The sequence below is a fragment of the Pteronotus mesoamericanus genome, unplaced genomic scaffold (assembly GCF_021234165.1).
Source record: "Pteronotus mesoamericanus isolate MK-2021 breed Mesoamerican mustached bat unplaced genomic scaffold, CSHL_Meso_final contig_98, whole genome shotgun sequence".
Taxonomy (NCBI): Eukaryota; Metazoa; Chordata; class Mammalia; order Chiroptera; family Mormoopidae; genus Pteronotus; species Pteronotus mesoamericanus.
In genome coordinates, this window is record NW_026555295.1 from 439438 (window position 1) to 511526 (window position 72089).

A 72089-nucleotide genomic window follows, 5' to 3' on the forward strand; every position below is an offset into this window, starting at 1 on the left:
CTTTATACACATTCTAAGTATTTCCTAGCTCATTTCCAGTTATTTTGTTTATCTCTTTCTATTGTTAATGAGATCTCTTTAGGATCTCATTCAGCAAATCTTTATTGAATATCTATCATGTACTAGGTTTTATTCTAGGCTCTGGGATTTTAATGGTGTGAACGATTGGTACATCAGGCCCTCATGGATCTTATAATGTGAGAGAGACCAACATTAATCAGATAGTCACATTAATGAGCGTGTAGCCACAGTCTAGGATAAAAGCACTGAAGGAATGACGTCAGATACCACGAGAGCATATTATAAACAACCAACCAACCAAACAAACAAACAAAACACCTCTAGGTTAGCCAGGAAGGGTGAAAGAGAACTTTCTGAGGGAATAACATAAACTGAGAGCTGAAATGTTACTAATTATTGAAAAGTTTATTGTATTTAGTCAATATACTGAACTCTTTAATTGCAAAAATTTCTGTTGCTCTGCTAGGGTTTTCTAAATGTACAATTAAATTATAATTCTTCTTTATCCTATATTTCTAATTTCTGTTCATGCCTATTGTACTAGCCAGATCTTTCCAAATAATGCTGAGTAACCATGACAACAGTGAAACATTTGTGGTTTTTAAAATGAACAATTTACTGTTTCACTATTAAGAATGATGGTGGCTCTTGGTTTGAAAAGACCAATCTTTTTAAGACAGTGGACTCTTTTCCAACTAGTAGATTTTATATTTTCCATTGGAAATGGGGATTGGATTTTATCAAATGCTTTAAGAAAATATTGACTTGGACATAAGGTTTTCCCATTTGACTTATTATAATGTATTTTTAATTCATCCTCATCCCTTGTAGTACTGGGATATGTACTATTGGTTGTGATAATTTTCTTATACTTGAAATAAAAAAAAAACCTATACTTCAAAATTAAATCTAAAGTTGTACTTAGGATTTTTAAAATATCCATTTACATATGAGATTGAGCTGTAGTTTTCTCTCTCTCCTTCTCTCTCTCTGTTGTTTGGACACTAGTCATATTGGTTCAAATTTGAAAAGTGTATCTTTCTGAGCTCTGGAATGATTCCTATCTCATGGAGGTAGGAAAGGAAAACTTTCCCTAGCAAGACAGGAAACCCAGAAGCAATTAAGAAAATAGGTAAAATTGGTTACACACATTTTTTTTAGCAGGTCAAAAGACACCATAAATAAAGTCAAAAGACAACAAGTACTTGGGAAAGTACTTGTATTAGAAATGACAGAAAAATAGTTAATATCACACAAAAAGAGTCAACATTTGAAAATGAATAAGGGATATAAATAATTCAGAGAAGAAGAAATTCAATTGGCCAATTATCATATGACAAGATGCTCAAATGCATTGTCAGAAAAAATGTAAATGAAACATTATGCTTTTTTTTTACATATCAGACCAGAAAAAATGAATAAGGTTTACTATATTTAGGGTTGACAAGGATGCAGAAAATGGACACTTTTCTTATGATAGAAGTGGGAATTACTTCATTTATTTGGAAACCATCCTGGTAATATCTATTAAAATGATATGTGTATCCCTTTGCTCATTACAGTGTTATTCACAATAGCCAGGAAATGGGAACAACCTAAATGTCCTTCAACTGATGAGGGTATAAAGATATGGTACATATATACAATGGAATAGTACTCAGCCATAAAAAAGGTGAGATATTGCCATTTTTGACAACATGGATGGATCTTGAGAGTATAATTTTAAGTGAAGTAAAATCAGATGAGAAAGGACAAGAGCCATATGATTTTACTCATATATGGACTATAAAATAAAGAGCAAAAAATGAAAAAACAAAACAACTCACAGATAACAGGTGATTACCAGAGGGGAAAGGGAGTCGGGGGAAGATGAATGAGGTAAAGTGGATCAATTTTATGGTGATGGAAGGAGATTAGACTTTGGGTGGTAAGCACACAATGGAATATACATTTTATGTATTATAAAATTGTGCACCTGAGACTTACATAATGTTATTAAACAGTTACCCCAATAAATTTAATGAAAGATATAAAATATACCATATGGTAGACACTGTTAGTTATCTATCCAATATCCGTTTTTTTCCCCCTTGCCAATAGAATCCTCATTTTGTTTCTGGAAGCAAAGTGATAAATTGTAAGTGATTTAAGTCATCATGATAGTTCTGTTGTTTTCTAGTTACTCAGTGTCTCTACCTCCCTTGCAACTATGGTCATATAACCACTTCTGGTCAAGAGAATGTAAGACAAGGACTGCTGCGGTATCTCTGGGAAGGACTTTGCTGACATAAGATCTAACTGTGGGTGTTGTTACCTCTTTCCCTTTACTTTGAATATGATCATGATGGATGTCTGGAGTTGGGAGTAGTCATCTTGCAACCATGAGGAGACAAGCATAAAACAAAATGCCAGCATGCTAAGCTAGCAGAGCACAAAAACCTGAGAGCTTGGGATTCTCAGCCAGTACCCATTATTGTTTTCCTCCAGACCCTTGTGTGAAAAAAACAAATCCTCATTTGTTTAAGTCTCTATTAGTATGGGTAATGATACAGGGACAGTGTTGATACTGGTACCCAAATACCAGGGAGGGGGCAAAAGTAGGTTTACAGTTCATATGGAAAATAATATAATAATAAGTAATAATACAAGAATAAACTGTTTTGCATACTCACAACTGTAAACCTAACTTTGCCCCACACTGTATACCTCTAATCAGATACATACCTGACTTTTGACCCAGCCATTTCTCTGCGTGGTTCCATCCTAAATAAATGAAAGTACCTGTATGTAGAGCATTTCGTTTGGAAGCAAAGAACTAAGAACAAATGGAATGTCTATCAATAGCCATATAGCTAAATAAAATGGAATGTATCCATACAATAAAATGCTATGTGACTATGAGAAAGAATAATTTAGACTGATGTCTATTGATGTTGAGGCATGTTCATGATGTATTATGTGAAAAAGAGCAAACTGAATAGTTAACACTTATCAGACTTTCACAAATAAATGGATTATTATATGTATATAAATGTTTGTATATGTCTACACAAATGGGTAAAAATGTCTGCAGGAATGAGGCAAGTTATACAATTGAGTGAAACAAACCTGACAGAAAAAATAAACTGCCCTAAATATTATCAAACTTTATTTTTATTGACCTATGACTAAAAGCATCTAATGTGATATAAATATACATGATATTGGCAGTGATGTTTTTGTCTTCTCATAGTTTCTTATTCCTTTGTAGAACGTGAATTTTGATTTTATTTCCCCCTGTATAAAGAATTCAAAGATAGGTTTTATTTTTACTTTTAATGATGTGGAGGCAGAATTCAGTCTTGAATCCTTTACCTGGTAGTGAAACTTAGTTTTACAAAATGAAAATTATCTGTTTAAAAGTGGGATACTGCTCAACAGAGATAGTGTTTGCACATTAAGCAAATTAATTAGGATAATTATCACAGGAACACATAGATTTCTGGTATGCCAATGTCTTATTTAGTTTTCAGTGCCCAATTTTAAAAACTCTATGTAGCTCTTCATCCAAACCATCAGTATTAATTGAGAAAGACAACTGAGCAATATAAGTTCATTTTCATAGCTTTAGTATCAGGGGCTCATTTAAGGAACTCAGTCTTTATCTCCTCAATTTGAGAATGAACTTCAGATCATAACTTTCATTAAGAGAAAACTGATTTTGTGTAGGAAAGTGAGCCAGGTTATATCTCGTCACATAAGTTTCCCAAAGACATAATTTCTCTAGAATGAACAAGTCCAATCATTTGCTTGAGGAACTTCTTGTGATTGCCCTTCAAAGTCATTTTGAAGGTATTATTCTGATAAAGGAAAATGCCAAGAATTGATCCCATTTTAACTGGTGAGCTGAGGAGACCTTTCCTTAGATGACATGAACAGCATAATCCCCCCCAACAGTTAAAACTTGCATTTACATCAAGACACTATTTAGCCATGGAACCTCTATAGTGCAGCAGCCCGCCATATTGTGCCGCCAATTCATTGTGCATGGAATTGTCTGGGTCAAGCCAGACTGGGAGTCTAGTATACAGAGTTAATTACTACATTCATCATGTAGTACATTTCATCATGTGTTCTCTTCTTGCTGTTTTAGCAACAAAGACATTCCTGGGGAATGACACAATGAATTTAAATTCTGCTTCCTTGCTGAATGATGCCACCATGGAAGTAAGTTTCATAAGGTAGTCAGTCCCATGTTAACATCAACATCACAACGGCACTGTTTGCAGTTATGCTGACTAATTATGACTTGTCTACATTAAACTTTTCAAGAATGTTCTCAAAGCAAAATAATTTATTCCCCAATGTTGTCTAAAATGAGCACATGTCCAAAAATTCTTATGTTAAGAACCAGAAAAACCAAAACCAATGAACCAGAAAAACCAAAACCAATGACACCTACTGGATTGCATGAATAAGCATAGCTGGCCATATGATATTATTTAGATCTATGCTCTCATCAGGTATAAGAAAAATATCACAAATTATTTGTTTCTAACTAATTTGTCCTGAATGTTTTGAACCCTATTTTTATCCTGCTGATCAGCAGTATTCTCAGCAAGTGTATATTTGTGTTGAGACAAAAACAATCAAAATCTCAGTCCATTTCTTTAGTTCAGTGACTTTTTTCCCCTGATTGTTTTTCCTTTTTTATGTAATGCGGCCTTTAGTTGTCTTTTTTGTTTGTTTGTTTTAGTAATAGCTTTACTGAGATGTATTCGATATATCATAAAATTCATCCTTTTTGAGCATACAACTCAGCAGTTTTTAGTATACTCACAAAGTTGTGGAACCATCACCACTACTTAATTTTAGATCCTTTTCAATGCCCCCCAAAGAAACGCTGTACCCATTAGCAGACACTCTCTTCTCCTCTCTCCCAACCTCAGACAATAATTAACCTATGATTTGCCTATTTTATGTATTTATTTCATGAAAATAAAGTCATGCAATATGTGGTCTATTATCACTGGCTTTCATTTAACATGCTTCCAAGATTCATTTATGTCATAGCACATCCCAGTACTTAATTCCTTTATTTATTTTTGCCAAGTAATATTCCATGGTATGGGTATACCACATTTAAAAAATCCATTATCAGTTGATGGACATTTCCCCCCTACTTTTTAGCTATTATGAATAATGCTGCCATAAACATTCATGCACAGATTTTTGTGTGACCATATACTTTTATTTCTTGTGTTTATGCACAGGAGCAAAATTTCTGAGTCATATAGAAACTCTGATTAAGAATTTAAGGAACTGTTAAACTATTTCCAAAGAGTTACATCATTTTACTTCACACTAGCAATGTATGAGCGTTTTAATTTCTCCATTTCCTCATCAACACTTATTATTACCTGACTTTTTGGGTATGAAGTGGTATCTCACTGTTTTTGTTTGCATTTCTTTGACTACCGATGTTGAGCATCTTTTCATGTGCACAGGCCATTCGTACGTCCTTGGAAAGATGTTTATTTAAATCCTTTGCCCGTTTTTAATTGGACTGACTTTTTATTGTTCAGTTATGAATTCTTTATGTATTTCAGACACTTTACTGTTACTGGATATGATTTAAAAATAAGACAATCCATAGAATTGAAGGATTTTTCATTTTCTTGATTGTGTTCTTTTATACACAAAAGATTTTAATTATGATGGAATCTAATTTATCTACTTTTTTTTCTGTTGTTGCTTGTGCTTTTGGTATCCTCTTGAAGAACCATTTCCTAACCTAAAGTCACAAGGTTTACTCCTATGTTTTCTCTAAGAATTTTATACTTTTAGTTCATCTTTGGGTTTGTGATCTGTTTTGAGTTAATTGTTACATATGGTATGAGATAAGGGTCCAACTTCACTCATTCACAGGTGAACATCCAGTTGTCCCAGCATCATTTGTTGAAAAGACTACTCTTTCCCCCGTTGTATTGTCTTGACACCCTTGTCAAAGATCAGTTAGCCATGGGTGTATGGCTTTACTTCTGGACTTTCAATTCTATTCCACTGATTTATTCTTTAGATCAGTTTTAGCCATCCTTGTGCCAGTGCCATATTGCCTTAAGTACATTGCCTTGTAGTCAGTTTTGAAATCAGGGACTGTGAGTCTTCCTACTATTCTCCTTTGTTTTTCCTGTTCCTGATACCTTGCAATTCCACAAGAATTTTAGAATCAGCTCATTAGTTTCTACAAAGAAGTCAGCTGATATTCAAATAAGGATTGCTTTGAGCCTGTGGATCAATTTGGGGAGTACTGCCATCTTAATAATAAGTCTTCCCATCCATAGACATGGCATGTGCTTTGGGTGTGTTGGGAAGGCTCTTCCTGGCGGCTGCAGGTAGGCTCCAGAGAGAGTGAGGTATAAGTCTGTTCTTAAAGTAACAGAAGTTTGCCCAGGCAAAAAAGCAGAAAAAGCCATTCCCAGTAAAGAGAACTTTGAAGGCAGAGAGGTGTGACAGGGCCGGGTAGAGCTGAAGATAAACAAACAGCTTGAGAGTGGGGGCTGCAAATGGATGGGAAACTGCAGACAGATTTTGCTGGGACCAGAGTGGTTTACAAATTTGAGCCACATTTGCAAGTAGAGAGATTTTATTAGAAGTAGAGATATTTTATGAAAAAGCCAAGATTGCCTGCTTCTTTAAATAAAAACAAAAAGCCAGCCACCCTGATGGATATCCACCACCAGCTAGAACTAAGTGAACGCCCCCTTCAGAGGGGTCTGCGCACTGCAGTTCATCACAACGTTTACCTCCCGGCCCAGATTCAGACATGTGGGCATTCGCGCTTTCATCAAGCAGTTGCAATAATCCAGACCACCAGTTTCTCTCCTGAAGCATTTTAATGTTTAGCTTCTGGTTAAGCATTTTTGGAAATTAAAGAGCTGGGGATGGGTAGGGGAGATCGGTGGAGTTAAATTAGAGGAGTAGCGGTGTAAATGAAGGGCGCTAAGGCTGGAGCTAGGGAGAAAGGCCCTGGGAGCCTAGCGCTGGGGAAGTAATTATTCAAAGATACAGCACTAGGGCAGGGAGGGAGTGGGGTGGCTGAGTCAGAAGCCAGAGGGCAGGAGAGCCCTAGGCGGGTCATCCGCAGGGATCAGCGCAGGCACTGGGCAGAGGAGAGTGGATTTGGGAGGGCAAGTCACCAGCATACCTAAGCATTTGGGGATGGAGAAGGCCAGGAAAGGCCCTCTCCTGAGTGATTTTGGCTGTGGTCTCTGTATGGGGACCTCCTACGTCCCCCTCTTATGGAGTTTCCAAAGCTAGCGGGTGGGAGGAAAGGAGTCTGGGTGGGACCTGAGAAGCCCCTCCATAGCTGTGAGATCCTGGGAGGCCACATACCCACAGCAGGAAAAGGGAAGGACCGAGGCTCAAGTTTGGGTGCACAAGGACTATTCCAGAATGGCACTATAGGAGGTGGAGGCCTGAAGTGCAGGGGTAACTCATAGTTTCATGGGCAGGAGACAGTGGTCAGAATGCTGGAGATGGACCAGCTGCCAGAGGTTTTCTGGCTCATGCTCCAGTTCACCAGGGGACCCCCGGGTCCCCCGTAGTTACTCAGCCTCTGCTGTTTCAGTGTTAGGGCGCACACGGGCCCGGGCGACTGCCAGCACCAGGAGGTGGCTCTGATGAAAAGATCCTCAATGGAGCCAAAGTCAACCTTTTTGCCTCCTGGCCCTGCTCCGAAGGCCAGACTGAACACCTTCCTTTGAGGACGATTTTCCTCATTCCTCTTGGTCCTTAACCACTTCTAAAGGTGGTGTCCTGGGATGAGGGCTCTGGATGTGGCCCCATTCGCCATTGGGTCTCTGTAAACATATCTCGTGAAAGTCACTGGAGGATGGGGATGGGGCCTCCCTTGGGCCATATGTTGATGGCATTTAGGATTATACTAGATTTTTTTTTTTTTTAATTCCAAGCATCAGGCTGTGCAAGTGAGAATTTGTAAGCTTTATCTCAACAACTCCCTGAGCTAAACAGGAGGGAGCTAAGTAGGCACAGGAGGCTCAGAGAGCATCAGTAATGCCCCAGGTAACAACGCCAGTGACAAGCTGGGCTGCAGCCAACCCCAGGTCTTCACCTATGAGCCCCCTCCCACCACCGGGGCCCCGAGCCCTGTGCCCTGGTTTCGGGGCTTCTTTACAAAGGCAGGTTGGAGAGTCACACTGCAGGGGAGCGTGTGGCCACTTGCTCTGTTCTGGTGGGACCGGGTTTAACTGACGCTGGCTTCCACAGCACAGCCTTTCTGGGGTGTCCCATTGTCAGACCTGAGGAATCCCACTCTGGGATGTGCAGGGCAGACCAGCCCCAGGTTAGTGGAGCTGTTCCCTTGCCCAGCTCTCAACTCTTCCTTCCTGACTTCCTGAGAAGGGCTTCCCCACAGGACTTGAATTTGCCACGGAGGAGGTCAAGGCAGCAGGGGCTCCTCTCATCCCAGGTGAGCGGTGCAGCTGCACATCAGGGCCTGAAGCTTCCATTGGAGCAAGAGTCCCTGAAAGAGGTCTTTCTCCCCTCTCCTATTTCCCTTTCAGCATAAATGTTACTATGTTTTTACTCTCAATTGCAAAATTTGGCTTTCCAAAAATCCACCACCCACTTGTGTACAACCTCTAGTGTCAGCCATGGCCCTTGTTCCCAAATATGTTTTCTCACTTCTCTGCCTTAGGCAGGCCCACTTGAAAGGAGGCCCCAAGCCTCCAAGTGTCCCCAGGGGCTAACATGTGCTGGACATTAAGGATACCTAAGAATGGGCCAGGGTGGGTATGCGGTCCCCTCAGCCCCAGGCATCAAACCTCTCTGTGCCATCTGCATCCTGGGGCCCAGTGTAATCCAGAGGGCGGGAAGAACTGGATTAAAATCACTGGGAGAGATTTAAAAAATGCCCAAGGTTATAAAAATAGTCATGGGTGTAAAGTACAACATGGGGAATATAGTCAGTAATATTGTAATAATCATGTATGGTGCCAGATGGGTCCTAGAATACCATGGTGATCATTTTGTAAGGTATATAAATGTCTAATTGTTATGTTGTATACCTGAACAAATGGTCCATGTCAACTACAACTGAAGAATTAAAAAATATGCTCAGGATCCATCCTCAAAGATTCTAGAATTCAGTTGACCTGGGGTGAGGAGACAGCAGCCTAGTGAAATAGGCATTGCCAGACCCAGCTTGTACGATCAATATGCATGTCCCTCCCTAGTTCTAGAGGTGAAAGGCCCATGGCAGAAACCTCAGGGCCTGCCTGAGTAGCAAGTCCTGCAGAGAGCAAATACAGGGGTGGGCAAAAGTAGGTTTACAGTTGTACGTGTGCAGTTTTTTTCTTGCATTACCCTTTATTAATTATTGTATTATTTTTCGTACAAACACTGTAAACGTACTTTTGTACACCCCTGTGGAAGAGGAAGTCTCAGGACACAGTGAAACTGCTGGTGCTAGAATCCAGGCAGCAACAAAGCAAAGAGCTCTGAGCCAGGAAGGAGGCAAGGCTAGGTCACACCCAAACACTCCCGCACTGGGCCAGGTAGGAGTCAGGGAATATAAAAACCAGGCAAAACACAGGTCTGAAGTTTGGGCCAACAGCATCCTAAAAGACTAGACCCAAACAATGCAGAACTTGAATCCAAGTTGGACTAGGCTCAAATATTCTAGAACTTGGATTCAAATTGGCAATGGCAGGTCAGCTAAATAAATGAGGGAAGATCTGGCTTGACTCCAAGTTTATAGGTACTTTTTCCTAGAATAGGCCCTGCAATACTGCAGATAGTCCCATGCACATACCTGACCAGGATCAGGGACAGCCACTGGAAGTCTTGGCAGGAAGAGATCTTGCAAATTGGGGAGGAAGAAAAGAAATAGGATAAGTAGAAAACTCCATGGGTTGAAAATAAGGTCTGCAGATGTCCCTGAAGACTAAATAGGGTCATGAGGAGGAATACCAGGTATGGGCAGTGGGTCTTGCCCTCTTCTCTCCTAAGAGAAGGTTCTATTGAGGAACAGACACCAGGCTGGGGATCTTGGAACAAAAAGGTACCTGACTATCCATCTTCCTACAAGTTAAGCTGATACCAAAGCCCTCTGGGTCCTGGATAACAGTCTCTACACACTTATTTCTGGCTACAAAGTGCCCTATCTTCCTCGGGGATCAAGATTTCATGCAATTCAGCAACTATTTTGCTCTCCATTGCGTCTGCATGAGCTTCTCACAGGTTGCACATGTGAGGTCCCCACATAGGTTAGAGGTACAGAGGCTTAACCATGGGAATCAAATACAGTGAGGCTTATAAGAACTAGGTTGAGTTTTAGAACACTTCCTTACAGTTAGAAACTGGGCAGTGGTGAGCTGGAGGTGGGTGAGGGGGCAGTGTGTGGCAGGAGATGGACAGGCTTGTTTTTTTCTTCAACTAGGTTGAGCAGAGAAGGTTCCAAATAAATGCAGGTCTTTAATCAAGAACATATTTTGATAATTATTAACTTTGAACATTAATGGGTAACTTGTGTTAAGTTTCACGTCTGCAAAGCCTTTTCCTAAAAACTGTAGCCCCACACTAATTCGCTCTCACTGCTTCCTAAGGCACAGTGGTTCTCAAACTTGAGCATGTGTAAGAATAACCTGAAGGGTGGAGAGGGCATGGGCACCCCTAGAGTTTAATAGGTTGGGGCGGGGCCTGAGAATTTGCATTCCTAAGAAGTTCTGATACTACTGACACTGCTGGTCTGGGGACCACACTTTGAGAACTACAGCTATTAATGTGTCATCTCTAGTTTACAGTTAATAATTTGTATTTTGTCTAGAACTGATCCAAAATTATTTTCTGCATGTCAATCTGTCTTCCCAGCCAGATATCAATTCTTTGGGGCAGGGATTGTGTGCTTTATATTTTCCTTTACATCAGTGAGCATATTATTGGACCCATAGTAGATGAAATATATATTGAGAAGAACTTGAAAGAATTTGGTTTCTTCAAGCAGACAGGGATCAACCCTGGTTCATTTCAGGATCCCCACATTTTGAAAAAGAGCATTTAATTTTTTCTCAGTCACATTTGCAGAGAAAAACCCTAATATCCCAATCTCATGAAAGAAAAGTTTCAGTCTTGGTTTAGGAAAAAAAAGAGTTCATTCCTTCATTTTTCCAAACAAAGTACAGTACAACTGAACAACAATGCACATGACTGAAAAATGCAACTGCATTTTATATTTCTCACTACTTTTTTAAATAATTCAGATATTAAGGAAAAGAACTGCTAATCACATTAATGCATTATAGAAATCAAAATTAACTTACCACACAAAATAAATTAAAACATTTTTAAATATTAACCTTTTCAGTGCAACATATACAGAAGTCAGAGTAACAAGTTCTTTAAAAAAAAAAGCATCAGGTTTGTTATAATAAAGATAATGAAAAGTTGAACACTTCAGTCAGTTATTACACTAGAAGGAGGGGTTGCTTTTCAGTACTGCATGTGTGTACTTACCACTAGATCTTTCAGAAAGCCTGGTAAAATAAGTGGCTACGGAGAACAGGTCTTATGTTAGAACATTAAGAGCGAACATAGGTGTTTGTCTGTTTCTGTGAAGTCCCACATGGTCCTGGGCTTTTGAATCATCCCCCAAACCCCTTAACTGAGCAGGTTGGGAGAAATCAAAGCCCAGATCCCTCTAAGGGGTCAGTGTGCCCTGAGCAGTGTTGGAGCCTGGCTGATCCACTCCTGCCAAAATTGCCTGGAAAAGCAACCAGTGGCCAATGTGCACTGAGGCAACCTGGCCCTGGACGACCTAGTTGAAGATGCTGGACACTTTTTTTTCTACCTGCAGAGAACAGTCGCCTAAGAAGCTCTAGAATTACACCTTCCCCTCCTGCACCAAAGCGGGTGGGGGTGTCAACCCCGCCTCCTCCTCCTTTCTCAGGAAAAAGACTCGGGGGACATTCTGCCCACCTCCTCTATTGGAACACAATGGGAAGCTCATAATCTTGCTTTTTTCCATTTGTGGCCAGAGACGTTTTCCAAATCAAGATAGGCTGGTGTATATCTTCATCTAGAAAACAATGTTTCCTGCCAGTGTGCTTGAAGAAGTCATGGCCTGTAGAACAGGCTCCATGAAAGATGTGGAAGCACCTTCTCCATTTTTTAGGGAGTTTTTTTTATTTCTCCTGAGGCAGACATTGAAAACAGCTGTGTTCCCCACTCCCACGTGTGTTGCTACCTATCAGGTTAGGTCTTGGGAACAAGTCCCTAGTCATCATGAACACTTGACTTTCTAAAAAGCAAGGAAACACAAGGAACCTGCATACGTGGATTAGAAGTTGCATTTTTAACCTGAGATGGGGGCATTTTACAACTAAATAAAGAAGTACCAGTGCATGAGATGGCACAGGAATCTAGGCTTGTGGGCCATGTGATTTCTAGAAGAGAAATCACCAAAGAAGCAAGGCTGTGTCATATCCTGGTGGTTGGACAAAGGTCCAGCTAGGCCTGCCTTGACCCCAGACTTCGCTTCCAACTCTCTGCAGACCTAGTTTAGAGGATTGACCCGAGAGGCACGTCTAGGGTTGTGCGCATTGGAGCCTGTTCACTGCATGGTTGTGCAGGCACAAGGAAGTGGGTGCTGGCAACTATAAACTTGTTAGACCTGAGGACCAGGACGTTCACAGACACTAAATCTGAAGTCCCCACAGGGAACCATGAAGTTTTCCTTCTGCTCCTATCCATGTCTCCTCACACTTCAGCAAAGGCTCTTGGAAGCCTACAGGCTGGACACTGATCCTTCCATTCATTAGGTGACGAAAGCCCCGCAGACATGTTCACATCTGTCCATATTCTTTCACAGCAATTAGACCCCAAAGAGTCTCCAAAAGACTGAGAAAGATTGTCCTAAAGTAAAAATGTGACCTCAAGTTAACAAGTGACACTACTCCACTTTCACTAGTTTTTCTAAACAGGAATCTCAGACTGTCTGATGGGAAAAGTGACACCAGAGCCTGTAAGCCAGCAGCAATTGGATTGGTCTCCGCGTGAGCTGCTACCCATAGCAGCCTCAGCCCCCATTCTGTTGCTGTAGGACTGGTCTCAGGAATGTAAACTTAGACCTATTTTCTTTTATAATTAAAACTGAGATCTGCATCAATTACATGGTTGGGGGCCAACTGGTGAACGGATCCCATTTCTGCTCTCAGAGCTATGGGTGCACCATGGTTCCATGAAAGTGCTGATGTTAAGACACAGGATATAAAATTGTCTCTATTGTAAGAAAGGGAGAGAAAATTCATTGAAATAGACAGACTGGGGAATGCATTGAAGGGTTAACAGGTAGAAATCTTTCATTTTTCCTAAATGTTAGTGAAGAAGACTTCCCTCACATGAGTTTATATATTTCATTGTTATTCCATTCCCAAATTTTAATGACAATTCCTGGGGATGAGCGCCCCACTGTTTAGCTGGAGGGGAGCAGTGTTTCCCACAGGCAGGCATGTGCCCCGTGTTTTTTCTCCCTTCTCTGAGGGAAAAGTGGGGCCCTCATACTGGAGATGGCTTGTTAGAGCTTTGAAAAACAAATAAACAAATTGTAATATTTCTCCTCACGCTTGAAAATAAATTAAAAAAATTAAATTTTTCCTTTTAAAAATGAAGTAACAAATCAACCAAATGACAGAATGGAAAATAAATGACCAGTTCCCTTTCATGGGTGTGGTCCCAAACGCCCATGACTCTTGGCTGATGCTCTATTTTGTAGCACACTCTTGGAAGGCTCACGAGGAAGTTAATATGTTAATCATGGAGCAGTGTAGCAAGTATTGTGTTGAACCTGTGTAGACACACACACGTTCTTCCTCTCTCCCCCAACAGAGATGACAAATCTATGCTGCTGGATCAGCTAACTTTCCCACCAGAATGTATCTGGAAGAATTTATCTGCTTCATGTCTTAAATGGCACAATATCTGAACCCTACTCTTTGCTACCATCAGCAACTCAACTTCTGCTTCCATCTCTGTACCTTGTGGGTAGGTATTCCAAAGAGGACAGACCTTTTTAATCAGTACTGTATAACTTTGCAGCCAGCAACACATCCATCATTAATGTAGAAGTGTAAAAGAGTTTTATGCTTTTTACATTGGCTTAAGAGATTAAAAATAAAAACATCATCCAGCTAATAAATACGAAATCACCTCCAAGGGTGGTGATGACTTGGGAAGGTCCTCAACATCATATGTTTGTGGAAGATGTTGGGCTGGTTGAGGGTCTTGTGGACAGAGGACGGACACAGCTCTTCTTAAAGTTGGCATCCTCATATAACAATCAGCAGTTACCCTTTCTCCACCTTCTTCCCCAATGAGTGGATGAGAAAAAGATGTAACAACTATAGGAATCTCCAGTGTTGGGCAAGCTGCATGCTGTCGTGGGCCCATTAGAAAGAAACACGGTCTGGCATCCGTGAATGGTAGAAGACAACTACACCTGGACTCAGACTGCGGCTGACGCACACACCTTATATGGGTAAACAGGACCCCTTTGCAGTTCATTTTTGGCCAGTCTTTAAATTGCGATCCACGGATTTCTTTTCTAGGTCACACCGAATAACCCCAAGCAGACAGAGTTCTTGATAGAGTTTGAAGGAAGGCCCACAAAATACAAAAGGCTGCACGGGTGATTGCAGGCAGAGCGAGAAGGTCTGCCGGCACATCCCGGGCACCCCTTGCCGGGCCGTCCTGAAGAAGTTCATTCTTCATCAGGGCTGCCGCAGTCCATCTGGCTGAACTCCTCCTCTGGGCTCTTCAGACCACTGTGAGGAAGGAAAAACAGGTTAAGTTCTGTGGGCCAGTCCCCAGCCATGCTAGCAAACAGGCTTGAGACAGAACCTTGGAGATCTATCAGCCAAGGTCACCAACTTCTCTCGTGCAGTCAGATCCAAGCCCAAATTTAGCTGGTTCAACTTCAGGGGCAGAAGCTTCTGAAACTGTGTTTTCAGTGCCAAAGAAAAGGCTGACCAAAAGTTAAATGAGTTGCGGCAGGAGAGAATGGGGGATGCACTGTTGTGTGGGCCTGTTCAGCCGGAGGTGATTCGACCCAGCCTGTGGCCAGTTCCCCTACAGAGAATGGTTTAGTGGGCAGCTCATGAGCTGGTCTAGGGTTCTGGTGGTAGAATGGCTTCTCCAGTGGCCATGCAAGAATGGAGCCATTTGTTTCTCAATGGGTGGGGCCCTGAGGGCATCCTCTGTGGCTGTCATGGTGAGGCAGCACGGACCCCATTCCCAGCAGCTCCTGAGTCAGCCCGGACAACTTCCTAGCTCGGTCCTTCCCATGGCCCCTCTAGAGGTGAGGAGGTTTGCATCATCTCAGGGACAGGGACTTTAGCCTCAGTGCCCATCTCTGGAAGCCCAGACCCATCCCCATGCTCAAGGCTAAAGTCCTCTCAAATGTGCGTAGAGGAGAAGTAACATTAGGAAGGAACTTACTCTACCCTGAATGACTCTGTTGAGGTGCAGACAACTGGTACAAAATCTAGTATAAAGTTTCTGAAAAGATTTAATTTTTCTGTTGGTGCTAAAAGACCAATGGATGGCCCTAGAGGTAGTGGAAGAGAGATATGAGCGAGGTCTTCAGGGCCTTGGTTCTCATCCTAGCTCCCCCATGGACTCATAGTAGGACCCAAGCAGGTCTGTGGCAGTCTCAGTTTACCTGCATTACCCACAAATCCTCCTCCTCCTTAAGGCTTTTTTGGAGGATTAATGGATTAGCAGATTAGTATCCTCCCAAGTCAAAAGAACTGCCCACATACAATTACTGTGGTTCTTGAAATGAAGACCAAATAAATGGTGCTCTTGCTTTATGGAGCAGGCAGCCCGGTGGGTGACAGGCCCCTCTGTGAGCCAGGAAAGTTAGAGCCAGGTTGCCCTGAGCAGAGCTGCACACACAGAGCTGTTATTTTGGGGCGGCCCAAGGATGCTTTTGTTACTGGCCAGCCTCTGCCCTAGAGGCCACCACCCAGGCAGGCCCTCAGTCCCCTGCTGTGTCTGTCCCTCTGGAGGGCCCCCCAAGAGACCAGTTTAAAGCCTAGAGCTGCCCAGCAGGCCTCTGGGGCAGACACGGAACCAGCTGGGTACTCCTGTCCAAAAACATGGTTTAACAAACATAACAGTGTTCCAACTTCCTATCTGCCTTTCTTCCTATACTCCGCATGCAATCTTGAGCTTCTGGAATGTCAGCTGTTTACTAGAGAAGGCCACCTTGGGGTGGATCAGCCTGCTGACCTACTACTTCTGAAAAGGAAATTTTATGATGAGCTGTGTTGGTCTAAGTACATTCCAGAAAAACTGCTGATGTGAGATTTCCCAGAGCTTGCCTGGATAAAGGAGCAATTTGGCTTTGTGAGCTCCAAGCTAGTGATGCTCAGATGTGGGCTCCTGATATGTACATTTGGCCTCACATCTAGATGTCCAATCTGCTTCATGGATGCTGAAAAACATTCACGAAACAATGGAAAACTTAATGATGGACACAAAACCTAAAAGTTTAAAGTGTTCTTAGAGATCTTCTATAGGCCAAATCCCTCACTTCACAGATGGGAAAAGGAAGGTGATTTTTCAAGGGAAAGAAAACGAACGCCTGTTGCATATCTACAGTTGGTGATCCACTATACTAGATACTTTATTCAGTGCTTATTCAATTTATACAACATTTTTTATTAAGAAAACTGAGGCTCAGAGAGGCTGCGTAGCTTGTTAAAAATCACACAGACACCTGTACGGATAAAGAGCTCTCCTTTGACTAAAACAGACCTTAGAATAAACTAATAAACTAAACTTCATTTGGTAGATAAATATTGCCTTCCTTTTCTCCCTTCTCCTGCTTCAAGCTCCAAGAACTTCTGCCCTGACCGGGAGGAAAGATGGTGGTTTTCTCCACCTAGTAGTGTCTCCCCCGGATAAAAAGGTCCCTCGTCCATGCAGCCCCTTACCTGTTTCCGAGTGGCAGCAAGCGGCCCTTCCTTTCAGGAGGGCACTGGGCTTCTCGTGCCGGCAGATGAGGGCCCGGCACCACTCACAGTGTTTTCGGACCTGGCAGCAGCTGCAAAGACAGAGAACATGGTCAACGCAGGAGCCTGCCAGGGGCGCTCAGTTGGCACAGTGTCTGCCCCAGAGGGGCCTGTTGGGCAGCTCTAGGCTTTAAACTGGTCTCTTGGGGGGTCCTCCAGAGGGACAGACACAGCAGGGGACTGAGGGCCTGTCTGGGTGGTGGCCTTTAGGGCAGAGGCTGGCCAATAACAAGAGCACCCATGGGCCGCCCCAAAGTACCAGCTCTGTGTGTGCAGTTCTGCTCAGGGCAACCTGGCTCTCGCTTTCCCGGCTCACAGAGGGGCCTGTCACCCACCGGGCTGCCTGCTCCATAAAGCAGCAGATGGGTAATTCCGTAAGTGTAGTAATAGTCTCAGGACTGCTGTCAGGACTGGGACAAAGCAGTCACTTCCAGCTGGCAGGGTATTGTCAGCTGCAAATAAGGGACCATGGATGGGCTGAACTGACCCATGGAAAGAATGAGAGAATAGTCATGGATCTCAGTGGCTTTGAATCCTTCTCTGAGGACTAATATCATCTCTTTGTGGCAAACCCAACCTCCCGGTGAACCTGCGTTACCGAGTCCTGAAGTGTTAGGGTTATGGCCTCTCCTGCCTTCTTCTAGGGGCAGAGTTAGCATGAAAAAAGAACCAGAGAACTCAAAAAAAAAAAAAAAAATCAGAAAAGAAAGCACTAAGTCATTCATTACCCAGAGACACTGATGGCTGTCTCCCATGGGATGCAGTGGAAGACTTCATGTCCACTACTTTTAACCTTAACATATGTATAATCTATGCATCTGCTGAGTGGGGCTGGGAGGGATCTCCTGGCTGACACGAGCCTGAGAACAGATGAGGAAACAAGCCTGTTGCTGTGCTTCCTTCCCTCTTGGAGCCTGGTGGAATTCACGACCCCTCTTCCAGTCCTGGGGAGGTTACTGGGCAGCAGAGCTGAGAAGGTGCCCTGCAGCATTTCTGCCCCCCTTGCTTCTGGCATGGCGGCCAGAGCGGTCTGCCTGGCAAGGGTCCCTCCTGAGTTGCACAGTCCAGGTTCATCCCATACTGAAGGCCTTGATTCCAGATCCATCAGTGATCGCTGTCTTGCACTCTGATAGCCAGGTGGTCTTGCCCCTGTCACATCCCAGCCAGGAGCATCTCAAGGGCAGTGAGATCAAAGCCTCCTGATTTCTCTGGCATGGGATGAGCTGGTCCCAACCAATTCTGCAACTCAGGAGGGCCCCCTGCCCAGGCAATTAGCAGCCTGCTGGGCACGAGGGCTTAGTCTCTGGCTCAGAGATTCTGAACTTGGTATCTGGCAAGGACGGGCTGGCAAAGGACAGGAAAGGTGGGACTGGCTGCCTTCCTGGGAATGAGAGAGGCTGTCCAGGTATCCTGGTTTGTTCTTGTCTCCAAAACATCTGGTGAAAATGAGCTTTTAAGTCCCTCTGGAGAGGCCACGTGGTCACTCAGTCTTATTCTTGGGCTCTAGCACCACCCTGGCCATAGAAACAGGATGATAGAAGTGATGGGTGAGCACAGGTAGCTAGCAGTGGTCCATTACGCCAGCAATTGCTACTGCTCCTTTATGGAGGGTCTTCATAAGAGGCAGAACCTGAGCTCTGCCCCAGCTTGAACCAGGGTTGCTTTTTTTTTTTTTTTTTACCTCAAACATGTTTGCCCAAGACAGATGGGAGTGGAACAGATACTGCCAGCAGAGGAAGGAAAGGCCAGTCCAGTTCAGACCTCATCTCTCACCACTTAGTGCCGGCTTGTTCCAGGAGAAGGACGTGAGCAGGCTGTGGCTGCTGTCAACAAGCCGGGGCTCTAAAGGCCACTCCTTTCATTGCCAGAACCTGGAGCCTATGCTTTATTTTTATTTAAAAAAATTTTTAAATTTTAAATATTTTTACTGAGATATAATTGACATACAATAAACTGTACATGCTAAAGTGTACAATTTGGTAAGTTTTGATATATGTATACATATATGCAGCCATCACCACAGTTAAAATAATGAACATATCCGTCACCCCCGCTCCCCCCGCCGAGTCCCGGTGTTCCTTTGTAACAGTCTCCACTTCTCCCTCTCTCCCCCGCCTGTCCCACTTTCCCCAAGCATACTGATCTACTTTCTGTTACTAGAGACCAATTTGGTTTGTCTACAGTTTTATAACAATGGAATAATATAGTATGAACTTTTTTTTTTTTACAACATAGTGATTAAACATTTATATAACTTGTGGAGTGCCCTCCACAGTAAATCTAGTACCCGTCTGACATAGTACATAGATATCACAATATTATTGACCCTATGTTCCCTATGTTATACTTTACATACTCATGGTTATTTTGTAACTACCAATTTGTACTTCTTAATTCTTTCCCCTTTTTCATCCATTTCCTAACCCCCTATCTGGCAACTGTCAAATGTTCTATGTATCTATGAGTCTGTTTCTGTTTTGTTTATTTTTATATTTTTTAGATTTCACATATAAGTAAAATCATATGGCATTTGTCTTTCTCTGTCTTATTTCACTCAGCAGGAACATGGGTTTAGATGTCCCAATACCAACAAACCAATAAACAAACAGGGCAGAGACGCTTATTTATCTGTCCAAGATCCTAGGCAACCTCAGGGGGCTGAAGTCTGGCTTCCTGCATTAACACGCCCTTACCACAATGACCCCGTCTACTTACTGTCTCCCCACCATGTGTTAATCTATACTAAGCTCCTGGCAGCCTTTAGCTGTGAATTTCCTGTCTATATCCAATTAGGTATACGTTCTCTGAGGGCTTGCTTTGTGACTTAGACATCTCCCAATGTTTCCAGGGAACACATCTGGGAAGATGCTGGGAATTCACCCCGAGAGTTTCTCCCTGTGCGGAGCAGTCCTGTTGAAAGATACAGGCAAGCAAACAAGGGGAAGAAACATCCGCAATCTCTCTAATGGTCGGGGCTCAGGAAGGCTTCTTGGAAGATGCAAGGCAGAAACTATTTTGGAGTATGAGCTGGGCAGAGAAGTACAAAAAAGAGGGAGGGCTGTCATTAACCTGTCACAACATTAACAGTGGCCTTTGCGCGGCTTTATGATTTGCAAAGAGCTCCTGTCCAAATGAGGCCGGGCGCTGTTTCCAGTTAACTCTGGAGGACCTGGACATGCCCTTCAGGAAACAGTGAAGGCTCCAAACCCAACAGGGAGAGCGAGAGAGAGACCCACTGCTGGGGCCCTTCCAGGTTGTGTGCCTTTTTGGCTGTCACCTAAGTTCTACTTGGCTGAGCCGACACCAATCAGACATCACAGTCTCAAACACGCCCTGCTACATGGGCATGCTGCAGATGTCCCTGGGAAGGCCGGAGACTCGACCTTAGGGGCAGCAAATACTCACTGTATCAGCACACACGTGATGATGAGGCCGGCCAAGGCCACGATGGAAACCACCACTAAGGCAGTGATGGCCTGTTTCTTCTGGCTGGCGGCCACCACGGCCAGGAGGTCTGCGTGCTCACAGCGTGCTCCAATGTACCCAGAATGGCAGCTGGGGAAGAAAGGGACATCAGCACACTCTCCTGGCAGAAGGTCTTATTCCCCCAACTCCCCAGGGAAGGCTGGGCTGGAGGGACCCAAAGATCTCGGAAAAGCCCAAAGAGACCCCTCCAGGTGTCGGTAAAGTCACTCCCACTTCCCTGCACAGGCACCTCTTGGAGAACGAGGCGTGAGGAATCGGCTTTATCACATGAGGGTCAAAGGTGCTGCTGAAGCGCTTCGTTATTATTGTCACCATGCCAGCACTTGGAGGAGTGAAGGCAGCAGCAAATGTGTTTATGACACCAAGTTCATTTCGGAAGTTTGTAAAAATTCAGGTTATTTTTAAACCAAATGTGTGTGTTCAGAATTTCTGATGAGTTCAAGAAAACACACTAAACCAGCTGGAGACACAGGCTGTGGTTTGCTTATCTTCTTCGAGTTTAATTCGTTCTGCAAGTATTAACCTGGTGGCCCAGCACAAGGGGCATGTACTGAAGCGGGGGCCAGCATAACTAACTAGTAATTGTAGGGCTTGAGGAGCCGCTACTGTGAACCCTGGTCCTCATTTCCAACAAACAACACCTGGCCTCTCTCCACTGAGGATTAGTAAGGGCACAAAAGAGGGCATGTTCGTGAGCTGCATGTAGACTTTAAAGGGCAGTATCAACACAAGCGCTATTATTACTGGTATTGCTACAATTCCGAGGCTCTTTGGCATCAATCATTTTAGTAAAACCTCCTCCTATGTGCTAAAGGCTATGCGGCTGCTTCCATCTCACTCTCGCCTGTGCTACTCACCCCAGTTCTGGGGCAGCCACGAGCGGTTCTTACATGATTCCTTAGGATATATTCTAGCTGTGAGGGAGTGATGGCCGTTTCCTGATGCAGGTATTTTCCACCCCTCCAAGCATATGATTCTTTTCAATAGAAGATATTTAGCTTACACATTGCCCCTTTGTCTGGGGTGACTTTCAAATCGTGATGAAAATGTTTGATCACCAACCGCTGCCTCCTCAGGTGGGGAAACTTCCTTCCCACTGGGGACTTCCCTGAGGAGCAGCTGTGCCCCAAACGTCACACACCCGTTTTAAGTTTTGTTTTGTTTTCCTCCTCAAATATGGCAATGATAGCTACACTTTTTTTTTTTTTTTTTTTTTTAGAGTCTACCTTTTGGTGAAGTAGCCAGCCTATCACCTTCACTTTTAAGACATTTGAGGAGCAAGGAAAAATGAAAGGAGCGGTGCAGGCTCTTGGTGTGTCTGCAATGGTGCCGGCGCTGGCCCTGGAAGCGTCGTCTGGGACAACCCTGAACCTGTGTTCCTGGCTGCCAGACCCTGAGTGCTGAATGGGTCCCTGGAGCCTGGCTCCTTGAATAATGGAAATAACGGATACCCTCGTTTTGTTATAATGTTGTGTGACTGTAACCTTGTTTCATTATAGCATTTCATTATAATGTTAATGAACTTAATTCTTTTTTAAAAATTTAATCTTATTGTATTTTTTTATTACCATTTAGTCCCCTTATGCCCCTCCCCCTATCCCCCAGCTATCATCACACTTAATGAAATTAACTCTTATTTATACCAATTAGCCTATGGTAAAATTGGTTTTGTTATACATCATTTTGTGTAAAGTCTCAGCGCTCAGCACTTATCAATGACATTAAGTGAGGACTTGCTGTACAGTATATTTTCCTGGAACATAGGTTTTGCTCAATGTTAACACATTTCATCATTTAAATGTTAAAGGAATAAGTGTTGTACGGGGTTAAGATTTATGGCAAACATTAGATGCAAAAATTGCTGCTTAAGGCTACATACAACCTGGGATACCAGCGCACATGAGCTTCTGTCTTAACACTGCTTAATGGGAGTCTTTCACTGGCATTCTGTGTCCATAAACCCAGTTATGTACCTTATAGAAAGGTACTTTTTAGTTTGAAGTCAGGCACCTGCTTTTCTGTTAAGGGTTATCTTACACTTAGCATCCCGTTTCTCATTAACTCTTGCACAGAAAAGTCAAGTCGCTTGGCTGCATCCACCATGCTAGGGAAGAGAGAGAAATTCAAACCCAGATCTGCTGACCTCAGAGTCTGGGTTCTCGATCACTACCAGGCTGCTCCCTCTGCATATTAAACAGGGGTTGGGATGAGAATGCCACAGATTCAGCTCTTAACCAAATCTAGCTTTTGGCTTAGCCTCCAATCATGATAGCGTAAAAGGTTTAGGTTATAGGTTCAACAAGGGTGCAAAGGGCTTTCATTGCTTGGTAAGTAAGGCAGCTGAGGAGGGCCAACTAGGATGGAAACTGCCACATAGGGTTCTCTACAGACCTGAGGAGGAGGCAGCAGGCCCTGGAAGGAGGAGAAACAAAGCGGAAGAGGGGACATCTCTAGCAAGAAGACTTTTTGAGATAGGATCTGGACCACAGGATTCTGAATAAGACTGCTGGCTCTCGTAGACTTGGTCTGGCAGGGAGAAGACTGAGGCAGCTAACCCGAGTCGTCCCTCCCTCCTCACTAGCCCCGTGTCAAATGAACGTGTGTCCTGCCCATAGACACTCAGGACACCCCTGCCTAATGAGTGAATGGCTGTCCTTCCTCTTACCCATCTCAGCTCCTGTTCCCTTCTCTGCCTCAGACTCCATTTCAAAGACTGCATTCTCCAAAAAGATGATTCACAGGCCCAACCCCCATCCATTCCTTTTTCATGTCTCTTTCCTTGGATCTCCCTAAACTCCCCTCCTCTGAATGCCCGCAGGGCTACGCATACCTCTCTGCCTGCCCTTCCACCAACCACTGTAGGCCAGTGGCTCCCTCCATGCTCCCTGGGCCAGGGCCTAGCTATGCAAAAACTGCTGAGCCACTGAACAGCATGCTCTGGGGAGCCTTGGCTTTGGGGTGAAGTCTTAGGTTTCTAACCAGGAGTTGCGGCCAGGTCAATGAGACTTCTCTGTAGACAACTTCTTTCTAGAGAAAGGTAGTGTGAAGAGGATTAGCAGAAAGGTTTGTGGAAGGTCGGGGTTAGAGTTGGGTGAGTCCCCTGAAGTAACTGCACGTGGCTTGAAATGTTGCTACTCTAACCTGCAGGCCTGATTCGAACACCTCCCCAAACACTAGGTTCTGAAAACCCTATGAATTAACGAAGGAAAGCTGGGAACTCTAAGAAATACTATTTAAATAAGAGTGGCAGCCAGGTGCTAATTACAGCACATACCATTTATCTAGGAAGTATGCTAAACTCCTACTTGAAATACCTCTTTTAATCCCAACAATCACAGTTGTGAAGTCAGGGCTGTATTTATCTTGTCTTGCAGATTAGGAATGGGGAGCTTCTAGAGGTTTAAAAGCTAATACTGTCAACCAAGCAGGCTACCTTTCTGGGGTAATGCACATTAGTTTGGATGATACTCTGAGAGAGTGATTTAATGACAAACTCACAAAACTCATAGCAAGAAGAGAGATGGACTGCTGACTGCCCCATCATGTGTGGCAAGTTGCAAAGATGCTCCAGACACCCCGGAGAAAGATAAGGTCCTGGGCTGGGTCACATTTCGCTGACTTTCCATGTTCTTCCTACCATGTTGTAGGTCCTTCACAACCAGCCCTGCCTACTTCAAAACCACCCTGGCGATGGCCCTGGCCCACTAGGAAAGTCCTAATGCCAGCGAGGTGGCCGTCACCTTAGCGTCACAGCTGCAAATACAGCTGATCCTTGAACATCACAGGTTTTGACTATGTGGGTTCACTTATATGGGTTTTTTTTTTTTTTTTTTTCAGTAAATACCTGTATTGTTTGTGGTCCCTGGATGGGAGCCTGCTGGTGTGTAGGGCCGACTACATTTACGGCATTTATATAAAGAACTTGAGCATCTGCAGATTTTTATATCGATGGCAGATGGAGGGGTCCTGGAATTAATCCCCTGCGGATACCCAGGGACAAATAAGTTTTTGGGGAGTCAAAAGTTAATACGTAGATTTTTGGACTGTGTGGAGGATGGGGGGTGTTCAAGGCTCTACGGTACTCAGACCTCATTCATTGAGTTGGGAGCTCAATGTGCTTCTGAAAGAAAACTCACCCAGTGGGGCACAGGCGGCGCCTGGGTTGCTGCCTCATAGGTGAGACTCCAGGCCATGGCCTAGGGGAGCTCAGAGAATAGCAAGGTTTACCCCAAGCATCCCAAATGCAGCTGGAAGGCAGAATAGCCTATAGCCCCAGGACCTCCCAGATCAAAATCACTAGGAAAATGAGGTCTGGGTGTTTTAAAGAAAAGGCCAAAGGTAATTCTGATGAAGGCAGAGTTGAGAGCCACCATGAAGGTTTTACCAGTGACATCCACTCTAGCTGCCTATTGGAATTGCCTGGGAAGGTTAAAAAAAAAAAATCCTGATGTCCAGGCTACACCCTGGACCAACTAGATCAGAATCTCTGGGAATCAGTCCCCAGCATTACTATTTTTAAAATCTCCAGGGCTTTGTCTTCGTAATGCTGAAAAGGAGGCTCTGGGATCATTCATGCTGTTCTCCCAGAATAAGAACCAAAAGGGAAGAAGTGCATAAAAGAGAAAGAGTGTAGCACAGCTGGTAGGGAGGTTGTCTGAGCTGCAAAAGGAAGACGAGGCTGGAGATAAAAGGCAACAGTGCCCCAGGGTGGTGGGGGCGGGGGGCGGGGACAGTCCCTGAGGCCTTTTCCTTTTTGTTACTGATTAAGTCTGGAGGTTACTTTGGTGCTTTTCTTAGGAGCAAACTTCGGGGCTGCTGGTCTCTCTGTTTTAACAAGAAGAATGAAAATGAAATGACTCTCCTCTGTTGAGGGCTTTAGGGTCTTCCAGTCCTGCTCAGTTTCCTCCTTCCGTCCTTTTGGAATGGGGTTTGCAGTGAGCACCCTTTTCAAATGTTAAAGAAATATAATGCATGTAGAGCTGTGCATTAAATTTTTTTTCTTAAGGAAAATTTCCCCAACTAGAAAAGGAATGTTTCTGAGCAAATTGTAAAGTTACATAAATTATAATAAAGCAGAGAGAATAAGAAGAGCCTGTATTATTGCACGTCCCACCTCCTCCAGTCGCAGTTCAATGAACATGTTTCCTTCCAGACTATTTCTATGTAGTTTTTAACATAGTTAAGACTTTTTGATACTTTTGTATCAGACTCTCATTTAACATCTCTTCACCATTTGACTATGCATTGGAAACTCTGCAAAAGTCCTTTAAGAGGATTGTATAGTAATTCATGTGCATGGTTTGCTTCACCGAACTCTTACCATTTAGACTGATCCAATTTAGTGATCATATATAAGGCCAGGTGACTATCTCTGTGTACACATCTCTGTTTGCATTTGATACTATTTCCTCAGGATAGGGTACCACAAGTTGGTACAATATGATACAGACTTTGCAGCAATTTGTCCTGGATTCAAATCCCATTTCCCACTTAATGCCTGTGTGACTTTACTTACTTATTCAAATTACTTAATCACTCTGTGCCATCGATTCTGCAACTTTATAATATGACAGTCAGAATACCTACCTCATAGTTATGAGCACTGAATGAGTTAATATCTTGTGAAGTGTTGGCACAAAGGAAAAGCTGTCTAAGTGTTAAAAATGCAAATAGAGGATGGAAGCATTTTGAAGGCTCACGAGAGACCTTTTCTTCATAAACTATCATGTGCTCTCGGCAGGAGGTTCATGCTCTGATTTTAGCCAAGTCTTTTGGCATAGATCCCACGACAGAGTCTTTAATGTGGGGGCCAAGGACCAAACTGACCAAGGGCCAAGGGCTTTGGTTTCAGCAATATGTTTATACCAACTTGCCTTTAGTATGGAGAAAATCTACAGGGCTCTGGTGGGAGTGAGGCTGCTGAGCCCATGGGCACCTGTATTGGGCTTGCCCCATCTTGGTCTCTTAAGGACTAGATTTGCCAAGTCCTACAGCCTCTCTGCGCCTGGGGCTTGGGGAGGAGTGGGCTGGATGGAGTAAAGGCTTCCTCTCCAGCTCTGATCCACGGGCCTCATGGGAGAGCCCTGGTCCCACGGTCTACCAGACTTTCACTGCTCCTTTCAGCAGAATCTGTCAATGTCATTCTGCTCTGGTGACGCTAACAATGACCTGATCACAGTGGAGATGGTCCTGATGCCTACTGCTCCATGCTCTGCTGGGAGCTGGGCTTAGAGGTTCTCCAGTGCTGTCTAATAGAACTTTCTGTGATGGCGGAAACAGTCTCTAGTTATGTTGTCTAATACAGTAGTCTCTTAACTACCTAGAGATATTGAGTACTTGAAATGTGAATCGTGAGACTGAGAAACAAAATTTTAATTAAATGAATTAATTTAAATAGCCTCACCTGTTTAGTCAGTGTCTGTTGTCTTGAACAGCAACAGCCCTTTAGGCATTATGGTCACTGGGTCCTCATCACAATCCTGTGAAGCACTAGTGCCCTCCTTATTTATAAAAGGAAACTGAGGCTTCATGGAGCTAAGTCACTTGTAGAACTGGCTCAAGTCTGTCTGATCTTCAAAGCTGTTCCTTTAACAGCTGTCACAGCCTGCCTGGTGTGTGACCCTCAGATCTGCTTCTGGTGGGTTAGGCAGAGAGAGGGCGAGGACATAGTTTCTCCAGACATGGGGAGGACAGTGATAACTTCCTAACCCCTAGGCCCCACCACCTGCTGGTTGTTGAGGTGAGAGTTGATTTACATGAAGTGGCTCAAGCATCTGCAAGAAAACCTCTCAACCCTGATCTCTTGGGAGGTTTGTTCCTGGTCACACAGGGCGGTCACCTCTCTCTGGGTGTTCGACTCTGTTCAGATCCCACTGTCACGTACTGTGGCCAGGGCCCTACGGAATGTTTTCCTTGGCAGACAGTACTTTGTTTTCACACTTTTCTGTGGGAACATTAAGTCAGGGAGTTCAGTCACAGAGGAGCGTTTTGAACAGGTGAGAAACTTCAAACTATCAAAACTTCAAACTAGTTGCCACTAGCTGCCGACACTGGAACCCTTAAAACCTGTCGCCTGGGTGGCTTCCTTCAACTGTTTTCCTTTGTTTGAAAGCTTCTGCAGGCAGCACGGAATCTGCCTCAGGGAAAATACAGTGTGCCAGTCCTCAGCCTGCATTTCTATGGCTTTACTGTCTTGGGAAATTCTTTTCCCATTTGTTTCCTGATGTAGTTGGGTACCAGCAGGGTTTTATTGAAGGGAGACATAAAATACAATCTAGGGTTCATCTGAAGCGCAAATGTTTAAGGACAGTTTTCACTACCTTTGGCTATCTCTGACTAGTTATTTGTTTTAGCTTTTTTTTCTGGACCTCATATTTTAGTGTGAGGCGTCCTTTGAGGTTCTCTGGAAACCTAGACTACTGTTCTTCAGGATGACAGTATTTTAGAATGAACTCCCTCTTTTGAGACTATAATCTTGGGCTACCTTGGGTTTTCTTTCTAAAGCCATGAAAGACAAGGCCTCATTCAAGGTATGTCAGTTTTATTGACCAGAATGTGTGCGTCAGTTCCCCCAAAGCTGGGGCGGGTCTTAAGATCAGGGATGGAATGTTCTGCTTTCTCTGTAGAGACTGTTTCTGGTCTAGTGGGAATTAATGACTTAGAACATTCTCCTAGATACTGCAAATACGACAGGTATAAGGTGTGGTCCTGCCCACAGTGAGCTTATGAGCAAGCTCATGTGATGCAGAAACGGAGATGGGAGGACTGGAGAGCCTGTGCTTGAGAGAAGCTGGGCCCGTGCAGATGGGAAGCCTGACTTCCAAAGCGCAATAGCCAATTTAAACCACCAAAGAACGACGTGGATTGCCATTTACCGCTACATAAAACACGTCTGTGGGCTGAATGCCCCATGATTTGGGGGGAAACTGAGGTAAAGAGGTGGTTATCGCTTGCAGGGCTGTGCCTCCCCACAGAAAGTCAGCTTTTCCAAACTATAAAACTGTCTTGGCTGTTTCCACAGACCCCACGGTGGGCCCACAGGAAGGACCCCTTAAGAGTCTGAGTCAGGGCAACCAGCCTGGAAATGACCCTGACCTTTCTCTGGCAAAAGGTGTACCTGCAGGGGGAAGGAGCCAACACCACCTTTCCTGGAAACCAAAGAGCTTAGTGACTTCAGGTGACTTTTGTGAAGCTGAGGTCATGTGCCCTCCAGGGCAGTAGCTAAAAACATGGGTTTTGGGGCTGGAATTGATCAGACTGATTCCCAGCTCTACCACTTACTAGCTCTGGGGCTCTGGGCAAGTTGCTTAACTTCCTGAGCCAGCTCGGTTTTCTCATTTATGCAATAAGGGCGAGTCCACACTTGAGAGGGGAGCTGTGAGGATTCCGTGAGCCACTGTATGTGGAGTGCTGCGGACCATGCCTGGCTCTAGCTACAGCTTTTATTGAGAAATTACTATATAGTGATATTTATAATGTGAATGGACAAGATGCAGCCAGTCAGTCATCCTGATGATCAAAATGTAATGGTGTATTAATGTGATGGACAAATATGTCCCTGAACCAAGAGCAGGGCTTGGGATCCAGACTGAGAAGGACAAGAAAAGGCTCTCACCGGCAATGGGGGGCTTGGCCACAGATGAGGTTATTGCTTTGGCTCATCTGCTGACCCACACTGGAGGCAGCCTGCTCTCAGAAAGTTTACACCAGCCCCCTGATCTAGAGGGGAGGGCATCTGAGGAGAAAAAAAACTGAGCTTTGGACACAGTTTATCAGAACTCAGCCAAGACATGCCCTCTCTCTCCAAAAAGGATCTTCGCAATTCACAGCCAGGCGTAGCCCCCTGAGGTCCCAGCACTGGGTGCTGCCGGCGGGGGAGAATGCCTTCCGCCCGCTGTACTGGGAGCTTTCCTGAGATCTGGGCCGGCAGGCAATACTTCCTCCGGGGCCAGTGTTTTTCCGCAATAACCTCAGGCTGCTAACAACTACCTCATCAGTCCCCCAGGGCCCCTATGTATATTTTAAAAAGAATGATAATAATGAATAATGATGGTGACTATTATCATCATTGTGCTTTGTATTTATGGGGTGGGAAGGCGTCTTAGCTCTGCAGACATGACCAGGGAGTGGCACATAGTCCTTCCTCCAGGAGGAAGGTGGCCAGTGTGCCTCTCCAGGTGAGGCTCAGAGGCACCCCAAGGGGCTGCTCAGGCTCACACAGACACACCTCAGGAAGGAGGAAGCCCAACCCACCACCACGTACTGCCACAAGCTCTCCTGGTCCCCAATTTCTCTTGGGCTAATGTATTTGATATTCTTAAGCATCGTGGTTACGGACTCGGCTTCTGGAGCCTGTCTGGGTTTTAATGTAAATGTTGGTATATAACCTGGGCACAGCCTCTCTGTGCCTACATCATGAGATCATTATGAAGATTATGTAAGTTAAGCATGGATTGTGTTTGGAATAGCAACTGGCATGAGCAAAAGCTCAATAAACGTTAGCTTTTATTAACACAGTATTATTTACTGGTACTATCAGGTTGGACCCCATGAAACTGCGAACTTTCAACCATTTCTGACCTATAAAATGGCAACTTCATATAGAGGGTTGGTTCCTAATGGGGGCAGCGGGTGATTTTGCCCCTCCCCCCAGGACATTTGGCACTATCCAGAGACATATTTGACTATCAAGACTATGGGGTGGTGGTGCTACTGGCGTCTGGTAGGTAGAGGCCAGGGATGCTGCTAACATTCTTCAATGCTCAGGTTGGTCCCTATAACAAAGGATTATCTAGCCCCAAATGTCAATAGTGCCGATGTTCAGTACAGGGCCACCTAACATTTTCTAGTGTGGACAGATTAATTTTCTTAAAACATCGCTTTCCAAAGCCAACATGGGTCCCACTGCCTGTAGAATAAAGGCTCGCTCCCAGTGGGCTCTGGCCTCCCCTTTGGTTTCAATCTCGTGCCCTTCCTGCTGTGGCCACACTGACAGGTAATAGCAGGTCTCTGACACCCAGGCCTGGAATAACCCCTCTGTGCTCCCCACCAGCCAAACCTCAGTGCCTGCTCTGGGAAGCTTTCTCCAAGGGACTTTCTTCCCCAGTCTGGCCGGCCATGGCTGGTGGCTCTCAACTAATGTGACTCCCTGGTCCCATTCCTGCAGATTCTGATTCGCGGGATTGGGGTGGGCCCAGGTACACCTTAAGAAGCCACTGCAGGGGGCTTATGCTCAGCCTGGTGTGGAAACCACTGTGCCCCAGCAGGCATCTTTGTTTCTAAGCTGCTCCTGGATCTGTTGCCACTTGTGTACACTAACCCTTTGCATACACTTCTGCTTATTCTATTAGCTGCATGTAAATGTGCTGCAGGGCAGAGAGGCTTCATCTTAGAGACTCTTGCTACGCTAAGGATCCAACTCAGTGCTTTGCCTAACAGACATTCTAAGTAGTGAATTAAACTTGAATCCAGGAATTTTCAGACTTTGCTGAACCCAGTAGTTATCTGAGATGCGTGTTAAAATGCAGATCTCCAGGCGCCAGGCCCCCATGGGTTCTGCCTCAGTGACTCTGGGTTGGGGCCCTGGAACCTGGATTTTTCACCAGCTGGGTTTTGAACCTCCAACACATAAGGCTCCAGGAGTCTCGGGGGCTCCTGGCATGCCTTGTGGAGGTAAATGTTCTTTTCATTGGCTGCTGGGCTGCCCCTCCCCAGAACCCCAGGACACCAGGGGATACTTACACACATGCTGGCTTGTCCTCCTGCACCAAAAACCTGCAGGTTCCATGGAAGCAGAACTGACTGTGGGAATCCGGACATTCATTAAAATAAGACACCACAGCTGCGGCCATGGGTGGATTTGCTGAGGAGAGAAAAGACATTTGGCTCAGATCCACAGCCCAGGAGGATGTACCTACTGCCCTAACGGCTGGGATTTCTGGTCCCTGCAGGGTCCCCTCCACGGCTCTCACTTACTTCCTCCTGGCCAGCCCAGGACTAGTGACTCCTACACTGAGTGCTTTCCAGCAGGGCTTTATTTATTTATTTACCTTCGTAGAAAACAAAACAACCTCTCTACAAGATTCCATGTGAGTCAGAGATACCAGAGCCGTTTTACTATTTAAAGCCGACTATCCCAAAGTGACCTAATTTTGCTTTTTTGCAAACTGATGGTGACTTTTTTAAAAAAGGTGTATTTCAAAACAGATTTTTATGAAGGCTAAGAAAGCAGAAGAGTACTGTATAACCATTAAACTGATGCTTTTGCATTAATGATGTAAAAAGATGTTCATGAGATATTACTGAAAATTAGATACATTTCCAAGGTGATCTGTTATGGTATGATTCTACTGCAACAAACATGGAGGAGTCTGGGAAGGCTGTATGTGAAGATGGGAGCAGGGCTCCTCTGGCGTGGTGGGCATGGCACGGCGAGGCCATGGAGATGACTTGAGGCACAGAAGTCCAACTGAGAGCAGCACAGAGAGTATTGGGAAAGCTTTGGGGCGAGGAAAGGCAACAGAGTCGGGGGACAGAGACCAGTCCTACTCATGGCCCTGCCACTTGCAACTCTCAAGAGCCAGGAGCACTGCCAAACCTCTCAGGGTTTTCCATCCTTGGCTTTCAGACAGGAACACAAATAGCCAACCAGGAGCATTGTAAGAAAAAATACACAAAGAGACCTGTGGAGCAGCTCAAAGGCCATCACTTTGGATTTATTTAATTAAATTCCAATAGCCTCGTTTTGTCCAAATAACACCTGAGACCCAGTCGGTAGCTATTTCAAGATGGCATGGTAGATGTAGTGTCCGTTGCTTCTTTCTAAAGGTCCTCTTATGCTTTGTTTTAGTTATTTGGGGGAATGGGTCTTTCCCACTAATTTTTTGGGGAGGAAAGATGTTCTTGGAGCTCTTGCTCTTTGAGAAAAGGCAGACCATCTCAGATTGTGGGGTTCCAGGCTACCACTGAATATTATATTCACGCTTATGTAGTGTGAATACAGTGTAGTACTCAAACTGCCTGCTACATATCACTCAGCTGTTAGTGTTGCTATTACCATCACTGAAAATCCAAGATGCTAATAAAGTCTCACATGTGGTAAGACCACTATAGTACATCATCTCCCCCTCCCTCCATAAATTCAGTACAGTGTGACTAAAAGTCCAAGTGTCCCCGTTAGCCCTTAATGACAGCTACTTTCACTTGTGAGGACAAACAGGAAACCCAAAGCCAGGTGGAAATGGCCACACAGGGCTGCTGCCAGCCTTGCTCCTCCTGGCCGCAGCGTGACCCTGACCAGCAGCAGTCTCCAGGACACGGGGTCCAGCCGCCTTGCTGCCCAGCTGCTTTGGCTATGAGTCCCAGGCCTGGGGGGTTGATGAACAGGCTGGTCACCGGCTGACAGGAGACCCTGGAAGGGTCTGCTCTAATTCACAAAACTGGCTCCTCTGTGCTCACTGACCTTGTCAAGAAGTGAACATGGGAAGATGAAGGGGCTAGAGACTAGTGGATCTGATTAGATTTAGGCTTTGAAAAAGGCTTTTGATAAGCTCTACAAAAGGCCATTTAGACAACCAACTCCAAGTAGCCAGAGGGAGTCCCTTGTCAGGGCTTAGGGCTGGGCTGTTCAACGTGTGGCTTTTGGACCAGCAGCTTCACATTCCTGAAGCTAGCTAGGAGGCCAAGTTTATGGCCCCACACTAGACCTACTGAATTAGGATCTGTGGGGTAGGGCCCAGGTGTGACATGCTCTCCTGATGATTTTTTTAAAAGTCACGTTTGAGGTAGATTTCATATACAGTACCGTTTGCCCTCTGGGAAATTCATTAGTGTTTGAGACATTGGCTTGTATTACACAGGAAACAACAATAAAAAAAAAAAAAAGAGCAGAGACAAAAGGCCTCTTAGAGATGGAATATGACAGGGGTCCCAAAAGGGATCACACAGAAATTCAAACTCCTGTGTGATACTAAAGCCAGAAATCTGCTGAAGTTCTTTTGTGGTAAAGTGTCAGGTCAATAGAAATACTGAAAGAAAAACTCTGGATCTGTCTTTCAGGAACAATACCCTCCAAAAATGGTGAGGAGTAGATTTATATTTTGTCTCTTCTCATAAATGACTTAAGGAGGCTTGATAAAAATGGGTGTCATAAAAAGGGGACACAAATGGAAAAGATTTTGTGTATGTGTGTGTGAGAGAGAGAGAGAGAGAGGAAGAGAGATGGGGAGGGAGGGAGAAGAGACACACACTGGAAGGGAAAAAAGGAAGGAGGGAGAGAGATACGGAGGGGGAGAGAGAGAAGCAGGGGAGGGGAGGAAGGGGCAGAGAGGAAGAAACAGACAAACAGGTAGTGAGAAAGGAAGAGAGATATCTGGGCAAAGGAAAATAAAGCTCTATTCGGGTTGAAAAGAACAAAGAAGTCAGTTATCAGTTTATAGTCAAAGACTAGCATCAGAAAAGTCACATGCATGCGTCAAAGCTGAGTGGCAGATCTGGCTCTATGACCCCTAGCAGTCTAAGACAGGATGCACACAGTTCATTAGATAGAAATGTACCCATTTTGTACATGGAGGACAGGCTCAGCTTTCCCCCAAGTCAGAGAGCAGCTTCTCTTCTGCAGCTGCTTCTGAAGAGGGCTTCATGTGCTGCAGTGGAGTACATCCTTCACATTCCCCCAAAGACAATGCAGAAGCATCTGCCAATGGAAACAGTTTCTGTCCTCCACACGGCTCACTAACAAGCCAAAGAGCCCAGTCACTGAGAAAACTCCATGCCACAGTCACAGCAACGACAGATAAAGGGTGCTGATTTTGCTCTCTGCAGTCAAGACTAGGTGAGGACAGGAGCTCCTGGTCCTCTACAAGCTCATCTTTGTGATATAACCAAAAGTACTGAGGAGAAACCAAAGACACTTGATGCTATGTGATTATCAAGATTACTAAAAGACTTTATTTTTAAAATATTTTTCCTGGTGACAAAAATGACACCAGGAAACTTTTGTAAATGACAATATAGAATAAAAAACATCTTAGAGAATAAAATTCATATCTAATCTACCACTTAGAACTATGTAAATACACAATGCATACACTCATGTAAACTTAACTGTTTCTATTCTGTTACATGTGTTTTCCTCCCCTGATATAACCACAAACATCTTAAAAGTGAGCATTTAGTTCAAGACTCTGCAAAGGGTGCAGTCCTGGCCTCGAACCCCGAGCAGTTCAATGTGTGTAATGTGAGGGGTTATGTCCTGTTTCGAACAGCACATTCTGCAGCTTCGGGGAATGTGATTTGCACATGAGAAGTGGACAGGGAGGAGGGGACCCATAACAGTTCCAAGGGTGAGCCACATTCTGGCCCTCTGCTCCGACTGTGCTACCTCAGCGTGAGCCAGCCACAGACAAGGCGTGACAAGGGGCTTTTCTGCCCTTAGTGGACCTGGGTAGCCTCATGGACTAAAGCCCCTAAAAGGGCTTTGCAAAGCATGCTACAATGCTCTCATTGGGAGCAATTGTTCTTGCTTTATGGCTTTTAAAGGCGTTTGTCTCAGATACCACTAGAATCGGCAAAGGAAACACACGTCACAGCATGATCAGGCCAGGCCGACAAAACCATCCCTATGGATGTTCTCAGAAGCTTCACCAAGTCCCGGAGGAAAGGGGCTCTGAGGACAGTCGGGGAGGGAAGGGAGAAGAGCAGTTACCACCCTCTGAGTGCCAGGTGCTATCCTCATAGCATCTCATGAATCCAGGCAGGGTGGATGGTCACAACAGGTGGGGGATTTGCTCAGTAACTTAGGTAAAAATGACCTTTACAATGAAATCCACAAATTCCCAGCATCTTCCCAGAGAATGTGTCTCTCAGCCTCTGTCTCTTTTTCCCTCCCACGCCCCTCTATTTTCTCTACCTTCCTCCACTCTTTCCCGCTCTTCCTCTTAATTTTGTTTTCTCAAAACTCAAGGAATTTCAAGTGAAGCAAGGAAAGGCCTAGACACTTAAAAGGGGAAAAAAACCCCACTCACTTAGAAAGGGAAGGCACTGAAGGTCAACTGGAAAACTCTGAGGAGGTCCCCATGGAGCCCAGATCGAGGGCAGAGGGCTGACCCCATTTCCCAGGGCTTGGGGCCCTGCACTCGCCTCCTCCAGGCACGAGTCTGATCAGCACTCAGGGCTGATTGGAAAATCAAATGTCCTGGTTTCAGAGCAGACTTCACATCAAACCCATCGGCAGCTGGAGTTTCAAAGCTGCTCAGTTCCTGTTGCTCTGAAATTTACAAGAGGCCTCTCCAACATGTTAACTTAACGTACATCTTACAGACACCACTGTCATCCAGGGAAGCTGCGAAGCTTTACCTGGAGACCACAGACCCACTATCAGGGCCTGCAGCCCAGCTTCACTCATGGGAAGAGGGTCTGGAATAGCAATCGAGGGGCATGTAAACCATGGATTCAATTCACAGGAGGGGTCTCTCCAGTTCAGACGGGCTGGAGAGGCAGCTGTCTGGACAGCTCCTTCTGACGGCCTTGCTCCCTGGAGAATGGTATCTGCACCACAAGTACAACCACCCCCTATTTAAAGCAGCCCAAACTGGACTTTCTGCTGGGCTGGTGGATGGGGGCCAGCTGAGGCTGCACCTCTTCACGCTCGTCTCCAGATGTCAGAAGTTTGTGAACACGGTCGCCCGATAGGAAGCTTACATCATTTATAGCCATTTCATTACTTCCTCAAATATCATGGCTAACTTTCTGACAATTTAATACGACCTTGGCTTTTTAGTAGGAACTTTCAGCCAAGGTTTTTGACCTGGGACTAAATATTTTCTCTTAGATGTTACAATGGCAAGGCCAACTAATGTTTCTGGAATGTCTAGGAGGAAAGGCAGTGGATAATTAAATGAAGATGGGAGGTAGCAAGCAGCCGCTGGCGATGCCGAGGGAGTGTACGCAGCTGACATCTGCACCCTGATGCTCCCAGGTGCCAAGGGGCCATTCTAGGGCTGCGCTAGGGTCACATATGGTTCCAGCCGCAGTTCTGGGACAGGGAAAGCTTGCTTCAGGCCACCAGCGGCCCATTTTACAGGGATGGAACTCTAAGCTCACATGAGACAATGCACAAACCCCCACCATTAGCCAGCGTGTGAAGAAAAGGCAGGTATAAAGGGGATAACACACGGTGGCAGAAGTGATAAGCCAGAACTTAAAGAAATCAGTGGTATAGAACACAGGAGCCTCTTTAGATAGAAATTGATGAGCAGGGGTCCCAGGCATTTTTTTCAGGGCAGGGGGGATGATAATAAGAACTCTGAGAAGTTTTATAAATGATCCTGAAGAGGAAGAGCATTGTCAGTATCGAGTGTGGCAACATTGTTGACCTTCACCCCAGAGAGGAATGCCCGCCAAGGAAGCTAATCAATAAGGGCATTTCCCGGGGCTGTTTGAGAGGCCAGAGAGCAAGGAAGCAGTTTTCAAATGAGCAGTGGAAGTCAGCAGAGAGCAGAAAAGTGATCCCAGTTACATTTATAGCACGCGTAGGAAGCTCATCTTGCTCTCAAGGATTACGGATCAACATGGAGAACTCGATTTTGCTGTTTTGGGGAAGTGTGTTCAGTGGCAGAATGAGATAAATATAATCACTCTACTCATTCACTATTAAAACCAAGAATCATGAGTACTTTAAAAAGAATAGATATAAAGCAATTTGAAAACCACTTGGCTTCACAGTCCCACCATTTAAGAGAGAAGGGACATCCCCCGCCGTGAAGCAATGGAAGACAAACTTGAAGGAGTGCTGCAGCTCCCCCTGCCCTTCCTCTCGACGGGGGTAGGGAGGGTAGTGCCATTTTTGTTGCTACGATCCTCCACCTCAAGATTTTCAATTTCCTGAGAGTAACTCCTATACTTTAAAAATATATATTTTTCTCATAACCTGATCCCTGAACCTAGAGTCTCTAATTCCTCAGCAACCTTTTCCAATACTGGCTAATTATGACCCTGTTTGACCTCAACATTTCCCTGATCTTAAACTGGCTTTAGACCCTACCCATCCCTCTACCCTCATTTATATGCATGGATTCTGTATTATCTCAATAAACCTCTAACCACCCTATGGGGCAAGCATTACCAGTTTCTACTTTTTAGATGAGCAAACAAAACTAAAGCTTAGGTAGCCTTGTCAACAGACATGTAACGAGAAAGTACTAGCATTGGAATTTTATCCCAGTTCTCTCTGATTTTAAGAGAATAAAGAGCTGTAGAGAATTAGGATGCTATTCAGGTCTGGGAAGAGAAGAGATAGGAAGGGATGTAATTAAATGTACATATCATGTGGCAGCAAGGAAGGGGAACACTTGTAGGGAGCTTCTAGTAATCAGGAAGGGGCAAGTAGAGAGGAAGTATTTATCTGGGGGAGGAGTGGGGAACTGTACATATGGAACTTATTATTACCACAGGGAGCTGTGGCTGCAAAACAGAAATAGATGACAAAGAGATTTTTAGATGTCTACGGATGACGGTTAATTGAGCAGTAGCTGGAAAGAAGTAGGGTGGTCACTGCCCCACAGAGTCTACCCTAGCAGAGCCCCAACCTCTGGGCCAGATGGCCCTCACACCCAAGGGACTGGGAGCTTCTGGCTCACAGCAGTGCTCAAATGGACTCCTGAATTGCTTTTGCAGCAGTAAACAAGATGCTGGGGGAACCTAAGAGAACATATAAGTTAGTTTAATTTTCTCTGGTCATTTCTCTTTGGATAAAACCCAAAGGACATCAGTTGTTAGGGAATGAAATTGAAAGAAAGGTATCATTATAGAAGAAGACAACATATTTTCTACTTTCCTACAAGGGTATTGGTTATCAGTAACACAGCATGAGTGTGAGATGGAGAAACAGATACACATTCAGAGAGAAAGTCACCAGTGGTGGTTGACCCCAGTCGCGTTCATCCTGGTTGTGCTTATTTCGAAGGCAAAGGCAGAATTTGCATCACTTTTGGTACCTTTTTCTAGTCCCACAGGTAGAATAGAATCAGACAGCATGAACATAGAAATACTTACTAGGTTCACATTCCACCTAAAGTACTTGGACTGAGAGTTTTTAACCCAATGTGGATTTTCTGAGGTTCCGGGCTATGATGATGCTGAATGATGATGACTTATTAATAGTAGCCACTATTAATAAATTGTCTACCAGCTGCAAGCACTATACCCAGCATTTTATATAAAGAATTCTACCTAATCCTCACAAAAATCCTGTGAGGTAGTCATTACTTTTCTAGTCTTATTACAGATGACGGAACTAAGGCCCAGGGAGGTTAAGGCTGTTCAATGTTGGCAGAACTGAAACCAGAACTCATGGTTGCCTATCTCTAAAGATGTTTCTCTTTCTAATACATCACATTGTCACTTCAGAGGAGGTGTGTGTGTGTGTGTGTGTGTGTGTGTGTGTGAGAGAGAGAATATGAATATGAATGAATGAATAAATTGAGGGTAAAGAAATCCTGATGACACCTTCCACAGTTAAGACAACTCTTCGGTTTGAAGAATAAACAAATCAGAAATTACCAGGAAATTCTCAGGACTATTTTAGAATTAAGAGCTGAAAGTCCTGAGGCAAAATGCCTTTGATTATTAAAGAGACTTTAGAAATCTAAAATAAATCATGTGAAGTATGGGATAAAACCAGAGTCTGGGCATATTCACCTAAAGATGCAAAGCATGGATATTTCAACTTGGCTTTTTACCTGTAGCCAGATCCCACCAGTAACATTACTTCCTCCTGCAAAGGGCATGAGGAAGGGAGAGGCAAGTGTGAAATACCCCAGGGAGCCCCCAGACTGCATTTAAGATCCATTATGGGTTAAAATGAAATGGAAATAGAAGGGAAATGCACTAGACATGGGTGATTACCTCCTCCCCACTGGGCTCCTCTTCCTCTTCACAAACTGTCCTTCAGCCCCCAGGTCGTACGTACCTTCTATGGCTGCCTTGGCCTTAGTAATTTCAAGCGAAAAACCAATTAAGAAAATTGCATGTCATGATTTTGCTTTGAAGACTGAATGCCAAATCTCCTTTCTCTTTTATTATTTAATAATTTCATTTCAAAGAGACAGAACATTTCTTTCTTTGTTGTCTTCAAACCAGAAAGCCCCTTATTCTAATTACATCCTTTTGGGTGTCAACCAGTATTTTGAAAATAATTCACTTCAAATTTCTATTTACAAAGTAAACAAAGATATTTCTGTTTGGCTCTCATTAGCCGGCATTGAACCAGAACGTGAATGGTCCTGGGAACTGGAGCCAAGTCTTGCTGGATGGGGAATTCTGTTTTGGCTTTGTTGGAGGGAGAACCCCGTTGGAGCCCAGGGCTACCTGGCTTTGCAAGACTCTTTGTCTCTGTTCTCTCTCTCTCTCTTTTTTTATTAATATCAAAATTGTTAGGTAAAGTGGTTGGCAGGAAACCCTCGATTTACCCTTAGGAAAAAATGCTTCCTCTTGTTGAGTCTTTGAACCATAATCCCTTCAAACGCTCTACACTAAATACTTGTAAGCACTACAATTGTTTTTCTAGAACATTCTGTGCCCTCAGAACTTCTGACAGATGCCTTTTTCATTTTCAGTCTGCAGATACAGTCTGGATGAATGAAGGATACTTTTCATTTTAAGCAAAGAAACCAAGGCATCCAGCGGTAAATTTATGGCAAAGCTCAAAAGCCTTAAAGACATCGATGTGAATTTGTGTCTGAGAATTTGTTCCATGACAAAAAACATGACTCTTCCTTTTTCATCTGAGTTTTATATAGATGACTTTTGGTTGCATGTAGATAAAAGCCCATCAATTGAGAGTATCTTCCAGAAGAAAAGCATGAAGATATTAAGAGTGTGGTGGGGTTATGGGCAATCATTTTTCATATATAATTTCCCAAATGTTATAAAACAAACATTTTAGAGATGGAAAATAAACATTATTTAAAATTAAAATCCCACAACATTGTAAACATGATTAATGTTTACACAACTTTATTTTTTTATTGCTTTACTCACAAATAGAACTGTAATTTTACAAAAGGCTGGTCTTTTAGGAATCTAGCTTTAAATCTGCCCTAAGATAAATCATTCTACTGTCTTGTCTTTGTAATGATGATGATACAAGGAGTTGCTGGAAAAGATTCATTATACAAGAACATTCTTGAGGAATTCCAATGACTTTCTCTACTCCTAAGATATGGAGGAAGGTGCTGGATAATCTCTAATTTGTGTCTTCAAGACTGAAGCTGGCATTGCATCTATAAAATGACAGCAGGGAGCTCTGAGTAAGCAGCTGCAAGGAGATGAAAAAATATGGCAACCGATTTTGAATGGACCGTTGAGCAACAGATTGGATATTACAGTAAGTCAAATCAGTAAAATGCAAAAAAAATGACTCAGGAAATTTCTCCCAGAACTCAGAAGGATACAAAGACAAAAATAATGAGGAAAGGGAGTGTGTGTGGGAGGGTACTATGTAGAGGGGGGCAAAAGAGTAAAAATAGGGACAACTGGAATCTGTAATAATACAAATAATAAAATGTAATTAAAAAAATGAGAAATCTGAAAAACAGAATTAAATGATCCAACATATAGATAATAATAATGCCAAAAGAAGAAAGCAAACTAAGGTTGACATCGTTATCAAAGGAATAATTAAAGAGAACTTTAAGCTGAAAAAGACTTGTCCCTAAGACTGAAAGCATTGAATCTATAAATTGCTTTGAGTAGCATGCACATTTTAATGATGTTAATTCTTCCAATACATGAAAACAGTATATGCTTCCACTTACTTGTATCTTTCCCAATTTCTTCAGTGTTCTACAGTTTTCCAAGTACATGTCTTTTACATCCTCAGTTAAATTTATTTCTAGGCACTTTATCTTTCTTGTTGCTATAGTAAATGGGATTTTTTCCCTTAGTTTATCTTTCTGATGCTTCATTGTTGGTGTACAAGAATGCCATTGATTTCTGAATGTTGATTTTGTATCCTGCTACTTTGCCGAATTCCTTTATAGGCTGAGTAGTTTTTTGATGGAGATTTTAGGGTTTTCTATGTATATTATCATATCATCTGTGAATGACAGTTTTACTTCCTCCTTTCCAATTTGGATGTCTTTTATTTTTTTTCTTGTCTAATTGCTGGGGCTAGAACTTCCAGCACTATGTTAAATAAGAGTGATGAAAGTGGGCACCCTTGTCTTGTTCCTGATCTTAAAGGAAACACTTTTAGTTTTTGCCTGTTGAGTATGATATTGGCAGTAGATTTCTCATATATGGACTTTATTACGTTTATATATGCTACCTCTGTTCCCACTTTGCTGAGTGTTTTTATCATAAATGGGTGCTGGATTTTGTCAAATGCTTTTTTAGCATTTATTGATATGATCATATGATCTTTGTTTTTCATTTTGTTTTGTTTTGTGATACATTACATTAATTGATTTGTATATGTTATATCATCCTTGCATCCCTGGGGTAAGTGCCACTTGATCATGGTGTCTGATATATTTAAGATATTGCTGGATCCAGTTTGACAATATTTTGAATTCTTATTAAAATACCAATAGCATATTTCACAGATGCAGAACAAGTGTTCTAAAAATTTATATGGAACCAAAAAAGACCCTGAATAGCCTCAGTGATCCTGAGAAAGAAGAACAAAGTTGGAGGGATCACAATATCTGATATTAAACTGTACTACAAGGCCACTGTAATCCAGACAGTGTGGTACTGGCATAAGAACACACACATAGGTATATGGAACAGAATAGAGAGCCCAGAAATAAACCCATGTCTCTATGGTCAATTAATAAGTATCCTACAAAAGGGGCACGAGCATACAATGCAGTAAAAATAGCCTCTTCAATAAATGGTGTTGGGAGAACTGAACTGGTACATGTGAAAAAAAAAGAAACTTGACTACCAACTTAAACCATTCACCAGAATAAACTCAAAATGGATAAAGGACTTAAATATATGTTGTGATACCATAAAAGTCCTAAGTGGAAAACATAGGCAGTAAAATTTCAGACATCCCATGTAGCAATATTTTTGCTGATGTATCTCCTAGGGCAAAGGAAATAAAGGAAGCAAAAAACAAATGGGACTACATCAAATGAAAAAGCTCCTGCACAGTGAAAGAAACCATCATCAACATGAAAAGGGAACTGACTTGATGGGAGAACATATTTGCCAATGATATATCAGACAAGGGTGTAATCTCCAAAATATATAAAGAATTCATACAACTCAACACCAGGAAGACAAACAAACCCATTAAAAAATTGGCAAAGGACCTGAATAGACACTTCTCCAAGGGAGGACACACAGAGGGCCTACAGACATATGAAAAAATGCTCAACATCACTAGCCATCAGAGAGATGCAAATTAAAACCACAATGAGGTATCACCTCACACCTGTGAGAATGGCCATCATTAATAAATCAACAAACAACAATTGCTGGCTAGGATGTGGAGAAAAGGGAACCCTAGTGCACTGTTGGTAGGAATGCAGACTGGTGTAGCCACTGCGGAAAATAGTATGGAATTTCCTCAAAAAATTAATAATGGAATTGCCTTACAACCCTGTGATTCCACTGCTGGGAATATACCCGAAAAATCCTGAAACACCAATTCCAAAGAACTTATGCACTCCTATGTTCATAGCAGTGCTATTTACAATAGCTAAGTTTTGGAAAAAGCCCAAGTGCCAGTTAGTAGATGAGTGGATTAAAAAACAGGTATATTTACAATGGAATACTATGCAGCAGAAAGAAGGAAGTCCTACCTTTTGTGACAGCATGGATGGAACTGAAGACTATTATACAATGAAATAAGTCAGTCAGCGAAAGACAAATACCATATGACTTCGCTTATAACTGGAATCTAATGCACAAAATAAACTAACGAGCAAAATAGAACCAGAGACATGGAAACATGGAACAAAATGATTGCTGAAGGAAGGGGAAATGGTGGAAGGAAGGGGAAGGAACTAGTCAATGAAATGAAGTTCTTTTAGGCACATGAAGGGAGACTTGAGCGTAGTTAAGGAACATGTATGAATGACTCATGGACATGGACAACGAAGAGGAGATTGACTGGGCGAAAGGGGTGGGCTGGGTGGAGGGGGGCAAAAGGGGAAAAAAGGATTTGGGGCAACTATAATAGAATAAATTTAAAAAAGGAAAAAAATTGAAATAAAACAAGGTTGAAAGCATTAACTTCCAGTGTAACTTGACAAGTTTTCATCTCAAAGAAGTCTCATAAGCATCCAGGTGAAAGTAGAAACATGTTACTTATACAGGAACATAGTGAAACTAGCTTTCGTTTTCTTATTAACTGCCAGGTAGAAGTCTGCGAAGGAAGGCCTAGGATAATCTAGTTTGTCAAGTATGACAAAGAGTTATGTAGGTTCCATCAGAGGCTGTGTGGCCCTGTCCAATATTTTAGGCCCAGAGAGAGATAGAAAAGAAAAAGTTTAAATATGCTGACTTTAAATAGCTGAGGAATCTATAACTTTTGGGCCAGAAGGTTTTTTTCCATCCATGCCTCATTTGGCAGGCATGCACACCATGTAAGGAATAAGAGCTGACTGAGTTCATTCATTCAGCGTAGCCCTGACAACTGGTGTCTTTTTCCTGGGGCACTTATATGAGCCACCTATACCTCCCCCGGGCCCACCACCATATGGCCTTCCAGGGTTGGGTGGTCAGTGTGTTTCTCCTCATCACAATCCCTCCACCTCCAGGAGGAGGGGGCTGTACTGAGGCAGGATGAATCCCATCTGCACATTTCAGTGGTAGAAATCCTTCAGAGCTTCTAGTACTGACATAAGATTAGAAATAGCTTCATACTGCACTGGTCACTCATTTCCGTGAGCATCCACGGGCAGAGGGGAGAAAGGAGGAGTAAAAGTGGTACGCTCAAGTCTCCCTTCCTGTGCCTAGAAGAACTTCATTTCTAGACGTTTGCTGCATTGTATGTATACAGGGTGACCAATATAACAGCACCTCACCACATCCACCAACCATTTAAAAAATTTCTCCTTGGCTATTTTAAACACGAGTGCATTCTCGGTTCCCCATATGGGAATCCCCAGCAAAATGTCAGTAGTCCTCTTGCATGCTCGAAGTGCAGGCTGGCTTCCCCCAGTGACTGTCTGAGCCTCACCTGGCCAACATACACCAGAGCTACAACCTCATCCCTCTCTCCAAGGTCTGTCAGGATTCCCACAGAGAAAACTCAGTGCCCAGGTTCCTGCTCCTTCCAGGACCTAAAGGCTTTGCCTCCTAAAAAGTTGGGAATTCCTGGTCTAAACCCCACAGGCTAAGTGTAAACCAACCATGCCAGAACTTTGTTCTTAAAAGGAGAAATATTACAGGATTCCAAATATATCAAGGTCATTTTACCTCTTAAGAGTTTCTCCAAGCCATACTCGTTCAGGAACAAAGACCTTATATTTTGCAGAAACATTTATTTTCCATCAAAAGTAAAATAATATAAATGAAACCCTAAAGAAATCTCTGCCTATTGGCTTGAATTCTGTTCTTGGAAGCCACACAGAATAAATCTCCTTCTTCTATACAATAATCCTTTCATGTATCTGCAGTCAGCCACCAAAACTCCAAGCCTTTGTGGTGATAGCCTCCCTGTAACAGCCAGCCTCCAAGATGGCTGCTGTGACCCCCACCTTCTGGTGTCCATGGCCTTGTGAAGTCCCCTCCCGCACTGTCTTGGTGTTGGTCTGTGTGACTGAGAGAATACGGGTTGTTTGTGACTTCAGAGGCTAGGTCACAAAAAGTACTGTAACTTCTGCCTTGCTTGCTCTCTCTTGGACCGCTCACTCTGGGGATGGCTCATTGCCCGGTCTCAGGACACTCTGTGAAGAGGCTCATGTGGCAAGAAAGTGAGGCCTCCAGACAAAAATTATATGAGTGGACTTGAGATGATACTGCAGCCCCAGTTGACATCTTCACAGCAACCTCTATGGGAGACCCTGACCAGACCTCCAGCTAAACTGCTTCCGAATTTCTGACTCAGAATATATGAAATAAATGCATATTAATATAAGCTGCTAAATTTTAGGATAATTTGTTCCACAGCAATAAGTATCACATATGCACTCCAAGTTCCCATAAAAGCTCTTTAAGCAAGAAAGTCTAAACTTTTTACCTCAGGACAGATTCTGACATTTTAGTGACCTTCTTAAAAGAGTCCATAGAACATAACGACAAGACCAGTAACAAAAAACGTTTACCAAATACTTAGTGTGTTGGCCTCTGTGCTAAGTTTTACATGTACCATCTAAATTAATTCTTATAAAATTCCTATGACATAGTTCTATTATCCTACCCACTTTACAGACGAGGCGTACAAGTTTAGAGAGATTTAGGGCCTTGACCAAAGAGGCAGACAGAACTAGAAAGAGGCAGAAGAGAAACCCCCAAACAGGCAGTGTGCCCTCAGAGCCTACAATGCAAAGCTCTGAGCTATGGGGACAGAGGACAGTAGGAATACCATCTCCCATGGCATGATGTCTACACTATTGCAGTTTAATTCTCCATCAGTTTTCCTAGCAGGTCTGGAATGCTGCTTGTTATATTATATAAACTTGTGGTCAACTTCGGCCTCTAGCTTTTATCCACATAAACTGCTATCAAACTTGGCCTCATATCCTTCCTAATTAAACTTCATTATTCTTAACCTAAATACCGTTAAGTGTGTCATTGTACAGTTTAATCTGGCTGGTTGGCTTTGATCCATCATTCTAGCTCAATACTTTATTTTCCCTCCTTTTGAGTATTCTATCATTCAACAACACTTCAGCTGTCATTCTGGGCTTTGTATCACTTCTATATTTGATGAATCTGCCTTATATGTCTTTCTTCAATTTGCTCATAAAATTCTCAAAAGGAAAGGAGGACAAATCCCACCTGTGCATCCCACAGGCCCCCTCCAAGATCAACATGAATACATCAGTGAACATTTTCTGGGGATGCTCTGGTTGAAACCTCCCTGCCCTTCCCAAACGTTCACAGGTGAATGTGGATAGGGTATAACTAGGGGTCATTCATTTAAGGTCACTGTTGTTCTCTCACTGACCAGCCATTGTTTTAACTCATGTTTCTCCATTTGGTTTTACTGAATACTTTGATTTTGTCATGTGCCTTCCTGAAATCACATTGTGTTACCTTGATAGCATTACGCTGGCAGCATTCCCCTTACCAGTCCTTTAATGCTTAAAAAGAAACACAGTTAGTCTGCTGAGGCTCATTTTGGTGAATTCATTCAGGGCCCAAGTATTGATTCTCTGTCTGCTGTAATAATTTGTTCTAGAGTTTTCCTGGAAGCATCATCAAGTTTTATCATCTATATTCTAAAGAATCATGTTTTTTTTACTCATTTAAAGTCAGAAACATACTCGTCTTCCTCTACTCTGAACATTGTGTATATTTGCTATTATTTTTTAAGAATTACCAACAAGGATGAGAAGATTATTTTGTTGTTGTTCTTACAGGCTTCCTTAGAATATTCAGTTGTAATTCATCTGCACCCTTGAAAATAAATTCATTTATGGCATTAGGTGATCTTTTACTAGGATCCTTGCTTGTCCTTCTATTTCTTTATTTTACTGTTTGTTTCATTTCCTCTAGTTTGAAGATCTTTCTTGACAAAGTATAAAAACAAAATTATAGTAGCAGTCTTCCCCTGGTTCTACACTAATGTTATTCCATATGTCCCAAGAAATGAACTTATTCCTTCCTTTTTCACTTGTCTGTCTCCAAATATAGCTTTAAAAAGCTCTTTTTTTGTGTGTGGGTGGTCAATAGCCATGTGGGCAATCCTCTGTTTCTTCTGTGCTTCGGTTTTCCCGACATTCTCTAAACACCTGCCAGCCCGCAGAGCACACCTGCTCCTGGGGAGGCACCGGCATGCTTGTTCACTTAACAAAGTGCCATTCAGTACGGTTGTTCGACCTCTTGGGACATGTCTTCCTTCTGATCTTCTCTGCACAGCTTATTAAATGGTACCCCAGAGAATTCCCTCTACAGATGCAATTGGGTCTTCTTTAAATGTTTATTCTTTGCCTTCCTCATGCACCCTCTGACTATAAATTGGAAACCAAACTCATAGTCTTCCAGCCTCCCCAGGCCATGTTCCTTTTTAGAATCCTACTCATGGAATGATATCTAGTTTTCCTCTGAATTTTTGTAGATTCTGCTTTGCTGGAGTGGAACTATGCCTAGTGCTTCCTTCTTTCGCTATTACAAACTTTAAATGACTCACACAGATACCAACTGGTTATCAAGACTGCATTCAAAAAGGGTGTCCCTGTTGCCTTCTCTACCTCTGAGTAATACCATAGCCAACAGGTATGTAAAGAATTTTTTAGGTGTTCAGTTTGTGGCATGCCAAGATTTCCAGAAAATGTACCAATCTGACATTTGCTGTTAAACAACATTCTGTCCTTATGACTACTTTGTAATCAGGATCCAGACAGTATTAATTACTTGTATAAACCATCCATCCACAAAATTGATTCATGATAATATTACTTTTGATATTTCCTCTTTTAATCTTGAATCAAACATCCACATCTCTGTTTAGCTTGTGCTCAGTGATTTAGGTCTGCCTGGCAAACAATTCTCCCTCTCTTAACAGCACCCAGATATATTTTTTCCAGCAGGGGTTTGTATTGGTTTATAGCCACAATCAGATGTCCCACCCTGCCTTATGCCCTCTCTCTCTAAAATTTGAATCTTGAGACAGAGAAATAATGTGGGTGGAGTTCACACGTGCCCCGTGTGGCATGGTCAACACAATTCTGTTCTGGAACGGATTCTGTAATCCCCATTTCCTAGTTTCCTGGAGCCACCGTGGTCAGCGTTCATTTCCAAGTGCAATTTTCCAGCTTTCTCGCTGACTTAGTGGGCTTCCAACGGCCTTCCAACAAGGTTGCTTTATTTAAGTCGGCCAGTTACAATCAAAGAACCCCAGTGAATGTACTCCAGAACAAGGCTATTCTCCCAGTGATGTTCCTTCCCACCAAGTCTCCAATGACCACAGAGTCTTGGAGTCACCCATTCAGCTCACTGGACTCATCCATTTAGTTCAGTTTTTCAAAAACATTTCCCTAATGAGCCCACAAGGCATACGCTGGAATAAAATTTTTGAGTTTAATCTATTTACTGTCCCCAATGTGGACTCGAAGCCTATAGTTATCCAAGGTCTTAAGTATTGTTTACAGTAATGCTGTATTTTGCATTATTACTGTTCTTTATTAACTTAAGGTCTCCCTTCCTAAATTGATAAACATAACTTCGTGGCCTCCTTTAATGGCTCATGAAATTGAAAAGTAACCTCAGTATTGTAACAGAACTGAGAATCAACCCAAAAGGCCTGAATGTTGCTTAGTTTTCCAATTACATTTGCCACTCTCTCCACAGCGTCTACCTTGACAGTGTTTTTAAAACTCTATCTTTCTCTCCCCCAAATTTCTGTTTAAGGATATACTGATCAGCTGGGTGGCTCTATTGCCTCACATGTACTTACTTCCCTGTCTTTACATGCTAGAATCTATCTCTTGCTGGAATCTTTATAGGCCAAGATCATAGTTAGATACACGATGCTTATATAGACAATGACCCCATTACGGTGGCTGTCTTGGCCATTCTCTATCATGTCTCAGAAAGGTGGTCAAGAAAAATCAGATACCTACTAACTACCTGCATCAGGGTCAACATCATACCCTTCCAACAAGAAGTCACCACTCACAACCATATTGCTTCCTCCTGGAACTGAGGACTCTTTGGATCTTTCACTCTCCCAAGCAGAAGAATTTGAAAGGCAAAAGTTCACATAGTGAAGCCTCCCAATTAATGTGTCCTGAATATATTTTTCCTAGCCTGCAAAATCAGGAAGCCATTGCTTTCTACCACCCACTGAAGTATATCTTTTTTGCATGTATCCATTTTTGAGATACTTCCTGCAAAGTGGAAAAGGTCTATATTTTGCTCTCAAACAACATGGCAAAAATAAATGCCCCTTGTGGACCAGATGGTGAAACAATGAACATTCAGATCTATTCCACTGAGGCCCTTATGGGGAGGAGGACCCAGGGAGCAAGGGCAGGACACTTCACCTCCTTTGATCGTTGTTTAGGCACCTCTAGGGTGTACTTCTCTGGTGGCATCAGGCCCCAACCACAAGTGCCTAAGCGGTCTCTCAAAATCATCTGAGTAATCCCACCCAGATTCTTACAACTGCACTCCCTGCCTTTATGTCTTTGTTTCAATTTAATAACTTTGGAAATTGCAAAAGCAGCATGTGTTCAAGGCAGAAAACTTGAGAGAATAGAAAAGCACAAAGGAAAAAACCTAAGTTGCCTGTAAGCCCATTACTCATGGATAACTACTGTTAGCACTTTGGAGTATATAGCCTTTATTCTGTGCTCTCATTTATGCCCAACAGGAATAAAATGATAATTATGAACCTTACCCCAACTCACTAAGTATTTATGGTGCAAGGTAACCTTCAATGGCTGCAGTTTTCTACTGACATATTTTCTTTCCCCAATTTTCTCTTATTGGAGATTGTGATAGCTTCCCTACATCTCACTCTTGTAAATAATCTAGAACTGAGTATCTTTCTACATAGATATTGTTCATGTACATTTATGATTATTTGCCTGGGAGCAGAATTAGTGTGACAGAGGAATGCTCATTTCTAAGACTTCTGAAACATATTGCCAAGCTGCCTGCTAGGACCTTCATAACAATTTATACTCTCATAAGGAGATGAATATTTCTTCATATCCTTCCCAGTACTGAATATTATCTTTCCTTCTTTACCAATTGCATGGAGGTATATTGATTTGCATTTTCTTGATTACTTATGATGTCAAATGTTTTTTCATATGATTATTAGCACTTGTATTTCAATTTTGTTTAACTAGCTGCTTATATCTTTTGCTCGCTTTTCTACCAATACGTTCTTTCCTGTTTATTTGTAAGAGATCTTTAAAATAATAAGGGCTAAGTAACAAATAATATATATAAAAATAATCTGTGGTTTATGTCGTCATTTTGTTTATGCAGAAGTCACACCTCAATGTTATGGTTACAGGCCTTCCCTTCCTTAAGACTATATAATTATTTACCTATGTTCCCTTCTATTATTTTACGGTTTACATTTGATCCTAAACCATCTATAATTTATTTTAGTGTATAATGTTTACTTTATTATTTTCTAAACAGCCAACCAATTATTCCAACACCAGTTTTTGAAAAGTTGATCATTTCCCTATTTATTTGAAATGGTATCTCTCTTACACTGAGTACTTATTTTGTGGTCTTTCTATCTAGTTCCATTTAGACTATATCAGTCTATATCAGTACCAAACTATTGTACTAATTGTAATCTTGTCATATGGCTTAATATCTATAATACAAATTTGTTATTCTCCCTTGAGCCACCCTTCATTTTTAAAAAAAAACAGAATATTCTCATCTGTTTAATTTTTCCGGATGAACTTTAGAATCATTTATGAATTCTCTCCTGATGTCCAAATCTTTTGGAGAGTGACATTGTAAATTAACCTGCAGATAACTGGCCCATTTGCAGATGAAGTCTTTCTAGTTGAGAGCATGCTGTGCTTTCCCATTTATTCAAATCTCCTTTGTGCATCGTGCAGTAAAGTTCTATGGAACTCATGTGCACGACGATTGCTGGACATACTGTTTCTTGTAATGCCTTTCGGCTTAGTGTTGACCACCCCTGATAAGATCTTCCAGGGCCTCTAGCCACACTGGCCTGCTGCAATGGCATGCCCTGGAGGCTGCAAGAGCACGCCAGGGCTGGCAGGGTGGCAACACAAGACACTCCAACTCGGCAGCCTGGGTCCTAGTGGTGGCTGGGACACCCACTCTTGATGACTTTGGCCAAGTCACTCCCTTCCCTGGGTCTCAGTTTACTTTTCTATGAAATGGGTTCCCCCTGTATGGCCACAGTTCCTTTCCTCTTAAAATTCTCATTCTATTAAAAGCGAGATGGTAGATGGGGTAGCCCTTAAAGAAGGACGGGATCCCACAGAAATTCACACATAATGTTTATTATTAATGACATGCTTAGATGCTGAAGGAATGAAGAATAAAGGGGTGATTATTTAAATGTGGCTAGTTTAATCTGAGGACTTGTTGAGGCTGAGCTTGAATGTGGAATATTGAAAGGCACAGCAAATATGTAGAATCAGTGTCCCCAAAGCAGAACGTATGTGCAAAGTACAGGTGGTGGGGGTGGGGGTGGGAGTTGGCAGATTAGATCTACTTGACTGGAGAGCAGGAACCATGTTAGACTCTTGACTAGAGAGCAACCATGTGGGATAGCTGACTTTGAGCCAGTCTTTATGTGTGTTTCTTTTAGCTCACTCAGTCTTGGGTGGCAGACCTATGGAATCCACACACTCTACACACAGAGGGCCTATTGCAGAATGTGCAGCCCAGTCCTAAGATTTCCTTTGTTCAATGACGGTCAAAAAATCCAAGTAAATTAACTTAGGGGTCTTGGCCTAGAATGAGACCTTTCCAGGAGCTGAGAGGGCATGGGACCCCAGAGCAAGATGACCTTTTCTGGCCCAGGAGACAAGACAGAGCCTGGGGACCTTCTGGGGAGTGCCCAGAATGGGAGCCATGGGCAGGAGCTGCTCTTCATTCTGCACCCAGGCCCCGGAGTAAGGCTCAGGCAGGCCATCCACCCAGAGCTATGCCAGGGTGGCCAGGGCCCTGTCACCCTCGAGGGCACGAGCGTCCTGATGTGCTGCACAGCCTGCCTCCCTTGGCAGGTGAGTGCCTTCTCCCACCAGCTGTTAGAGAGGTGGGTGTTGGAATGCTGCTCCCAGGCACCCTGGCCTCCCTCAACCTGGCGTTTCACACGCCCATTCCTTAACCTCATTCTCTGCCCATTTCATTCCTCTTCCCACGCAGTGTTTACTAAAATCTCTCTTCCCCATCAGACAAAGCACGAGACCAGGGTTCCCTGGACTGCCTGGAGAGTGTTCCCAGAACCAGGCAAGCCACCAGGGCAGAGAACACAGAGTGTCACCCATTCAAGGGGGAAGGACCCCAATCTCCACTTCAGGGGTGACTGATGTCCTCAAGGAAAACAACACCATCAGACAACATTAGAGAAAGAGGGGCTTTTCCTTTGGGGTTTGCAAATAATAATAATAACCTTACAGGAAAAGGAAGATAAAGAACACCAGCAGCTCTGCTGTTTGTTTACAGAGCAGGGGACAGCTGTCAGGGGACAAGTGAGAACCTGTGCAGCATTTTATAATCACAGTGTCTGCCGTCTAGTGTGTAGACATAAGTTTTCTTCTATAGTCTAAGATCTTGCTGTTCAAAGCATGGCCCACGGATCAGCAGTACTGGCATTGCCCAGGAGCTCGTTAGAGGAATATGTCAGACCTGACCCCAGAGCTGCTGAACCAGAATCTGCACATCCCCCCACCCCCAGGGTTGTGTGCACATTGCAGTTTGAGAAGCGTGGCTCCGACACAGTGCTTCTCAATCTTGGCCGTACAGGAGAATCACCTTGGACAAGCCCCCATGCCTGGGTCCATCCCCAGAGATTATGATTTAATTGTTCCGGGACACGGTGTGCAGCTGGGACAATGGGATTTCTAAACACCCCCAAAGTGACTCTAATATGCAGCCAAGTTTGAGAACCTCTGGTCTAGTATACATTTAAATAGATTAAAAGAAAAAAATTAAGAAATTTATTCCTGGATTATAAATGGAATCATAAAAAGTTTTGCAAACAACTAAACAAAATCCATTGAGAAGAAACCCAACATACAACCACCGATTTGATGTGCCTTTACCATATAGCATCAAGAATGATGTACTTAAAAAGAGAAAAATTAAAACAAGTTAGAATGACAGTCTTCAGTGAAGTTAAAAGATAACAACACCTCCTCTCCCATCTTCTTCCTGTCTTATGACTAATAAATAAAAACATCCTCTTCCTATAACAATTTTCAAACCATGACAAGTGGGAATATTTTTGTGCTTCGGTCTTATTAGAGTAATTATTTTTGCATTGCAGATTTCTGGTTTGATAACACACTTTGCACTACAGTTACATAAGAACAGTGGAAGTTCTTGTGTTCACTTGGGGATACAGAGTTTCCTTTTACTCACATAGTCTCCTTTTACTCACATAGTCCTTTAATGTAGTTGGACATCAATCTTCCTAGCCTAGAAAGGAGGTTTTATTTCACTGCCAGGGAACAGAAGTTCCAAAAAACACAAATGTCTTTCAGCATCATGTTGAGTAAATAATCAAGGGGGTATGAATGGTTCTCTCTCTAACTTCCTGCCTTACTTTGCTTTAAACTCATAGGTGAGCTATGAAATGATATCTGCCCTAACATTCCTGCCACCTAGGCAGCACGTCAGCCCCCAAGCCAAGTCTAGGCTTACGGGGCTTCCCTCGCTTTGAACATTTATCTGGTCCTGGAGCACGCCAACACAATGCGTAGACATGTCTGGGTAGCAGTTAGCGCCTTTCCTTTCAATTCAAGCCATTCAATTCAAGCCATTCAATTCAAGCCATTCATAAAAGTGACTTCTGGCTCAGGTTTCCCCAGTCTTATCAGGTTTTACATATGACATGATCATATTTAGTAGGAACTGAGAGTGGAAAAAAACGGTCAGTATGCAGTATTCCAAGCCCAGGGGCAGCACAGAGTTTACACACTCACCCACCCACTTTTAATTTAACTCTTAAAGAAGGCACTGTTAGCTCCCATGTTTCACCAGCAAGTTCTCTGAGAGCGAGGCTGAGGACAAGGACCTGAGTTGATGGATGGTGCTTCTCTCAGGCTCTTTCAGCCCCCAGGTAGGCAGTGTGAGGAGTGGGGCTGGAATGGAGGCCCCCACCCTCGGACAAACCCACATTGAGTCAGGCAACAGTGAGGTGTCAAGAGGATGGCCTGGGCAAGTGGCTTTCAGTCCTTAGGGTACAGGGACCGACAACCCTCCAGAACTAAACCAAACTTTCTAGTTTGGCATGATCCATAAGTCACCCCACCACATGTGTGCAAAGAGACCTGCTCTACTTAAGATGGTGCAACCAAAGCCCACCTGTGCTTCTGTGAGTCTCCTTGGATTGTAAATTGGCTTTTATGAAACTTGGTTTTAAAAGATATTTATTCCCTTTATCTTTTTGGTTTTCAAAAGGAACACAAGTGTACACTGAAAAGGCTCCCTCTTGCCCTGTCCGCAGCCAGCCAGAGCTCTTTCCTGGAGACGGTGGCATAACAGGGTCTCACATACAGGACTGTTGGCACAGCTTACCTTCTCAGAAGGGCTCTGCTCTGGTGAGTGAAAGGCCTTCTTTGCTGTCCTCTGACCCCCTAAGAAAAGGCTCACATACAGCTTCCTTGCCAGGCCAAAGATACAACAGCTTGGTTAGTCTTCTACTCTCATCCCTTAGGAGCTCCCAGGCACCAGTCCACATGGCATGAATTAAGGGTTCACAAAACCCAGGAAATGAGTTGCACAGTTATATCTCAGGGTTTTGCAGGTAAGACCTTCAACTCTACATAAATTTTCACCAAATATTAACTGAGCTCTTTATCTGTACAGGGAAACTTACTATAGAAGAGAAAACTTGCTATAGAAGATACAAATCATGAGCAAGTCATGCCGTACCTTCCCAGGATTGTATACCTTGGTGAAGTTACTACCCATACTCTCATTTATGGTGATACGAGGAGAGAAAAACAAAAATACGAAGAAGGATGAGTTCCTCTTTCCAGAAGGCAAGACTGTAGACAAACCCTTGGGCCTCAACACAATAAGGGATTGAGAAGGGGAAGAAGACTGATAGAGCTTGTCTCATACTGATGGGAGCCTCCCAGAGCCTACCATGGGCAGGGACAGGTACTCCCGTGTGCCACTTCCTCCTCCACACCTGGCCAAGGTGGGGCAGAAAGGAGAAGCTTCTAGAGCAGGAATTAGTGAGCTCCATCTTGGATTGTGGGCAGCTGAGTATGGCCCTGGCATCTTCTCAGCTGGATTTTGTATCCCTTGAGGTCAGGCGTGGACAAGATGAGTTGCTGAATGTGTCAGCCATCACCCCTATTTCTCACCACCATCAGAAAAGCAGATATTATTTTCTCCATTTAAGAGACAAGGAAATAGACTCATGAGGTTAAGTGACTTGTCCAAGGTCACTCTTCTGATTGGTACCAGAGCCATGACATGAACCCAAGGGCGTCGGCTAAATCAAGCCTGGGTTTTTGTTTTCCTTTTTCACTGTGCTAGCCTGTTTTGTTCACTTTGCTATTCCTTGATATCATTTTTGATTATTGAACTGAATCTGGGTAAAATAGGGGTTTTCCATATTTCCACATTTAACTTCAAAACTCCAGTTCCCTTTTACAAACTTTCCACACATTGAGATAACAAGTTATAATGATAACTTCCTGACATGTGTCTCAATCATCACTTGGGCTTCAAATGTACTCTGAAAAACAAAGGTATCTCTCATGTCATTCCCTGATAAAAACAGCTCTACTTTGAGTGTGAATGCTAAATTCTAAAGGTGTTTTTTTTTTTGGGTACATTTTAAAAAGTAGCTCAGATACTTTATAGGCAAAACACCAATTTGAAAACATGTTTACATTTATCTTTTATCTATTCAAACTCAAACAGTAAAGTATATTTATCATGGTTCTTGTGCTTATATGCTGAAGAAAGAATGTATGTGATAAAACCCCAAAATGGCCATGTACCAAGTTATTAAACATGCATGCACTATGGTATTAAGTGATAACTGTCACCATAACTGTTTCAAACTGTTTTCTTCAGCAACATTTTCTATAGGCCAGAAAGCAGACACCACATGAGGTGAAAAGACTGAATAAGGCCTGATCTCTCTTCTGGGCAGGTTCTCTGGGTCTGGTGGGCAAGTGAATGTGGACACCAGGGTTGTTCCACTGCAGAGCCTTGAGGTGAGAGTATAACCTTCAACTTCCCATTCTGTATGTGTAAAACTTTGCATCAATTTGGAGTAGGGGGGCGGTCTTCTAGAACATCCTTCTAGAAAGATCTCAGATTGCTATGGAGACTCTGTGAGCCCTGCATGCTCAATCTCAGGTGCACGTTGCCATCCATTTGTCATGGTTCTAATGGCTTCTAACCTGTGCATGTCTTCACTCGCCTCCATAGGACTTGCTGCAACGCTCCAGGATCCTCTGTGTGAGAACACACACACACGCAGGCACACGCCCCAAAAAGGAAAATGCTAACAATAGCATAGCCAGCTTCCAAAACAAACTCAAATCTGCTCACCAGCCTTACCCATCGTTATCTGTGTCATAACAATGACGTATCTAATGATGGTAAACAAATGCTTAAATGCTTAAGGAGGAATAGAACTTTAGGGTAAGAAGGGAACCTGAAGGATGAAGAAACTATGATCTAGAGAGGTCGCTTCTCAAGCCTGTGACCAGGATCCAGGTCTCTGAACTTCTCACTCAGGACCAACTAATATATACCTACAGCTCAAGTATAAGTTTGATTTTTTCCACCTTTTTCAAATGCATTAAATTTCTACTGCTGCTATAACAAACTACCAAAAACTAGTGACTTCAAACAACACAAATGTATTGTTTTATTGTTCTGGAAGTCAGAAGTCTGCAGTTAGTCCTGTGGAGCCACGGTCAAGGTGCCGTTGGGGCAGCTTCCTTTGACATACTCTGGAGGAGACTCAGTATTCGGTCTTCTTGACTTTCCCAGCTTCTAGATCGGCTAGAATTCTTTGACTCATGGCAGCATCTCTCCGGTCTCTGCTCCCCTTATCTCTCCTCCTCCTCCTCCTCTGACCTTCCTGCCTCCCTCTTACAGGGCCCATTTTGATTACATTGGCTCTACCCAGACAATCCAGGATAATCTCCCCATTTCAAGGTCCTTAATGTAATCAATTTACACCGTCCCTTTTTGCTGTGTAAGGTAATAAAGTCACAAGTTCTGGGGCTTAGGACATCTTTGGGAGACCATAATATTCAGCCTACCTCACCAACGCAAGACAAATTCAAGCAAATGACTGAGTCCACTAGTACTATCCAAACCTAAGCAGCGGTTCCATAACAGAACTGTAAATGAGAAGTTTGGCCCCTAAAACTGAAAAACTTCCATCAAAAATGGAAAAAAAAAATCTCCCAACAACAGACCATCAAGTTCATCATTGCTGTTTACATGCATGACCTGAGCACTAAGCATTCCATGCGGTTTAGTAATATGAACATAGATCCTACCCATTTGTTTCAAAGCAATTCTAAACTTCCCCAGCACCTCTCACCATTTCAATGCTTGGAGTTTTCCTGATCAGTATCTTGCTGTAATGGACATCAGTGCAGCTCAGTCTTTACAGAAATCTGCTCATGCTTATTTCCTTAGGATAAATTCTTAGAAGTGGTATTTCTGGGTCAATGGGTAAGCAGGACATTCTACAGCCTTATAAGTATTACCAAATGGCTCTCATAGAAGTTGTAATAACTTACACACCCCAAAATACAAGTCTCCAACCTTATCTACTTTGTACTCCAACACTTATTTTTATCTTCACTAATTTGATCAATGAAAATGATATCTCAAAGTAATTTGCATTTTTCTGACAACTAGCAAGGTAGGATATCTTTTCTATGTTTATTGGCCACAGGTAGTCATTTTGTGACTTACCTATACAAATAACTTGCTTGTTCTCTCACTGGTGTGTTACATTTTTTTGTTAGTGGTTTGTATGAGCACTTTATGGATTAAAGATATGAATCCATTTTAGGATTGAAATATTGGCAAGTATTGCCTGTGGATTTGCTTATAGCGTGGGGCCTGGGAGGAGGGGGGCAAAGGGGCAGGGAATGGGGACTTCTGCAATAGTATCAACAATTAAAAAAAAAAGGAAAAAAAGAAAAGATATTAATGTATCTATTTTCCTTATGGTTTCTGTCTTTAATGCTCTGATTAGCTGGACTTTTTTCATAATTTATATGAATAGTCACCTATATTTTCCTAGAGAAGTTTTATGCTTCCATTTAAAAAAATATCCAAATCAGCTAAAAGTTATTTTGGACTGTGATTAGGTTTTCATATCTAACTTTATCTCTATTCCATTGTTTAGCCTAGGACCCCAGAATCATTTCTGACATCATCCCCTCTTTTCCTCAGGGATGCAAAATGCCATTTTTTATCATGTCAACCTGTTCCATGTAATTGGCTCTTCACGGGAGCTTCCTGAGTGAATCTAATCTTTTGCCAGTGTCACAATGTTATAATTAGTGCAGCTTCATCTCATTTATTAATATTTGATGGTACCAATCCTTCCTCCTTTTAAACCAACATTTTCTTGTGCCTTATTCTTAAAGGTAAACTTTAGAATCATTTAGTCAAATTCCTCTTTACCCATTGTGATCTTAAAGGGTAACTAGAACTGCCTTAAGTTTCTAAAGAAGAACTAACAATTTTATAATATTGTTCTTTCCAATTGAGGCACAGGCCTCTTTATTTAGTCAAATAAATTACCTCAAAAGGAGAGTTTTATGATGTTTTCCAAATAGATCTCAAACAAATCTTTAAAATTTATTCATATATAGTTTAGAGTCTGTTTTATAACTATTTGAAGGTGATCATCCCTAGTATACTTTTAATTGGTTGTTGATGGTTTATAGGAAAACCACTGATTGTTTATTTTCTTACTTGCCCCCTACTAGATATTCTTAACATTTCTAACAGGTGGTTTGCATGTGTTTTCCATGTATATGATTATATACTTTGTAAAAACAGTGATTTAATCTTGTTTCCAGCCAGAGTTACTGAGTGCCCTTTGCCAGCGGTCCAGTCCCAGAGGTCTGGCTGCCGCACAGATCGCAGCGGCCTTGCAAAGCTGCCGCTGTGCCCACCCGTGTGAGCCTCTGAGCGCCTGCCTCTGGGGGGAGGGTGTGGTCATCAGAGCTTCATCAGTGTTGTCCGGAGCTTGGCCCTGTTTTCCATGTGACGCCATCATTATTTGTACTGTTTTGTTTTCCAAAAACTAGACTTTAAGATGTGTATTATTACTTCTCAAATAAGAATTATCTAAAATCCTCATGCTCAAGCAGATATCTACAACTCCCTCCACAATATGTTTCTACTGGGACACTCCCTTGTTAGTTCTTTTGCACAAAACTGTGGATAATGGCCTATTTCAAGGCCATGGACAAAAAGTTTTGAGTCGCAGGAATAAACAAAATACTTCCTACTAATAAATCTATGAAGGTCAGAATAAGGCAAAAACTTAAGACTGAACCATAACCTCAGAACTGAACCTGGAACATATAGACTGTGATAAAAATCTCGGCTTTTTGTCACTGATTCTGACCTTGGGCAAGTCACTGACACCCTCTGAGCCTCCATTTCCCCATGTATCAACAGCGAATGCTGTGAAGATGCAATGGTGATGTTAAAGCACGTGTCTGGTGCTTAGTATTCACTTATTTCTTCACTCACTCACAAAAATATCAAGTGCCTTCTCCATGTAAAGCACTGTGCTGGGACCTGGGGATGCATGGATGGACTAGACAGACAAGGTCCCCGCTCTGAGGTCTACTGGGGGAGGCAGGCACATGGTAAGTAAATAACCCAATGAAATCATTACAGACAGCAGTGAGCGCTGTGAAGGAAATGAACAGGGTTGTGATGGAGAGCGGCTGTAGGAGGTCACCATTCAAGGAAGACCACTCTGAGAAAGGGAAGCAGATCTGAGACCCGAGACAAATGAATGGGTCATGGGGAACACTGGGGAAAGAGAATCCCAGGGAGAAAGGATAGTAAGTGCAAAAGCCTAGAGTCAGAGAAGGATCTGACACATCTGAGAGAAAGAAAGGAGGCCAAAGAGTTGGAGCAGAGAGAGTAAGAAGGAAAGAAGTGTGACTACAGCCTGAGAGTGAGGCGGGGTTGCACAGAGCCGCGCCGGGCAGTGCAGGAGTGCACTGGGGTCTCACTCTGAGAGCACGTTGCTGCTGGTGCTGTTGCTCTTGTAAATGATGATGATGTGGCAGATATCTGCATGCAACTTAAACTAGAAGTTCAAATACATGTTTAACAATCTCATTTGCAAGAGCATAGACCAGAGATATTATGTAAGGAGGCTCATTTTGAGATTGCTAAGCATTTCTGCTTAATTCAATAAACCGCCAATGTCTGCACTGGACCTAACACCATGCACACATCAATGATAAACACCAACTGCACCTACTATGCAGGAGGCGCTGAAGGTATGGAAAAGCTCTGCCCATGGTCCCTGCTTTCAAGGAGGGGAGCTCCTTGAGCATTTTTTCCTTTGGACACATGGCATTCCAGCCTTACTGACTTCTGATTAAGAACCAGTGGTAGAAAGGAAGCTCAGGTTGATAGGTAGATAGGTAGTGGACTCCAAATTTTGGACCTGTGATAGGATGCTTGACATAAAACCTCCACTACCAAAGACTGCAGCGGTGTTAGCTGATCATTTCAAAGGATATATATCATAGCTGCCTAGGGTGGGGGGACCTTTCGATCCCTTCATAAAGTCAACAATTCATATCAAATGCACAAATCTGTATTTTCATAAGTGGTATTGCATTTACTTCTTATGAGATACTCTTGCATTGTTCTGCATTGAAAATTGTTAGATGCAAGAGGAAAAATAATTAAAAACAGCTTATTCCTGTATTAATTCTTAACTCTGTCAATGAAAGAAAGCCAATGCAGTACTTTTATAACTAAAGAAAACTGACTTCTCAGGCAATTTCCAGGTTATAGAATGGTAGCATTTCAAGAGGTCATTTACAGATTGGTTGGTTAGATCTCAGGATCTATCCTAAACAAAATATCATACAAAGTGGGTGAGAATGCCAGCCCAGCTCACAAAAGCTGGCCTTACCTATCGCTTACTTTACCTCTCAGAGCGCTGCTGAACTTGCCAGTCCTAACAATATGCTATGGGACAATACCTTGGGTATGAGTTTTCTGAACGTATGGATTTTCTATGTTGCTCAACCCATGAGAAAGCAGGAAGGGGCAGCTCCCAGGGCCAGGATGCTCGCTGTCTGGTCTGGCAGGGGACCAGGGTGTCTATGTAGAATGGGCTATAGGAAGAGGTTGGAGAAAGGTTTATGGGGGATTTGAGGTGCAAGGCACAGGTCTCAGGTTGAACGAAGAGTGAAGGGGAAGGAGCTTGGGAAAGGCAATGGCAGAATAAAGGCTAAGGGTTTTGGAAAATGGAAAGGAAAATAGAGACTGAGAAGAAGTTTTTTTCCCTCTCCTCCCCTTTATCACCAAGGCAAGTGGACAGGAGGGAGCAGAGACCACCTATTTACTGTCTATAAAAGGAGACAGATGTAAAGGTGTGGAGGACGCTGTCCTTCCTCTTCTGGCTTTGTGGGGGAGGGAGATAAACATCATGCATATATAAGAGTGTACGCAATGCAGTTTATATAAAAGTCTACAACTGCCAGTGTAAAATAGCCGATATTTATTCAGTATTGTACTCTCACATTTCTTTGATCTTCACTGCCAATGACAGGTACGCACACTGAGCCTCAGACAGTATAAGGGTCAGGATGCCAGAGCCCTTGCGCTTTCCGCCACACCTGTGGTTTTCCACCCTGGCCCTTACCAGAATCCCCTGGGGAGGCTAAACAAATACTGATGCCTGGACCTCACCTGCAGCACCTGTGAATTAGGATCTCTGGGAGAAGGGCTAGAGCATCAGTTTTTAAAACTCCCCAGGTAATTCCAATGTGCAGCCAGTTGAGAACTTTTGTCTTACCCAGTGGTCCCCAAACTTTAGTGTGCATATGGGTCACCAAGAGAGTTAAAATGTAGATTCCGAGGCCCTGCTCAAAGATTCGTGTTTGGCTTCTGTATCAGTACCCACACACCTCTACAGAAGCCAGGCACACAGAAGGCTTGTTCTTCCCCATGCCCTTGAAGTTAGGTATGATCATATGGGCTGCTTCAGGCAATGAAATGTGAGCACTAAAAAGTGACACCCATCTGGGTGAAGTGGTCAAATGCTGGTACTAGACCCGACATCCCACCTGCTGATGTGGGGGTTTAACCTGCACTGTCAGTTTCCCTGGAGAGTTGCCCAGGGCCCACATTGGACTTTGAATGAGTGACAATTAAATTTTTGCTACTAAGGCAATGAAATATGGGGTCCTCTTTCCACAGTCTCATCCCATATTCTGCTGCAGCCCAGCGGTCTAGTGCTTTCTGGTGTTACCTGCACCTGCAACAATGTTCTGTTTAGGGAACACTGACTTGTTCTGCAAGGTCTGGGTCACACATCTCCTACTTCAGAAAGCTCTTATTGCTTTTCCTTGGATTCACAGATGTGAGAGACTGGATTCTGAATGACTCGGGACCCTCCAAACACACATTTTCAAGCCTCCTGTCATTACTGACGCTGACTACCAAGATGGGAAGGCCTTCCATGCTGGTGGAACACAGGTCAAAAATGCACCCCCCAAGGCACCTGCTTCAGCCACCTCTGACAGACGACAGCCCAGCCTTGGCTCTGTCTGTCGCTGACTGATTTATAGGTCTGGTGTGCAGTCATTTAATTCAAAGTTCCAATGATTTGCATTCTGTTCTAAAGGTCTGCAGTTCTATTCCTCACGCCCATCACTTAAACGGCTGTGAAGGCAGGGACCATCCCTTGTCCACCTCTGATGTGCAGTACAGCCCTCTGCAGTAAGTTCTCACATTCAATCATAAGAATTAAAAAAAAAAATCAGAAAAGTAAGTCAACTCAAATTGGGCCAAAGATCCCTTCAGTATAATATCCTCTTTCTCAAGGGTCCAATAGAACACTTTCCCCCTTTTTTTTTCTCTTTTAGAAAAAAATAGGATTTTCTTCCATGTTGTCACCTGATGGTTAATCCTAAGAGCCACTTAATCTCAATAACTCTAGTTTCTCAGTAAGGAATATCCTTCATTTAACTATCTAATTATTTTCCCATCTTTAAACATTTCTAATCTGTGCTCCCACTTAGATTCTTAACTCACTGGAATCAAAAGGGGGAATTTGGAGTGAAATCTTCTCATATAAATAGCTATAAATACTCCCCACATATGATGATTAACCTCTCCTTGAACTCTTCACATGAAGGAAGAGCAATCTATCTTTACTTTAAACAACAGTGTTAAAGGGCTTCCATTTGCAAGTGGGGACGTGAATTCCTCAAGCAAATGACGGTGCCATTTTCACTGTGTCCCTGTGACATGTGCACAGGCAGCCAAGACCTCCCTCTTCCTTTGCCGCCCCCCGGTGCCTCAGCGGGCCGTCAGCCTTTCCCCATGCTGGTTTCCTCCAGTTGCTCTGTGTGTTCCTCCTAAATCTCAATGCTAGGATAGAGCACAACATTCCACATCTCCCACAACCATCACCGAAGGGGCAGATGGGTTTCCTCTGCTTTGGGGTACAGTAATTCTAAAAGAAAAGCTTTATTTTTTTTTGGCATCTACCAGAGTAACACGTTTTACAACACCACTTCCCAACAAGCAGAGTGGGGCTTCCTTTGACCCATTCTTTGAGATTCAAGGACATCATGCCCTTGAGCAATGAGTTATGTGGCTTACTCTGTTGCAGCCCTTTACATCTTTAAACTTCAATCATATTCTTGCCACCAGTTGGCTCAGGCCATCCTGGTATTTCAGATACCACTTCTCACATGTGTGTTACTACTTTCTCTCTCTCTTTGTAAATCTAAAGGAAAATATTTATCTAACAAATAGAACTTCCTATGCATCTGACACTGTTCAAGCACTTTACATATGTCATCTCTTTTAATCCTCACAATGACCTTATGAGGTTGGCCCTGTTGTTATTGCAACTTTACAGGTGGGGTAACTGAGGTACACAGTGGTTATGTAACTCGCTCAGGGTCACAGTCCCCAAGAGGCACGGTTAAGACTTAAACCCAGGCCATGTGGCTCTACACTTTACTGTAACTGCTGTGCTATCAGAGTCTAATGATTTTTATTTTTAGGCACCTTTCCATCAAGCCAAATTTAAACAGATAAAAAAGACACAATTCCCTCATCTGCTAATGAGAAGCTAAAATCAAGTAAAGGATAAGCTCTGAGAATAATGTGAGAATTTCTAACCTAGAAACCACCCCCATTGGACATACATCCAAGCAGCTGGCAAATGAGGAACACGGCACATAATAAAATGAAAGAGTGGGAGGACTGTGTAATTATCTACATGGATTTGTGACTTGGAGCCCTGTAGGTTTAATCCTTTGTGTTTCATAGGCCCAGTAACACAGTCTTTTTACAGAAATCTATGAAAAGAGGTTTTTTTGGTTTTTTTTTTTTAATTTAAGGAAGCACCTAACTGTGACTAGATTTCAGCAAAACATTTACAATAATAATAGTGTATACACTTCAGAACAAAGGCCACGCACCGTCTTCCTCAGCTGGCTACTACTTTCTCCTAGCCTCACCTCTGGGCTCCTACATGCCCATCCTCTCCCCCAAAGTTGACCTGCTCAACTTCATCTCAGCCTCCAAACCTCAGTTCAAAGTCACTTCATTCGAAAAGCCTTCCCTGATGGCTCCCAAAGAACAAATTTGGGTTCCCTCTCCTCATCCCACAGTATCCTGTGCAGCCACCTGGCAGCAGGCATGCCACACAAGTGTGATTATTTGTTAGCCGGACAGTTCTGCCCTGAGATGGTGAGATTCTCAAGGGCAGGAATAATGTCTCAGTCATTCTCCTAATACTCAGTGCATTGTAGGAACAGACTCAGTCTTTGTTGGACGGAGGAATAAATGTGTAAAGGAAGATGCCACAGTTTTGTGTTAAGAATATAATATTAAATAAAAGATTATATATACACACATGTACACACAGGAACGCTCACCTGTGCACAAGCATATACACACACACATACATGCCCTTACTTTGCTTTTCGATGTATATTTGTTAGTGGCATGGAGGATTAAAAACCCAAGAAAGTGTAGTTTCCAACCACAGCTCTGCCAAAGGTTACTTAATTTCTCTGTGCTGTCAGTTTTGTCAACTGTAAAATGGGGCTAATAACAGTATCTTCTTCTTAGAGTTGTAGGAATTAAATGAGAATATAAAGGATGGTACCCAGCATAAAGCGAGAGCTTTATAAATGTTAGCCTATATATTACTATGTGGATTCTACTGTGACCAATTAAATACACATTTATTTTGAAGTGTTATTGAATTCTCATAGCAGCTTTTGTATATCAATTTAATTTAATTTAATACTAACAACAACCTGGAAGACCCCAAACACTGTTGATGTTTAAATTTGGTCTGAAAAATGTTGGAAAGTGCTGGCCTAAGGTTAAATCCTTGGGAAATTGCTTCCAATGACAACTACAATCTGGTTATCGTTTGGTTAGATGTGCATCTAGGTTTCTAGAGCCTTTCATTGTGCCGGGCTATATTTACTTAAAAGGATGTCAAGTGGAAAGCCTGTTAGACCCAGAATTTTATAGAGGCTCCACGGACTGTTTCATGATTCATGATTACATTTTCATTTGTTGTGCCTCAGAGCACCAGGAAGATTCACTTGTGGCACATTTCATACAAGATCTAACACCTTCTACTTTGATTCCAAATTCTAGACCTACTGTGTAAGGCAGAGAGAGATGTTCACTATCTCCCAAGCCCCCAAAAGTCAGGATGAAAAAAGGCCTAGAAAAAGATTCCTAGCCAGGCTGCTCAGTGACAGTTGAGAGAACGAGTATTCTTCTGAACCCCAGGCTGCAGGGCATGGACGCGTGAGTGGAACTGAGGCCCTCCAGTCCGTTTCTTCTTAACCATTCCCCCCCAACCCGTCCCTTGTCTAGCACTAGCATGTTTGGGTATTTAGTAGACATTTCAGTCAAGGCAAACTGGTAATAAAATGGCCAGCTGTGTGAAGTCACCTTTCATTACACATTCTGATGAGGGAGTTGGGCCATGACTTTTAAGACAGGAAAGCTAAGAGAGATTCAGAATGAATCTATAAATCAAATGCTGCTGAATGCGCTAAGGAGGACCCCAAGACTAGCTGGATTAAAAAAGCCAGAAGTCCCTTCATTAGTAAATAACCCGATACCCTAGGCTGTGCCTCAAATTTGGCTCAGGCTGTCAGATAACAAAGCTGATGTCTTACCCCAAAGCCACCAACTCACCACAGCAACGCTAACAGGAAAGAGGATGCTTTACGGTGATGACCCACGTTCTGGGGTTTGTGATTCTCTTTACCAAGCTCCTGGGTGAATGCTAGGAAGTCAGTCCTGGAACACAACCATTTCACAGACTCCCAGCACCCAGCACTGTCCAGCCGAGGAGGAGTCAGAGCCCCGGGGACGGGATGGGCTGCGCCCTCAGGAGAAGGCACCTCAGTCTGCAAGGACGTGTACCTCTCTACTCCTTCCCATTGGGCCTTAGCAAAATGTGGTTGAGGACTGAACGTGCAGACTTTTGGGCTATGCTCTTGTCTGTTTTCCCAGGGAACAATACATACACCCATTAGCGATATATGTAGCCATCTTACATCGCACTCACTAGCACTCAGTATTGACATTGTCAAAAATATGCCAAGTTTATATATGAAAATATATTATGTCTATCTTTTCTATGGTAATAGAAGGTCCTTGAGAACAGGCCCTTTGTTTATTGTGATCAGGGCCTGGTGTATAGTCAGTGCTCAATAAATATACGATAGAATGAAAGGTTCAAAGAATCAGTCTGGATTGGGGATGCTGCTCTTTGCCTCCTTCAGGTCTAAGAAGGGACTCTGCCCTGCCCAAGGCCTGTGCTGCACTTCAGCACCTGTTACCCTGCAGCCTCTTCCTCCCAACCCTGCCTTAGTTGCTGGGTGACCACTTAATCAAGGAAGACAAACGAATCCGATTCTTTCTTCAGACTCTGAGCTAAGAGGCACAAAAATGAAATGAATTGGTATGGTCTTTGTGGTAGGTACAGAATAAGCAGCCAAGACCTGAGCAGTCACGCCAGCTCCCGCACTCCCTGTGGCCAGGCTGCTCAGCGTTGCCATGGTTTCTCCAAGGGCTGACTCCTTAAAATCAACCCCCCTTTTAGGCTGATGTGTGCTTGGGTTCTGCCCTTGCAACAAAAGTTTCCCGGCGGAGATATCCTCTTTGCCAACTTCACAGATAGACAACTGCGGCCCAGGAGAGTGATAATCAGATGGAAAACCAGCCCAGCACTGTGGGCGAACCGAACAAGATGCAATGTAACAAAGAGAATTAAAAGTATACAGTTTGGCACTTCCATTGAAAATTGGAAGTCTGAATATAGCAGAAGCAGGTGTTTTCTTCAAATAAATCCATCTTGGTAGATCACGACTTTGTCTATGTTTATGATTTACTTTGATATGTAAAAGTCACCAACGTTACTTATTGACCCTAAGCCCTGTGCTGCCAGGCCTCATGTTCGGTTCTCACAGGCATCTCCAGGCCTAGCACAACGCCTCGTATGAGGTAACACTTAATTAATGTGTGCTAAATAAATGTCAAAAACTAAAAAGTGGGAGAACAGTGAGGCTTCCATAGGCCTTAAAACAATTTTTTAAAAACAATCTGTGAATTGTGTCACTTGCTTGTTCTTTCAAGGATGGTGGATGCTTTCTTCACGGAGACTGACTTAAACTAAGCCCCTGCTCTGCCCACTCCATCCCCTCCTTTGCTTTGCTAAAGCATCTAGATCCTCAGCATGAAAATGCTCAGTTCATTGGTTACTTTACCTTATCAGTCTATTCTATTTTTTTTTTTACCAGTTAAGCAGTATATTTACCAAGAGGACATTTATTTGTGTTTGTTACCAAGCCTGTTTATGCTAGTTGCACTCATTGTATTTACGTAATTTAATTATGTATTATGTAAACTAATGAAATGTCTATGCGTAAGGAAGGAGCTGTTGTTTCTATTATAAACTGAGTGTTTGGAAAGACTTGATTGATAAAGGTGAGTAGATTAAAAAAACTTCTGTCAAATTAGGAATGAATAAAGACTATAAGAGACTAGGGGTGTGTATGTGAGTGTGGCGGGGGAGGGGTGAAATGTACAGGTCTAGAAGAATTTATGGCACTTACTCTTCAAGTGTTTAAGAAACCAAATCTGGAAATTATAAAGGGTGCAATAAAGGTACAGCTCCTACAAATAAAATGATGCAGAATGTCAATATATGAATCCATCAACAATGACAACAAGAGTATCATGAAACAACACCTGTCCTTCCTTCATGTAACACACTCTGAAATTCTCTATTCTAAGCAAGTCAATCTCATTTAAAAAAATGTTGGCTCTGACCTACTAAAAGTGATTTCATGACTCATGGTTTGAAAAGACACTGCCTTAATGCCACTCCTTAATTTTATTGATGGGAGAACTGAGGTTCAGGGAGATTTAAGGTCACACAGCCAGTGAGTCAGAACTATGGTCCCTGATTCCGCATCCTCTGGCCTGCCGACTACCCTGAGCAACCTGCCTTCTGACCCAGCACTGTGTCTTTTGCAAAGGCTCTACATTCCTCTAAGCAAGGAAACAGGTCCCGGCACACACAGATCTATGTGCTTTTATTCCCAAACTGTGACATACCAAGTCTCTTGTGCTAAAGACACATTTGGAACAGTGAACCATGTACCTGGGCGGAACACGTGAGCTTTCTAATTTTAGAATGACTGCAGCTCCACGTGGGAAAACTCCAGACAATGGAATGGGGAAGCAGTTTGCATTCTGAGAAGCTTTTGTTTGGCAAGATGAGCAATAAATAGATCCCTGGCTTGCTGGCTGACCCAGGTTCTACCTGTTTTCCAAACAAGTAATGCCTTCCAAGACTTTTTCCTATAATCTGCTTTGCCCTCCGTCTGTGCACGTCCAGCCCAAACTCACCCTCTCAGCAGAGTGAAGTCCAATGTCCCCACCCAAATCTGACCACCCTCTCTTCAAGCAAGCTGCTAATGGTGACCTTCCCCATGAATAACACCATTGCGAATTTCCCACGTTCTTTTATCACCATCTCTGTCACTCAGTCAACCAAGCCTTCAAACACTCCCTGATTCCATGTGGGTGTCATTAGATGCAGGCTAGAGGAAGGAGCAGTGGTTCAGAGGTCTAAAGAGCCACGCTGAGCACTGCGATCATGTAAACCAGATGGCAGAGGGGAGCCCAGAGCCTGGCTCCCAGGTGCCGGAGCAAAGCCCTCACCACACCCCTCAGTCATTAGAGTGAGTCTCATGAAAACAAGAGAACCAGATGGGCAGCCTGGAAACTGAGCAACATTTAGGAGGGTTAAGCAAGGAGCCACCCAACAGCTTAACTGGGTGCATTCTGTCCCTTTTAAGGAACATTAAAAGGTGCCTTTTGAAAAGAGGTCATGAGTCCTTCCTCAGAAGGGTGTGTTCTAGGCTGAAGGTGCTGTCACCCTCATGCTGCCTCCAGCTAATGTTTCTCTGCGTGCTTCACAAATTGACAACCAAACAAATACAATTTTTTTGTCCTAATCCCCAGACTATTGATTTCGCTCCTGTGCAGCCTCAGGTCATTATGAGGCTCTCATGGGTTTCCATGCTGTCTTTTCACCTGTATGGTGGGCTCCCTGAGTTCAGGGATGGAGAAGAACTGCTTCTTTGTATAGTATCAGCAACTAGAATGTTAGAACCTGAATGTAAAATAGCATCTGGTTCTAAGAGAATTAAATGCATGACAGTTACACTACCCTTCCCTGACCTTGGGTCCCTGGCAGGCATTGCCTATTGATCACCAGTGTATTTCCTAGCAGCCTGAAGGTAGCCCAATAATCCTTCTCAACAACGCTTTCCAGGTAGCCTCCATGAATTTGTCAGAGTGGCCATGTGAAAAATCTTCCCTTCCTGATTCATGTCCAACAGATGAGGAAACTTAAGATCCAGACAGGAACCAGATGAATAATTTGCCCAGGGACTTGGTAAAGCCGAGACCAGCTGGGCCCAACACCCAGGCTCCCTGACTTCCAGCCTAAGGCATGCATCCCTTCAAGTCTCACCCAAAGTAGATGCCTGAGAAACATTTACTGATGACAATAGTGTTGTTTTCCTATGCCTCTGGCATCATCTACTCTCCAAATTTTGGGGTCTAAGAGAAAGGAGACTAGGAGAAACCAATGAAACCTCAATACGACGAGCCAAGGTTAACTGTCAAGTAATAAGAATATGGAACTCCCCCCGCCCCGCTCAAAAGCACAAGAAAGCCAAATGAGGGCAATCTCTGTTCTTTTATGCTCAGGTACCACCCTTGCTTGGCGCATGGAGTTTGTAATTTTCCCTCCGTGCTGCTCCATCAACATGTTCAAGCTTAATCCTGAGTGTGCCTGCGGTCCTTCTGCTTCAGCATTGTCATTCAGGAATGTACCAAACCCTTCCTGCATCCACTGCTGTTCTCATTCCTGTCAACTCTGAGAGTGAAGAGGCCTGCATATTCACACCATGGGTAGAGCCCTTGGCGCTTTTGTCCTGAAATGACCCATCTTTACCCCTAAATGGAGTGTTCTGTGAATAAGCCCACTGACATCCAGGGCGTAAGTGGTTAAGAGGGATGCAGACGTGAAAGTCAGTCACACAGAATATAAATGAACACATTTGACAAGAATGGTGTTTATCTGAAAGGTAATATAAATAGAAAGCAAAATAGGAAGACCTTAAAGGAAATGCAAGTTAAATGAAGTGTCACCAAACTGTATGCAGCATCATCTACTCTCCATATTTAAGGACCTAACAAAAAGGATCATTGTTGCTTTTGTTGTATAATGGACTATGTTGTTGCTCTTAAAAGCCCTTATCTGTTAGACAAAAGTAATATTCACCACTGGGCTTTGCTTTAAAATATGAAAGGGAAAAACCAAAAAGGGGGGAAAATAGATGAAAAAAAATGGCAGACGGATGCTAACTGTTGAAGCCAGGTGATGGGTGTGTGGGGGTTGACTTTTGCTACTATTCAATATTTTTCTTCTTCTGTGTGTGAAGATTTTGTTAATGTTTTCAAATAGTTTTGCTTATTGAATTAGCCACAAGTGAAACACTCTCTCTCTCTCTCTCTCTCCCCCCCTCTCCCCCTCTCTCTGCAGGGCTGGGGTAGTGAGCATGGCTGGTATGGGTGGTCTCCGTTTTGAGTGGCATCTACCGCAGGAGTTCGGCCTGTCTGGACAGTGGTAGTAGTTAAGGCCTACCAGGGCCTATGGAGTCTTCAAGGAGACTGGAAGGTTACCCTAAAGGAAGAGACAGGTAAGCAAACAAGCCTGATTCAGTGTTAAAGTGGCTATGACATGGTCATCACACCTTGGACTTGTCTCCAAGCCCAGCCCTGTCTGGATTCATGTCTGGGCCCAATAAGGCAGGGCAAAGAGAAAGTAAAAATGGAAAGAGCTAGTCCACT

The 72089-nt window shown here is 43.2% G+C and overlaps 1 protein-coding gene across 1 annotated transcript; it reads right to left on the minus strand.

The window, feature by feature from the left end:
- Positions 1-14805: 14805 nt before the first annotated feature.
- TGFA (transforming growth factor alpha) lies at positions 14806-35982 on the minus strand. The gene is made up of 7 exons (XM_054586924.1): positions 35934-35982; positions 35685-35844; positions 32775-32944; positions 31320-31440; positions 20499-20648; positions 17016-17125; positions 14806-14840 (listed from the first exon to the last, which is right to left on the minus strand). Exons 1-7 carry the CDS (start codon positions 35980-35982, stop codon positions 14833-14835), a joined length of 768 nt encoding a protein of 255 aa, XP_054442899.1. The 3' UTR covers positions 14806-14832.
- Between the last annotated feature and the right edge of the window lie 36107 nt (positions 35983-72089).

Bases quoted from the DNA above. Each gene is read 5' to 3' on its own strand.
- TGFA (XM_054586924.1), bottom strand. From the start codon at position 35,982: ATGAGTGAAGCTGGGCTGCAGGCCCTGATAGTGGGTCTGTGGTCTCCA. The intron at 35,845-35,933 runs GTAAAGCTTCGC...TGTAAATTTCAG, and splicing joins AGTGGGTCTGTGGTCTCCAG to AGCAACAGGAACTGAGCAGC. The intron at 31,441-32,774 runs GTAGCTGTCATT...TTCTCTCCTCAG, and splicing joins GTTTGTCCTCACAAGTGAAA to CAAATCCACCCATGGCCGCA.